The sequence below is a fragment of the Melozone crissalis genome, unplaced genomic scaffold (genome assembly GCF_028551555.1).
Source record: "Melozone crissalis strain CALT ecotype California unplaced genomic scaffold, PUWL_Pcris_2 ptg000035l_1, whole genome shotgun sequence".
In the NCBI taxonomy this organism is placed as follows: Eukaryota; Metazoa; Chordata; class Aves; order Passeriformes; family Passerellidae; genus Melozone; species Melozone crissalis.
The window spans coordinates 2,266,017-2,338,105 of record NW_026535813.1 but is presented as its reverse complement, the minus strand read 5'-3'; the positions used below and the strand labels follow the sequence as shown (position 1 = coordinate 2,338,105).

Here is a 72,089-nt window from a genome sequence, read left to right as displayed (position 1 = left end):
TTTCCCATTGCGTTGTTTTGCGGAGAAAAGAAGAAACCTCACAACTTCATAAAAGTTGTAAAGCTCGATATGTTTTTATTACGGGCGCGCGCCTCGGACAGACGCATGCAGAGGAAATCCTCCTCAAAAGGCATGCGTACCCCTGGAGACCTCAGGTCTCCTTTTATCCCCCTTCCAAATGCATATGCATACAGTTGTTTCACAATAGGTTCATACATATTCATTCCACGTGACATTTATTGCCAGTTCTTCTTTATCAAAGGAATTCCTAGGTCGGGGGCAAATTGACCTTGTGGTCATTTCTGTTTTTTTTTTCTCTGCCCCCTTGCTGTCTCTGGCATGCAGCTTTTCCTTCAGCTTTGGCCTCACAGACTTTTCACCTCTCCTAGACACTTCACCTAATTCAGAATGGATCTCTACTCTGTCTCAGCATCCCCAGCGACTCACCTGTACTCCAGGTGTTGAAATCTGTCAGGTCCAGACCAGGCAGCATCCCCTGCTGCTCTCAATGCTATGCTGGGCTGCATCTCTGGCTGCACCTTGCCCTACAGCCCAATCCTGAATCACATTGGGTTACTGTGGAGATGGCCGCTATACAATTTTAAAAGGCTTCTCTTACATGTTGTCTATGCAGCTCTGACTCTGCCTCTCAGAGCTCCATGTTACTTTTGTTCCAGTGCTCATGTAGCAGCGACTTAGCAAACCTCCCCCTGTACTCCTCAGGGGCCATGCTATTGCTGAGGCACTGGCTGCTGCTGTGGCCATGCCATTTGCCACCTCTTATCACGCAGCTTGTATCCTGCTGCACACACTCTGCCATTCAGGGGGAACCCGGCACAATCCTGGGTCCCCTCTGGACTGAGGTCATACCTTGGCAGGAGGCACAGGGATTGCTCCAATGCACCAAATAAGCAAAGTGTGTAGCATCCACTCCTCATATCCAGCACTCTCCTTCCTGGGGGTGGTATCTCATACGTTGTCCAGACTTCTAGGCTCGCAGGTCTACCTGGCTATAGCTCATCTGGATTTTTAGGCTCTCAGGCTCTTGGTCTGCCTCCTCAGCTCCTAAGCTCCTTGTCCACCTGGCTCTACCGTCTTACTGCTCTTAGGTCTGCAGTCATCTTCCTGAATCACCTCCGGATCACGTCATTTAATATTTAAGTCCTTTTTCCCAAACCATAACATGATCACATCCTTACTGCTCTCTCTACAGTTCTCTACCCGAATCACCATGAGATCACATCAGGGATCACGAATTGTTGTCATCTTATTGCAAAAGTTCCATACCTTCTTGGTGATTTCTCATGGGTGTCTCCTCACAGCACTGACTCCTTCATAGCACAACCAACAAACTCCAACTCCCTTCTCAACCAGCTAATCCACTCTTTTGTAGCACTCATCTTCTTACTGGACACAGCTGTGGCCTATTAAGGGCAGGCCTGTTCCTAATTGTTGGTGATTAGTACAGCTGCAACTCCTCAGGGATGAGATTACCTTCTGCACTATTCTCTTACATTCTATCCCTCCACATTTTAGACTGTGTTAATACGCACACAGAAGCAAGACTTCAGCAACATTTGTACTTGAAAGGGTTGCCATTTCCATTGTGATAGCAAGCTCTTCTGCTATAGATACCATTCACAATGTTGAAGACAGGAAGGGTAATGATATCATTGTCTAGCCTTCATACAATCTCAGCCATAAAAATTCCTAACATACATAGGCTGAATTTGTCCCTCATGTCTCAGCATCATCCTGGGAATTCATGTTGGGCTGCTTGATCATCCTTTAGAGTCAGTGTGCACCTGGAGAAAGATTCTCTTCTGTAGGTTCCCACTGCAGCCTTTGCTCCACACAGTACTTTGGCTGTATGAAAAAGGTGATGCATTTTCATGTGACCAGGATCTGAAATTGCTCTGTAAAACCACCTTAATCCCACTGTTATTTTCCATTTGTCTAAACCTTTTCACAAAATATTTTATCTGCTGTGACTTTGTACTTATTTCCATATTGCTGAGACAGTTCAACACATTTGAGCCTGATACTGATCCTGCAGAATCTTGCTACAAACGCATGTTTCAGGGAGGATGTTGGAAGTTGTTAACATGGGGTGACTTTATGATGCTTGTATCCCCATTCTCCTGTTTAGCCCAGAAATAACTTTTTCACCTTTAAGACTGGTTTTGAGAACAAAGGGGGGAAGAGAAGAAGAGCAGAGTTTATCAGAAACCGTACTTGCTCTCCCACATCCTACTCCTGGACTGTGTTGTCTGCAGAACGAACAGATGGTGGGAGAGAGCTCTCCTTTGCTTTTAGTTAGTTTTTAGCTAGCTGAGGCAGGGAAGTTCCCTGGACTGTGGTTTTTCTTTTTCTTGGAACTGTTCAAACCTGCTCTGGACTGAAAACCCAGAAGAGCATTGGCAGGTCACACCTGTGGCCCACCAGGCTGGGCCTGGGCTGTGGCATTTCCCAGTGCCAGAGGGACTGATAACAGACTGAGTGAGCTGAGCTACAGCCCACGAAGGGGACTTTCTGAGTTTGTCATGTCTTCAGTGGTAAGAGGTTTTATTTTTTAACATGGTTCAATTTTTTGTGCTTGTGAATGTTTTGCCTGTTAAATAAACAGGTTTCTTCCACTTTTCTCCAAGGAAATCTTTTCCCGAACCAGTTGGGGGAGGAGCCACTTGAATTTGCTTTCTAGAGGAACCCCTTTGGAGGTTTTCTCCCAAATTTGCCTTAAACCAGGACACATGTGTAGTGCATGCTCTGCTAATGGTGTGTGCTGGTTGTTCTGTCATACTCTCTGATTTAATTTGGTGATATGCTCACTGCGATACACAGACAGACGACTCTTCAACTAATTAAAGTTGAAAAGAAGGGTATTTATTGCAGTGTGTTGGACACATATGGAATCATTTCCAAATACATGTGCAAGGAGTCGCAGACTCCTGCTCTCTATTTATACAGAAAAAGTTTTACATATCCAAGTGGTTTCTAAGGATGCTTAATACATAATCATTACCTGCCCACTTCATATTATAATCAGCTGAATATCCATTACAGCTGTGCAATTGTACTCCCTTCATTGGGTTGGTGGGATTTTGACATAAGGGAGTGGGTGTATGGGAGGAAGAAAGCCATCTTCCTCATGGTGAACTCTTCACTGATGGCCATTTGGCAGGACTTTTTGATCTGCTGGTCACAGTCCAAGCCTCTCCTAAATGATTATTCTTAAGGCAAGGTATTTCTATGGTCTCTGCTCCTTCACAATTTCTACATCTATCCCTGTCACTCCTAGCTTCTCTTTACTAATGTATTTATTACTCTTTAATTAAGGTACTTGATTCTTGCCAGCTATATTACTTAGCTTCTTAACTAATTTTAAAATCTTAATGAAAATATGCAATCTTCTAGTATCCCAATTATATTCCCAGCTGGCCCCTCGACTCATCTACAATTTTCAATTATCCTAAATATATTTCCAGCTGACCCCTTGACTCAAATGTTACATTTATCAGCCAAACAATTTCAAAGAATTAAATAAGCTTTTGATAAACAGACTTATTTTCCACATGATCCTGTTTCTTGAAATTGACTGTATATCTAGCCTTGAATTCTCAATTAATCAAGTTCCTTATCAGTTTTCCATTATTTTCATAGTCACTAAGGTTGGGAAATACCTCCAAGGTCATCAAGTCCAACTCTTAACCCAGCACCACCATGTTCACCATTAAACCATATCCCCATCCCCAAGTGCCACATCGACGTGTCTTTTGAACACTTCCAGGGATGGTGACTCCACTGCTTCCCTGGGCAGCCTATTCCAATGCCTGACCACCTTTTCAGTGAAAAAATGTTTCCTTTGCGGGGTGGGGGGGGGGGGGGGAAAGGGTTAAAGCCAGAAGACTGGTGCAGAGGAAGAGTTGTTTTACTCTGAGAGAGTTTACAACTACATTGAAGTAAATCTACATGAATAACAAAGCCAGTTAATTTAAACATGCTTAGCCTACCTTGAAGCTCAAGTGATTGAGGGTAAGCATGTGCTTAAAATGCTTTTGTTGGTTATGCCTGATAAAATCAGCATCTTTTTGATGATAGCCATTTGAATAAATTAGTAAACTAATAGAGAGGCAGCTGCCCTGCCATGAAATGTTTTCTAACCCTGAAACTAGGCCTGGTTTAAATTTGCCTCTGGTGACTGAGTTAGATAGAAGACAAGTGTCTCTGAACTTCTGCCTCAAACCTTGATGCAAAACAGGACTTCTGAGGAGCCCCCTCCCTAAAAACATATCCAAGGCATCATATTTAACTCATTCTTTGTTTCAAGAAACCTTGGGGTAGCATTTAATGTGGCTTTTTGGCAGGTGCTGCTCACTAGCTGAAGTAGGGGCAGAGTTCATCTTCATTTTAAACCAAGGACATTTTGTTAGAGTTATTATGCTGCCTGACTATATCTCAGCTGTTGCAAATGTGAATGCAAACATGTGCCATCTGGAGCTATAACAAATATGAGACTAAAATATTAGCACAGAAAGTAAATAACAGCTCAGCAGTTCTCCTCAGGCAGAAGATGGGATGACACAGGAACATATTTCTTAACTCTTCAGCTTCTGATAAATCTAAAGAAGCAATAGATTTCTTTGAATACATGTGCATAAATAAACCCAAAATGTCTGTTCATGTTGTTTAAGAAAGCAAAGAAACAAATAAACAAAACAACAAACAAACAAGCAAAACAAAAAAACCCAGCTGGATAACTAAACTCTTTCCACAATTTTTTAATAGTTCTAACCTGCCCCACAGTCACATGGGGTCAGAGCCTTCTTCAGCACTTTGAACACCATAGCAGGTGTGCAGGGACAGGTCACAGGTAAGGGATTGGTTTAAGTCATGTTTGGAAATGGACATGAATCTGGAGACATGAATAGATTTTAGGCTGCACAACACCAATTGTTTGCTTTCTTCATACTAAATTTTTTACAAGGGTTAATTGTCATTTTTTTATAAGGGCACACCTTGGGATGTAGAGATTCTAAAATAAACCAGAAGTGACCTTGTACAAGTTTGTGCCATTTTTCTCCAGCTCCCCCACTGAGGAGATGATTGTACAGTCACCCCTATCAGCACTGGGACAGGCACCATCTGTCATTTTAAATGCAGATAGATGTACCACTTATTATTGCTCAGCAAGTGAAAAATGATGCAAAGCACAGTTAGAAAATGTTCCTGGCTAGCAATGCCATCTCCAGAGTGGCGCTGAAAAGGAACTCCTCCTTCAGCCCCCTCCCCAGCTGAGAAGAGTGGTTTAGATGATAAACTTTTTAATGTAGTATGGAGCCCACCATCATATCAAAGTTTAGTCTGTCTTTGTCATTGAAGATAAATGCCTAATTTAGTGATCAGCACTCTGTAAATACCACAGATTGGCAAATGAAGGTTAGATGGCAGATTAGATATGTGGTGTACATCTTCAGACTTGGCTTTATGCATTTCACATATGATCAGATTCGCAAGGCCCAAGAAACTGAATCCCAAACTCTTTCATTTTATTTTGAAATATATAGGGGACGAAAAGATCAGAAATGTCTTCTGTGAGAAACATAGGACTAATGTATTGAATTTTCCCTGTGACAAAATTAACGTTCCCAAACTTCCCTTGCTGTTGGCCATAGGATAACTTCTCTACTAATATAAATATCTGTCTACTCAGACTGGGGGAAAGGAACAAAGCAGCTTTGTCTCAAAATCTGGATTTTCTAAGAGCTCAGAGTACTTAAAAACAGAAAATTCTCTGGTATTACAAACAATGGATGCTTAATCTGTCAAACCTTTACCTGACTAGCAGCACTGAAAGGCACGAGTCTGCCTGCCTTTAGGTGATCATTTCTTTAGAAACAGGTTGGTCTGACAAAACTGGGAAGAAAGAAAAGATGTTGAGTCATACTGTAAATTGCAAATGAATTTCTTTTTCTATCTCCATGTTAGAGGCTCGGCTGTCAGGGTACCTTGGGGAATGAGACAGCCTTCTGAGAACCATGGAGTCCAGCAGGAGTGAAGAAAAAAGATTGAAAACCTTTCCAGAGAGCATGTATGGTTTTGAGCAAACAGTTATGTGAGATTAAGGCTAAGGAAATTGTTGGAGATGAAGGGAGAACGACCATTCTATAATGCATCGAACTCCACTTTATTGATCAATCAATCACCTTAAATAACAAAGTTAACGAACTTCATGCATATTCTGTAATCCAATTTCATGATAGGCTAACAGAGAAACTTCTAACCACTCCTCTTGTTTTAGAATACCTACAATTGTTTATTAAAAACAGAACCAGAGTTCCCACAACTTTCACATCTGTTCCCAGGGTGTCGTCTTTTCCCAGAGACGGTGTTCTGCTTGTTATGGGAAGACAGTCTGAGAACCTCATTGTTTATAAAGAGAGTCTAATTGTTTATAGAAATCAGAAGGCGGAGAACTGCGTTAGGACTGCTCTACTTTTCCTTTTACTTTTCTCTCAATTGTATGTCTCATGGCCTTTTTCTTTAAGCCATTCTTGAACCAAACTCTCCAACATTTCCCCCGTTTTTTTCTTTGAGAGAAAAGAGGTTAGCTTGCCAGGTTTTCTCTATCATCCTACTAACCATCTTTTGGATACAACTGCAGAAGCAAGGTAAGATAAATAAAAGCAATAAAGCACACCTAATATCCCTATAGCATATATTACAAAGTTTCTTAACCATGGTCCCAATCCTAAGCTTTTAAGCCATTCATCAATTCCCAATCCTTCTTCTTCCTTAAGGCTGTTAAGCCCTAGTCGTAGCTCTTTTAACTTAGCATGAATAGATACAGAATGATCAGATAAGTTCATGCAACACATCCCTTCAAACTCTTCACAACCATGGCCTTGTGCTAGCAGTAAAAAATCTATAGCAGCTCTATTCTGTAAAACAGCGTGATTAACACTTTGTACATCTGCAGTTAACATATCTAATATCTGTGATGTCTTATTCAATTCACCCTTAGCCCAACACTCTATTTGTTTTGCTAAAGTCATTGCTTTGCTTGCAGCACCCCATGGTAGGAGAGCTGAAACCATCACTTGCTTAAATTTACTCCAGAACAATGGATCTCCTATTTGACTACAGTCTAAGTTGTGTAAGCTGCGCCTTTGCCTGCTTGTCTTATGACTTAGTTGCATTAACACAGATATGTTAGGGTGGAATAATGATAATTTGCCTAAATAACAAGGTCCACCCTGCGGCTGGGCTGTTATTCCATTCCAGGTTCTATCTCCACAGATTAGAAATATCCCTGTGGGTAATTTCTTAGGTGTCATGATACTAGAGCCTTTACATTGGCTATAAAGCTGTTTGGACACTATTTCTGGACTTAGAGATGAATCCAGACTAGCCCATGTCTGTTTATGCTGATTCACTTTTTGAAGATTAGAATAGTCAAAGCTGAACCACCCACCGTCAGAAGTGCTGGTCATACTAGCATTTGCACTTCCGAAAAGATCTAACTCCTCAGGTAGGGAATGCAAAGGAGTACTAAGTGATTGAATTAGCAGGCATTGGCGATAGCCGTCACTCTGACTGGCAGTATACCCTTTTTGTGCGGGCAACTTGATATTGACCATGTTGCGCATGCATAAGGCACGGTTATTAATAAAACTGCAAAATTCTTGAGGAGACCACACTGGAAGTCCTACCAAACACGTTCGAAATGGGTTGGTAACTCCTCCAAGGCTGAGACAAAGCGATGACTGATTAATCTGTCTAGCAAGTGTTATCCATACATTATTTCTAGCTTGACTAAAATGCGTTACCCTTAATTCTTCAGCCATTACTACTACTACCCCAAGCAATATAACAAAAGCAAACCTCATTTTTCTGTTTTTACTTTGGCCTTCTTTTTCTTATCAGATTTTAACCTTACTGTTCCTGACACCTGAAGATCACATCTTTGTAACCTTCTAATGCAATGATCTAATGCCTGATTGGGATCTCCTCTTATAGGCCCTACAACAGAATGTTGTTTTAAAGGTACCAGTTTTCTACACCTTACAGAGGCTATATATGATGCACTTTGAGCTTTAATCCTTTTCAAAATGCACTGTACCTCCCACCGATAATAGGCCAAGATTTTCTGCTCGTGAGATTCATAAAGGTCTAAAGCTGAGGCAGTGTTTAACCCTGTCTGATTACGTAGTGCCCACTCCCAATTATGTTCCCAGTTATGTCTATAATTACAGGTGCTACACCACAAACGGAAAAGTGACAACTGATCCACCCAAAAGGTCTGATCACAACCCCCACAACACAATGCAACCCAAGCAGCACAATTCGGGCTGTGACATTCAAGGCAGTTCTCTTTTGCTGGTCCTCTTATGTGGAAAGATGATAATGATTCAATAATGTCAATCAGTTCCCTGGCCGTCCGGCAACGGTCCGTTATGGCTCTGTCGATCGCCTTCGAGTGTCCCTTCAGCTGTAGCAGTAGTGGTCGCAGGATCAGGGGCAGCTTCTTCTCCAGACTGTCCTTGTCCTCTTCCGTGAGTTGGTCCACCAATCGCTGCATCAAGAACAGGTTTAGTCCACTTGACAGGTACCCACAATGCTCCTGTAGGGGTGGAAATACAAAGATATCCCCTTCCCCAAAACAGGACCTTAGCAGGATCCTTCCATAACCCTGTCTTGGGATCTCGGTACTTTACCCATGCTTCTTTTTCCTGTTCACCAATTTCTTGTGGCTTATAGTGTAGTTCTGCTGGAGGTTGCCCTACATCTCCGAATACACACAAATGATTAATCACAAATAAACTTTTTAATAACCTTGCCTGGGGGTCAGTTATTTTCTCATGCTTGGCTAAATACTTTTTCAGAGTACCATGTGCCCTTTCGATGATAGCCTGCCCTGTAGGGGAATTTGGGATACCTGTAGTATGTTCAATCCCTCAATCTCTTAAGAATTTCTCTATCCTTTGACTGGTATAGGCAGGACCATTATCCGTTTTAATTTTTTTGGTGTACCCATCACTGCAAAGCAACTGTACAGATGCCTTTCCACATGTATAGCTCTTTCTCCTGCCTGAGCTGTTGCCCATATGTATTTGCTGTAAGTATCGATAGACACATGTACATACTTTAGTTTGCCAAAACTGGGGACATGTGTAATGTCCATTTGCCATAGCTCGTTTGTTTGCAGGCCTCGTGGGTTTACTCCTAGGCCTAAACCACATCCCCCATTATGATGACTACAAGTCGGGCAAGCCCTCACAATAGCTTTTGCTTCTGAGAGTGTTATCTTAAATTCTCTGCTTAAGCCTTTTGCATTTTGGTGAAACATTGAGTGGGCTTCTCGAGCCAATTGATGACTTGACAGAGGTGTGCTTTGGGTAATGGTGACCAATCTATCTGCCCTATCATTCCCTTCTCCTAAACCAACATCCCATTTGTGACTTCTAATATGAATTACAGCATAAGCATGTTCCCTGGATCTTGTAGCTCTCTTTAACTGCAATAATAGTTCATATAGTCTTTGATTTTGCACCTCTTTTATGGACGCGTCTTCAATTCTTGCTACAACTCCTGCTACATACAGAGAGTCTGTAACAACATTCAAAGGTTGCTTTAACTGTGCCAGTGCCCATACCACTGCTAACAGTTCCATGGTTTGTAGACTGTCCACTGCTTCTGCTTGCAGAATATGATGCTTCCATACTCCCTTTTCTTGCCAGGTTATTGCAGCAGTTCTTGATTTTCTGCCAGCGTCTGTAAATGCAGTAATGGCACCTGAGATAGGAGAATTTTCTCGCTTAGGACGAGTTATCCAGTCCCAGTCCCCTATCCATTGAACCAAAGCTGGTCGAAGCTGATATGTTTCAATGGGGCAACATGCACCTAAGAGAGCTTCCTGCAGTTCCTGTGAATTAGTCAAATACCAGTCCAGGGTATCCTTTTTCATTGGTATCTTGATGGCAGCTGGTTCTGCCCCAGCCACCTGCAACATCCTTTCTCTGCCCTTCTTTATCAGATCCGCTAACATTTCAATCTTTTGAAAAAGAGTCTTAGTTTGCTGCAGTGGGGGGGAGATCCATTCTAATATCCGTGTTTTCCCCGTTTCTTGTTTGCATTGCGTAAGTGCTCCCAAAAGATATTGTGGGCCATTCCAAATGGTTAAATCTATGGGTAAGTCTGGATCCCTTCGATAAACATGTCCATGCATAACACAGTCCATAATTTGCTGAATGACCCGCTGTTGCTTATCAGTAATACACACCGGATGAGTTGGGTCAGTTCCTTTTAACAGTGGACGTAACTCGTCGAGCAGTTCATTGGGTATTCCCACCGTTGGTTTTAACCACTGTAAATCACCCAGGAATTTCTGAGCATCATTTAAGGTGGTTATTTTTGTTTTTAATTGCAGCTTTTGAGGTTTGACAGTTTGTTCTGTCATAGACCATCCCAGGTATTTCCAGGGAGCAGTTGTTTGGATTTTCTCAGGAGCTACTACTAGAGAGTATTGTGCCAATGTGGTTCTTATTTCCAGGACTTGTTGTTGTGTGAAAGGCATAGGCTGAGCAAATAACACATCATCCATATAATGATATATCACCGTACTAGGCCATTGCTTCCTGAGTGGTTGCAAAGCTGCACTGACATAAAGCTGACACAAGGTGGGGCTGTTGCACATCCCCTGCGGAAGAACCGTCCATTCAAACCTCTGATCAGGTCCTTCTCTGTTAATTGCAGGTAACGTGAAAGCAAAGCGTCGCATATCCTGCGGGTGGAGGGCGATAGTAAAAAAGTAATCCTTTAGATCAATAATCAGCAAAGGCCAATCCATTGGAATCATGGCCGGGTTAGGTAATCTAGGTTGTAATGAGCCCATAGGTTCCATCTGTTCATTAACAGCACGCAAATTGTGGAGCAGTCTGTATTTTCCTGACTTCTTTTTAATTACAAAAATTGGAGTATTCCAGGGGCTAGTAGATAAACGCAAATGTCCCTGTTGAAATTGTTCTGAGACAAGCTGATGTGCATGTTGAAGACTTTCCCCTTTTAAAGGCCATTGCTTAACCCATACCGGGGTGTCAACAATCCAGGTAACGGGAATTGGGAAAGTCCAAGCAATGGCTGTTACTCTAAAGGATGTTCATTTGTCAAGACCACCCCAAGCTGAGCCATAATGTCCCGACCTATAAGGCATTGAACAGTAGGTGGTAGCTGAACTACTGAAAAAATTGCTGTAAGCTGTTTCCCGTCGATGTAAACTTGAAGAGGAGGCGAACGGCTAGCCAGGGTAAATCCTCCGACCCCAGATACTGCAGTGGCTGCTGGCTGCAGAGGCCAGTGTTGAGGCCAGCAGTTAGGACTAATAATGCTGGAATCTGCTCCAGTATCTAGCAAACCTGATAATGTCCTTTTTTGTCCTTTGAACTCTATTTCTACCTTTTTCTTAGGTCTGTCAGCTAGATTCAAAGTCAACAAAGTAAGTCCTCCTGTGGAACCAAAAGCACTTTCTCCCCTCTTCTGACCTTTTATGGGTTGTATTCCTTTAGTCATTTGCTCAAGTGGTACCAGCTGAGCAATCCTTTGTCCCTTATGAATTTGAAGAGGAGGAAAAGGAGTATAAGCCATCACTATAATCTCTCCCGTGTAATCCGCGTCAATAACACCAGGTAAAACGAACAGTCCCAACATAGATGCAGAAGATCTTCCGAAGAGCAAAGCACCCACTGCTTTGTCCTGTATAATAATAGGTCCTCGGACCCCTGTTGGAATTTTCTGCGGGTGCGGAGTCATTAGTGTCACGTCTATTGCGGCTGCCAGGTCCATGCCGAGGCTCCCTGCTGTGGCTGGTTGAAGGCTCCCTGCTGCGACGGGTTGAAGACTCCCGGCTGTGGAGGGTTGGAGGCAGGAGGGGATGTTGTTGTTGCTGCAGCGGCAACTTGTGTCTGGGCGCGGCTGCTGCAGGGATGCGCGCTCCTGGGGAAGTTTCCCGACCTCCGTCTACAAGCGCCCGTATTATGGGTGTCCATACGGCATTTGTGGCACCAGATTCCAACAGCCTGGCATTCCCGGCGCAAGTGGCCCATGCCTCCGCATCGGTAGCATTTCATGCGGCCCCCTTTATTTGATGCTGCAAATGCAGCTGGTGCTTGGAGAGGTGCAAGAGCGGCTAACACCTGACTCTGAGAGGACTTTGCCTGTTCTTGCAAACCTATTCCTATCTGTTTGAGTGCATCTACCACAAAAGCCTGCTGCCCGGTAGGAATTAGAGCCATCCTCTCTAATGCCTCCTCTATAGTCCAATTCGCACCTAAGGTATTAAGTATGTTTCTAGTAGCAGAATTACAATTTTGAAGGGCACACTGCCTGAGTAGGGCCCCGCGCATATATTCCGGCATGCCCGCTCTTTCAATTGCAGCAGCAGCTTTATCAATAAAAGCGCCAAATGATTCCTCTCTGCCTTGCTTAATTCCCATATACACTGGTATCCCTCCTGGTTCCTTCACCATGTCTATTGCGAGTCTAACTAACCTCATAGCCTCCCGGCACTTCTCCTGACCTATTAAGGCTTGTGCCTCAGTACGAAGGAAAGGTCCCAGCCCCATAAGTTCATTAACAGTGACGCCATGCAGGGGGTCACCCGGCTGCCTTTGAACTGCCACACACTCACTGACAAGTGCCTGCCAATGAGCATTAAACAGCAATTGTTGATGTTGGGTAAAGATTAATTTAACTATGCCACGACAATCATTAACGAGAAGGATGCTGGTGTCAAAAATATAGTCGAGCATTTGCTTGGCTGGTTCGCTTTTAAATCCAAACTGACTAACAGTAGCTCGCAATTGAGATAACAGTTTCCAGTCAAGAGCACTGATTGTCGCCTGTATGCCGCCCTCAGCCTGAGGGTTGAAGACAACCGGACAAGCCAGCTCTCGAGCCGAACTTATCAGCTCTTGATCTCCCTTTTCAATTGCATCTTTGGCCAGGGCAGCCCACACATCTCGTCTTTCCCTCGCAATCATCGCCGCTAAGTCGTTTTCCGCCCCAGGGATCGACTGATTGCTGTTCGGGAACGGAGTATGCGTTTTTGGCCCCGGCTGCTGCGATACAGCAGATACGGGAGACTCAGAAGTGGTCTGTGTAGCCTGCGGCAAAGCGGACAATAAAGCACCCTGCGGAGCTTGGCTCGTTAGGGGGGGCTGCGAAGCGGGTAGTGAGGCGGTCTGTGTAGCCTGGCTTGTAGCCTGGCTCACAGCTTGGCTTGTCGAGAGAGGTGGTGAGGCAGGTAATAAAACCGTCCTCATTGCGGGGCCGAGAGGAGTCCCCGCCTCCTTATCAAACTCCCTATCTTGATCGTATTCTTTGTTACGATCGTGAGCGGCAGTAGCCTGGTGAGCAGCCCTTTTTCAGCCTGAAACTGCAACAGTTCGGTGTTAATGACCCGCCATAATTTACCCCACTTCTTAGCAGTTTTATCATCATCTAACGTAGCCTGCCACAATAAATCACCAAATTTACGCCATTCCGACAACTCGTGAACCGTGTGGGGATTTACAAAGATTCCCCTTTCCAAACCATAAGCCAAAAGACCCGGTAATTCTTTCTGTAAGTCTATCCCCTTAACCTGCCTTTTTTGCAGGAAAGCAATAAAAAGTTCATATGCGGCTTGCCTTTCCATACCTATATTGTAAGCGCGCGCTTTTCAGCTCCTCAAGGTTGCGGCCGCATGTATCGGCCAGGCCCGTCTTTACCGTCGCCCAGAGCACGGCGCGGATCGGCGGGTTGTCCTCCGCTTTTTCCTCCGCGCTTCTTTTGCCGTTCCGGCTGCAGTTTCGATCTTCGGAACCCGACCCTGGCTTCACTTCCCGTGGTGTTCGCTATCATGTTCGGGTGTCACCATATATTGAAGTGAAGGGAGTTCGATGCATCAATCGGATGGTCCTTCTCCCTTCACTTCAATAATCTTTCACTACTAAACATTCTAACCTTGGTCTGCATGAGCATGTACTACTACACAAAACAGAAAAAACAATTTACTTACCCTTGCAACTCTAGAAATAGAATTGGGAGAATTCAAGCCAACAAGCTGGCCAAGGATACATTTCATTTCCTCTGTTGCTCCTTTTGCATTTGGAACACCTGCAGGTAATTTATACTTATGGTGAAATTATATACGTTATCAGCACAAAAACTGCCAGAACAGTTTGCAAGAGGTTTAAGAATTAAAATACTGAAGTCTTTTCTGAAGCAGATGTAGGCACCAAACAAAACTGAGTCACACCAACAAGCTCATAGTACCTCTAAGAGTGAAGTGGTTTCTAATGCATAGTTAAAAATACTATTTAATAAAATGTATTTTAAAATAAATGTACCTGTTGGACAATGACTTTGAATTTGAACATAGGGATGTACCAGCAACTCCGAAACAGAAATTCTCTCTTTAGGATTTCTTATTAAACAGCGCTGCAAATGAAGAAAGAGGAAGAATGTTTTGCCTATAAATTATGAATTGTCCTAGAAATTAACAGTATTTACTTTGGTTGTTGAACCAAAGGACTTATGTAGCTGGTATTGAGCTGAAAAGAGACTTTAATATGGAAACTACTTTCAGAATAAGGCCTGTTACTACAAGTAGCAGTGAGCATCTCTCTGTGGAAAAAGTCTTTCAAGCACAACTCATTCAGTTTTATAAAATATGCTCTAAATAAAGAAATTACCATTACTTAAAACAAAAGGAACAGTTACCTTCAGCACATCTTGAAGATCCTTCTCAGCAATATCTGGGAACCCTATTTCATAGCTTGGATCAACAATAGCATGCATTTTATTGATGCGATTTGTTATATGCTGAAACGGAGTCCTTCCATATGTCATACAGTACAAAATGCAGCCCAGTGACCACGCATCGCTTTTGGGACTTATCTAATATTAAAAATTAAAAAAAAATTATTCTCTACTTAAGAAACCGACCCTTCAGTCAATTTATCATGTATTTGTACAGTTTTCATTGTGTAAGAGATCTTTGTTACTATTACACAAAATCACCAAGACAGCACGCCATTATCTACTCAGTAGTGTGGCTTCCTTCACTGATAATCCATAAGAAAACTCTTGTTCTAAACTATTTTTGAAAATCAACTTACTTGAAGAACTAGCTTAAAAATAAAGTTAGTCCTTAACAAGTCCAATTGCAGGATTCTAATTTCAGATTTAAAAATAAGCACAACTAAAAGCATACTAAATTATTTAAGTCCAGGAAATGGTAAGAAATCACTGCTATGTCTCCTAAGTGGAAAGCCACAATTCAATTCCCCTGGGTTTAAAGGATTCAGATCCACATTTCAACTATGTCACTCAGGCTGGTCCTTGCAGGACAACTTTGCACTTGTCCTTTTGAAGCTGAATTACTTCAAGAGAAGCACAGAGTGGGGGAGAGGGGGAAGTGGAGAAAGATGCATACAGAGAACCTAACTCCCAGCACAGTGGTTAGATTTCTGCTTAGATGAGCTGAAAAAATCTGCACTTTGCATGCAGTTTTAATTTAGAAGTACAAAAGGTAAAAAAATTACCATCCTTAAAAAAAAAAATCCACTTTTGAAATATTTTGTTCTCTATTTAGGAAGCCAAGATTTTATTTTATTACATAATAATACTTCCATTCAACTGTTAAAAAGTTAATCTTCATGTACATGCGAGTACATGTGGATTTTAAATACTTTTGCACCAAACCATGTAACCCTCAATTGAATTTTGACTGCCAATGTGAAAAATGCTTTCCCTTCAGTACTTTTCTCATCACTCACATTCCATTGCCCTAGTGATGTTATAAAATTTTCTACAATACACAATACTCTGTAGTGGAGAAAAATTAATAGGATACACTGAACTCATTTGTGGCCCTAAAACGCCCAAGCCTGTGCCTCTGTTTTACTTTCAATTTTACACAGTAATTGAGCTCTTACATTTTTCTAAACACCATCTGCCAAATGCTTTTGGGTAGTTAGGGAGATTAAGCTTAACCTTCCAACTCTGCACACCATCACAGCACAATAAATTCTCTTGTGTTCAAGTTTCAGTGGAAGATTTTGAAAAAATCTGAAGATATGATTGAATTCCTTCCTTCTTAACATGAAGGGAATAGGAGGAAAAAGATCATACTACCTTAGAACGAGGTTTGCCATTTTCTCCATAGGAAGACCTATCTTCTATTGCTTCAGGTGGCATATAATTCATTGTGCCAGTCTAACCATAAAAATGAAAAAATATTTTAAGTAAAACATACATTAAATTTCATTAACTTAATAAAACTTAGATTTCTGTCCCAAAACACTGAAAAGCATATTAAAAGTTTGTTTCTATTAAGGTTGAATGCCATTATTATTTTCTTCATTAAAACATGTAAAAAACAATATATACAAATATTCACACACACATATAAAACCAATCAGCATAAGATTTCAATAGTAGTTGAGGTTATTACAATCAAAGTTATCAGCAGGTACTATTGCATTTCACAGAAAAATGGACATCAATTTTCCAGAAGTATTTCACCTGAGAATCTTTAATGATACTTGTCACATCTGGCTGCATTTAGTTTGCAATGCCAAAGTCAATTAGTTTTAACATTCCGTCAACTATCAGAAAGTTTGCTGGTTTCAGATCACTGTGAATAATGCCTGTAAAAAAGTTTAAAGTAAATCCAAATTACTATCATAAGGTTTAGTATTACTCAATTCCTATAACCCTTGCACAGAGAGAAGGTACAGATTGGCTTTATTTGAGTCTCTGCAGATTTCACAAAAGTGCTTCCATTTTTTCCTAAAGAGTTCTTAACTTGCATGAATTTATAGTTAGAATTACTACTTAATCAAACCTGCAGGTACCCCAGAACAGCTCCAAGCAATTTGAGTTGCAGAGTTTGTCTCAGTTTGGGACAGACACTCCAGCTCTGTGGGCACATAGCCACACTGGATTGCTGCTCTGGAGCAGTTCAGTGGCCTGTCCATGCTTGTCGTTTTCTCTTTAATTAGCTAAGCAGGGAGTTAAAATAAAATTATATTGCTTAGTCTGATTAAAGGTACCATTCACTAAGGAATATACACAACTGACTTCTCACAAACTCTACTTGCACAATTTAACATGAGTTTTGGTTACTATCTACATAATCAACCAATCTATCTTGATATTTTACAAAAATCTATGGCTTTTTTCAAAACATCACATATAAGTATGCCTGTCCCGTTCTCGGCTGTTTTTAATGGCCTGGAAAGGCTCGGGATGGCCTTGGGGCAGGCCGCGCTCCAAAGGACGAAAGGAGTCTTCAGGTTTTTCGGTCTTCAGTGTTTAATAATTCTTATCTACAATATTTTCTCTCGGTCCGACAGAGGTCCGCACAGCAAGTCAGCCATGAGCACACTGACTGCCCTCGGGGCGGTCACTTATCTTTATACCCAAAACTACGTATAAGATATTTACCTTTTCTCCCCAATACCTTTCACCCTTATTGACAAGTGCACATTCAGTAAGAACCAATCTCAAAGTGCCACCACCACCACTGAAGATGGACGACAAGAAGAAGAAGAAGAAGGACAGGACACACCCTAATTCCTCCATCTTGTCTCCCTAGAACCCCCCTGTACCGAGATTCTAAAACCCGTGTTTCACACTATAATTAATCTATCTCTTCACCATTTATCCCCGTGTGATCCTCCCATCCTCATACAGGTGTCGTCTCCCGTGCAGGATCAAAGTCCAACCACCAGGCACTTCTGGCAATGTTCCAGGACCTCTGAGCCCCCCAAGGGTTGTCTCGGTGACTCGGCACATCAGGACTGCTGCGCTGAGTTCCCACATCTCCCCCTTCTGTTTGCACTAAAAACACTTCTTTTGCTACCTGACTCATGACACGCCTTAGACATACAAAGATGCATGGGATAACAAGTATGAGGACTAAGAGAATTATTAAGACATAGAACGCTATCTTTAAAATTCCTCTCCATATGGGAGAGATGTCAAAAAATTCTACCAGATCATCGATCCATGATCCTGTGATCTCGCCAAGTTTATTTATGCTGTCTTTTATTTTCTGAATACTTTCATGAATTGATCTTGAATGGTCCGAGAGATTCATGCAGCACATCCCTTCAAATTCTTCACACCCATGTCCATGAGCGAGCAGCAGATAATCGATCGCCGCTCTGTTTTGAAGAGTCGCCTGTCTTACACCACTGATGTCTTTTAACATGTCACTCAATGCAACAGACACAGACTGAGCATGTTTGCTCAACCAACAACCCATGCGGTCGATTTGAGTCAAGGCCACCCCCGATGCTGCTTGAGGTGAGAAGATTGCTGTAGCAACTCTCGCTGCCTTGGCCCAAGTAAATATTTCGTCATTGCAATCTGCCGCATAATGTTGTATTGATCTTTTCTCTTTGTGCTTTTTCTCTCTTAGCGATTTCAAATCTGGCGAAAACATTGAAATTTCCCCAATGCTGCATGGACCTCCCGTGGCATTAGCAGGAATGCCGTGCCAAATTCTGTCCCCGCAAATTCGAAACAAACCCCGTGGCAATTGCACTGGGACTTGGATCGATCCTCTGGCAGTTTTCTCTGTGTATTTGCACCATGCTGATGCATTTTTATAGAATTCATGATTGGGAGTCAAATCGATAATTTCTGCCTTTGTGACATTTGGAGTTTCGAACTGCATGCAGAGTTCCATTGTCATGGACCCAAAAATCTCCAATTCCTGAGGTTCTGTAGAAGCCACAGGAAGTAGACGTGTCCAAGCACACCACTCCTTCACAGGACCTTTAATGACCTGCGAGATGCTAACTGCGGAGTGCCCTGGAATTGGCCATTCGTCCACTGGCAATCCAACCATGCATGCTGAAAATGGTCTCCCTGGCCTCGAATGTGTCAGACAAATACTATCCAAATTCGCTGCTTGAGCTAAACCCTCCCATACATTTTGTTTTGGTTGATTAATAGGTAAATTTGCCCCATTGCTTATTGCAATGAATGAAAGAATGATGCATATGAGCATCATAAAACTCGTGATTTCACTTTTGTGCGAAATCATTGTTATGTTTTTCACTCAAGACCCCAAAGGAAAAATCCCCAAAGTCTTTAGTTCTTTTTATTTCTCTTCTGAGTCATCTTTTGCAGTCTGAATCTCGACTTCTGTCTGAGTACTCGTCTCTTTGTTTCTCGGATCAGCATTCTCCTGTTCTCGCGTTCGAAATGGCTTCACGTGTCGCGCTGAAACCCACTTCAGACCTCGATCTGTGGAAACACAAGCGAAAGCCTTGCCCCAAGTGATTAGTTTGAAAGGACCCTCTATTTGTCCTGTCTCTAGGTTTATGATCAAAACTAAAGGATTTTTCCTTAGCTTTGCCTGTGTGCTGTTTAGAAAATGTCTCACGATTGGTGGATTAGGTTCTGGGGATGAACTATTTAGGAAATTCAACACGTACAGCGCCTTATTTAATTTCATGTGAGGTGTTGCCTCTGGCTCACCCCTTCTTTGTCTGTCCAGAAGGGATTTCAGGGTGTGATGTGCTCTTTCAATGATTGCCTGACCTGTGGGCGAATGTGGAATACCAAACGTATGTTTGACACCCCATCTTTTCAGGAATTTGTCAATTTGGACCATTGTCTGTTTTTATCTCCTGAGGCACACCTAATGATGCGAATGCTTGCAGAAAATGCCGACAAGCATGGTCTGCTGTTTCCCCTGCATGTGCTGAAGCAAAGACTGCACCTGAGAATGTATCTACTGAAACATGAACATTTTTGAGCCTCCCAAAGGATGGATACTTCGTGACATCAGCTTGCCACAATTGAAGACTTTGCAGTCCCCGCGGATTGACTGCTCCTGTAGAAGAAGGTGGCTGCACAAGCTGACAGTCTGGACAAGCACTAATGATCTCCCTCGCCTGACTCTTTTTGAGACGAAAGGACTCCATCAGCGCCTGTGCATTCTGATGAAAGAATGCATGACTTAATCTTGCCTGCTCAAAAATGTCTGGAAGTGTTTGCGAAATGGGCATTGTCAACCTGTCTGCCCGAGCATTCCCTTCCGCTAAAAACCCCGGAAGTGTTGTGTGCGTTCTAATGTGCGTGATAAAATATTCTCTTTCCCTGCTTTCTAGCAATGTTTTCAAGCTCGTCAGATATGAGTATAAAACCTCATTACTGACTTCTTTCAAGAGCAAACCCTCCAATCGTTTGACCACACCCGCAACATATGCGGAATCTGTGACCAGATTGAGAGGTTGTTTGAACAACTGAAACGCTCGGACAACGGCTGCTAACTCCACGATTTGTGGAGAGCCCTGGACCATCTTTACATCTGATTCCCAATCCCCTGTTGTTGAGTTTCTCCACGTGATCACCGACTTGTGTGTCTTCCCTGAGCCATCAGTGAACACTATGATCCCGTCCAAAGGTTCTTCACTTATTCTTGGTTTCGCTCTGTAACATATTTGTGATTGCAGTATTCTATGCTGTGGAAAATGGATTGTGCAAATTCCCGGAAAAGCTAACAACGCGATTAATAAGTCTTTTGATTGTTGCATTGCCCTATCAAAATAGTCTTGGTTCAGAGGTAATCTGATGACTGAGAATTCCCGTCCTGCCATTGTCAGCAATCTCGTTCTCGCCTTTATGATGATTCGTGCTGCCATCTCTAAATCTGTGAGAATTGTCTTTGAAGGCCTGTGTGGTAGAAAAACCCACTCTATGATTATCAAAGAGTCTTTTTGTGATTCATCCCATTGGAAGATCAAACCATGGAACTGCGTTTTCTTCCCCAGCACTGCCAACTGAAAAGGCAACATTGGAACAAATCGATGTGCCTGCCTTTTCTGTATCACGTCTGTGACTTTCTCCAACTCTTTCTTCGCTTCTGGCGTGAGTGTTCTGGGAGATCGAATGTCTGTGTCTCCTCTCAAAAGATCGAGCAACGCTGGAATATCGCTGTTTGTGATTCCCAAAACTGGCCTCATCCAGTTGATCTCTCCCAAAAGCTGTTGTAAATCATGCAAATTGCTGATCTTTGTGCTGACCTCCATTTTCTGAGGTTTTATTGTTTTCTCTGAAATCTTCCACCCTAGATATTTCCAAGGTGCAATCTCTTGAATCTTTGAAATGCTAATTTCCAGACCTGCCTTTTGCACTTCTGTGATCACACAGTCACAAGCTTATTACAGCTCCTGTTGTGTTGACGCTGCAATGAGCAAATCATCCATGTAATGAATGATCTTCACCTTCGGAAATTTCTTCCGCGCTGGTGCCAAAGCTCGTGCCACGTACCATTGACAGATCGTCGGAGAATTTTTCAGTCCTTGTGGAAGGACGACCCAATGGTACCGCTGCAGAGTCGTTTCCTTGTTGATACTCGGAACTGAAAAGGCAAATCTCGGAGCGTCATCTGGATGGAGCGTAATACTGAAGAAACAATCCTTGAGGTCAATGACCACAAGCGGCCAATCTCTGGGAATCATTGAGACAGATGGAAGTCCCAGCTGAAGTGTTCCCATGTCTTCTATGACTTCGTTGATCTTCCTGAGATCATGTAACAACCTCCATTTGCCTGATAGCTTTTTCTTGATGACAAACACTGGAGAGTTCCAAGGGCTGTCTGTTGGCTTGATGTGTCCCTTCTGCAATTGTTCTTGGACCAGGTTTTTCAAAGCGCTCAACTTTTTCCGCTCAAGGGGCCACTGATCCATCCAAACTGGATTGTCTGTTCTCCATGTCCACTTCAATGTGGCAAGTGCCGCAGTGACCCCTATTAAAAATCCACTTCGACCTTCACGCCCCATTGTGCCAAAAGGTCTCGACCCCAGACTGTGATCGGCTTTTGGACGACAAAAGGACGAATGATCGCCGTCTTGTCTCCTGGTCCCGTGACAACGACGGAATTCTCACTTTGCAGACACAGAGAAGCTCCCCCTATGCCTGAGAGAGAACCCAGGGCGCGACCAAGCTCCAATTGCGTGGCCAAAAGATGTACGATACTACTGTGACATCTGCCCCTGTATCAAGCATGCCTCTGATTGCTATCGTCCTGTCTCCACATGTCAATTGGCACGTGAGTGTGGGTCGATCTCGACCTATGTGCTTCACCCATGTTGTATGTACTTCAACATATTCCTTCATAGGGAACCCTTCTCCGTCAAAGATTGACATGACTTCTCCAACTGCGTGTGGCGGCAAGGCGAAAGCTCTCGCAACCACAGTATTTTCCGGCACAGTCAATGGTGGACGAAGCGCTCTTGCCAGAACCGTCAATTCTGTATTTTTGTCTGCAGAAACAACTGTAGGATAAACAATAAGTCCAAGGATGCTGCATTTGTTTTGTCCAACTATCAAGAAATCTTGTTTTTTGTATGAATCTCCGCGGATACCCGTTGGTATCTCTGCATGATTTTCATCTAGAAAGCATACTGGTTTTGAAGCTGCCAATGCACACTGTGCCCCTGGTGGGAGGAGGTCTGGGTCGCTATGGAATCGACTGAGGGTTTTGCTGAGGGCATCTGCTTGTTGCTCACTGATGATTGCCCTGTCTGCTCTTGTGTCACCGCCAGTACTTGTGTCTGAGCGTGCTGGCGATTTACGGCCGCGCTCCTTTTCCCGTTTCCCGGATACGGTAACGGATTTCCTTCCATGTCTGTCTGAGAATAACATTCTTTCACAGAGTGTCCTCCTCTTCCGCACCGCGCACAAATTGGCCTTTCCGCTTTTTTGTGCTGGCTCTGGTGTATGTGTTTGTGGACAATTCTTTCTTATGTGTCCAAACTCCCCACATTTGTAACACCGTCCTCCTGGGAGATTGCTCTTCTTCTGCGTTGTTGCAAGAACTTTGTTGGTGTTCTCATTCTGTTGATGAAGTATTTTTTCCAGCATCTTTTCCAATGCCTTGTCTTCTGATTGTCTCTCTGAGTGTCCCTTTATTTGTTCTTCCCATTCCTCTCTTAATTCGTTCTTCACAATCGATGCGACATGCTGAGGTGTCCCCACCTTGCTGCATGCCTCCACCATCTCTGCCAAGGATGGCCGTCCTGGCATGGCACTAATGACCCATTGACAATCCGGGTTGGCATTGCCGAAAGCTAAGCTCTCCAAGAGAGGCCTCTTCGCTTCTTCAATCGTCACCTGTCGATCCACGGCTTACGTGAGTCGATCAATGAACGACATGAATGGTTCTGTGGGACCTTGCCTGATGCAAGAGAACGGAACATCTGGAGCTCCTGTTGGCGTAATCTGCATGATTGCCATTCGTGCCGCTTCTTTGATGTCACTTAACACTCTTCGTGGAAGCCGCACTGCTTGTTCCCCTGGATTGTCATCCGGAGGATGCCCTGCTAACTGCGCTTCTGTGAGATTCGTGTTTGGCCCACCTTGATATCTATTTCGCAACTCTGAAAGATACTTTCTCCACCTTTTTTTCCCAGACGAGATTCTGTGTCAGTGAGAATCATTGCCACAATGCTTCGAATATCATATGGTGTAAGGTCATACGTGGTGAATGTCCCTCTTAATAGTTGTTTGAAATATTGTGAATTGAGCCCAAAAGTTTGAGCCGCCTTCCCTAAGTCTTTGAGTGTTTCGTGACCCATCCTTTCCCATCTTGGATTCTGTCCCTGGGCATCATATGTCACCGGCATTGTCAAATCTCCTGAACCCGGAAATAAATGCTTGTCTTTTGCCAATGCTTTTCTGATGCGCTTCCAATCCATCGTCTTCACTGGATGCTGAAATTTCTCCTCTTGAGACTCCATTGGGATTTGCATGAATAATGGTGTTGTGGATGTCATCGGTGATTCGTTGTACCTCATTCTTTGCCTTGAGGTTTTTGGCCTCGTTCTTAAATCCGAAAAGGAAACTTGAGGATCCTGTTGATATTTCTTTTTTGCTGTATCAAATGAATGCAAGAAGCTTCTTGCTGCTTCCGCTGCTGACAGCATCCATGCCGGAACACCTTCCTATGCTGTGATCCGTATGAAGTCTTCTCCTTGTTGCTGTGCTTCATCTGAACTTTCATCGTCTTCGCGAAATCCCGAAGTTGAAGGATAATCCATTTGTTGCGTTGTCATTGTTTTCTTAGATGTACTCTTCTTTTTATATGTTGTTGGAAAAAATTGCTGCATTGTTGCAGTCTCGCCACGAGATGGCGCTGTGGCTCCACCGAACAGATCCGGCATGTCATGCACTTTTGTCATCCCCCCACGAGGTGGCACTGTCACCGCACTTCGTGGCTCGGATGACGGCATGAATTCGACTGCCCCTCGTTCGGCCGACTGCCGTGTCTACGATATTGTTTGAGACCGAGGCTGCCTGGCTTTTAATTCATCTGACAATGGAGATCGAATACGAGAACGTCTCCCTTGAAGGGAAGAGGCTTGGACTCCAAAGGTTTGGATTGAAGGCACCGGGACTTGAGAGGGGGTGGAGCCTCGGGATGTGGAACCCCAAGCATGGCCTGTCCTTGCCCGAGATGTCACAGGGGACCAAGCCCGTCTCTGCCCGCGCTCTGCTCTCCGCGCATGCGTGCTTTCGGAGCCGCTCCCCGTCTCTCCCGAGCTGACGTCACTCTCTCCCTCCCGTTCCGCCTCTGAAATCTCTTCCCTCTGATCTGTCCCTGACTCTCTCTCCACCTCCTCTGACGCTGTATCCACTCCTCCAACCGGTGCGCGCAGCCAACCCCCTGCCGGCACCCGGGCCCGCTCCACGATTCGAGCCGATCTCCGGGTCCCTACTTCCGGGTCTGACGTCACAACCGCGCGTCTCCTGCGTCTCTCTATGGTGGCCTTTTGGGGCTGTGCAGCCTCTCCCAATTCGCTGCCTGTGTCTGACGTCCCCACACTGGTTTGAGACCCCCCCCCAGAGGTTCTGCAAGCCTTGCCCTTCACGCGCGTCTTTGGCACGGTGCCAGCTGGAGCAGCCGCCGTTCCCAGCGTTGTTTCCACGAAAGCTTCACCAGAACCCGTGTCTCCCATTACCTCCATACTCACGCCCCCCCCCCCTCAGCCTGCACCACCGCAGCTGCGCCGCCCTGCTCTGCCACCGCCACGCTGCCGTGCCCGCCACGAGAAAGCGCTTCCCTCGACCCCTTTTCTCCCCCTCGGACTCCCCCCTCCGACCCTGCCGCTTCTGAGCCAGAGCCTGAAGTCCCTGTACTCTCTGGGGTTTCGGGACGTTTTAGGGATTTCTTGGGCTTTTTGGGTCGTGGGATTGGAGGCAATGACATTGTTCCCTGCTCCCGTTCCTCGAGAGCTTTTTCCCCCTGACTAGCTGGGGCCAGAGCCAATCTCTGCCTAGAGCCTTGCTCTCCTCCCCCTGCTCCTGAGGGACCCGCAACATCTTGTTGCCTTTCCAGTCATTTTGACTGCACAGAAATGCCTTCCAACATTATTCTTTCTGGAGACAGCAATTTTAAGGCTGTCTCGTCTTTTTTCGTGGCTAGGAGATAGAGGTGCCTATTAATTTCTTGCCAAAACCCTACTTCGAACAGACGCGTCTCTGAAAATGGGTAATTAAGTCTCACCCATAATAAAAGCTCTTTAAGCTCCTTCTTTGGAATCCCAACTGTGTATGTCTGTGCCACGCCTTGTAAGGCGGACAAAATTTCCAGCTGTTCCTGGGAGAGTGTGCCCCCCATGTTCTTAATTTTGACCTTCTCACCGAATCTCTGTCGTCAGAGCAGTCCGAAGGCTCCCGATCTCCATCCAGCAGGTCACAGGAGATGGATCCAGAGGCACCTTTCTGGTTCCGATCCCGGCTGTTCTGCTATGAACTTTCTTCGGCAGAAGCTGAGAGGTGTAATTCTCAGTGACTGCTGTCTTTTTCAGACTCTGTCGGCCGTTTTTTTCTTCTGGCTTCTCTCCCCAGGAGTTATCAGTGCTCTCCTGGGAATTTGTCCAAATCCGGAGCTGTCCTCTCGGCTCTTCAGGGCTAATACCCCCCCTTGGTGGGAGTAGCCCACCCAGCGGACGACAGTTGTCCCGTTCTTGGCTGTTTTTAATGGCCTGGAAAGGCTCGGGATGGCCTTGGGGCAGGCCGCGCTCCAAAGGACGAAAGGAGTCTTCAGGTTTTTCGGTCTTCAATGTTTATTAATTCTTATCTACAATATTTTCTCTCGGTCTGACAGAGGTCCGCACAGCAAGTCAGCCATGAGCACACTGACTGCCCTCGGGGCGGTCACTTATCTTTATACCCAAAACTACGTATAAGATATTTACCTTTTCTCCCCAATACCTTTCACCCTTATTGACAAGTGCACATTCAGTAAGAACCAATCTCAAAGTGCCACCACCACCACTGAAGATGGACGACAAGAAGAAGAAGAAGAAGGAGAGGACACACCCTAATTCCTCCATCTTGTCTCCCTAGAACCCCCCTGTACCGAGATTCTAAAACCTGTGTTTCACACTATAATTTATCTATCTCTTCACCATTTATCCCCGTGTGATCCTCCCATCCTCATACAGGTGTCGTCTCCCGTGCAGGACCAAAGTCCAACCACCAGGCACTTCTGGCAACGTTCCAGGACCTCCGAGCCCCCCAAGGGTTGTCTCGGTGACTCGGCACATCAGGACTGCTGCGCTGAGTTCCCACATATGCCCACTGAATTTCAGTAGGTTTTGCTGTTTGCTATATTTTTGGATGTTCTAGTCCTAAAATAGATGATGCTTTCTTCTACATGTACTACTCTTCACTTCATTATTATATAGGAAAAGATCCAAGTCTGCCTCTCCCTTATACTATACAGACAAACAGAATATAGATGCTATAGATGCATACACAATTATATAGGCAAAGAGGAGAGGAAGGCCTGAAGAACTCTAGGAGAAAGTTGAAACACTTTGTCAAAGTAAAGATGGCAGAGCTGTCAATGTAAAAGCTAAGTATGGAGAGACTGAGTGGCTAAAATTTGAGTCTAACAGAGAACAAGTGGGAGTATACAAGGTAGTCTAAAACAGAAAATATTTTCTGGCTGTTGAAAGAAAGCAGAAAGCATTATATAAACAATGATATTTGTGAGATCCTTCCTGAGTTAGCCATGTCTGTCTCTGGATCAAGATTTACCTTGTTTTTTTGCATCACTGCTTTTTTTAAAATACAGCAAATACTCATCTTTGAAGATCACTAAGATTATACCAACATTAAAAACAATACCATCTCCAAAATTAAAACAAGAGTCATGTTATCTGCCATGTATCCTACACAAATACCTAGAATTATTTAAGAATACCATATTCATGGATTGTGTGAACAGCTTCCAGCATATTTTTCCAATAGCTCTTTCGTTCCAGTGGATCCATCTTTTTTTTCTTTTTAAGCCAGCTATTGAGATCAATATTTCCACACTCCATTACCATGTAGATATGTTGATCAGTAATTTCACTAAAAATAAAACATGTGTGTTAAAAGTGAAGGAAATATCTTTTTACAGTGAAACACTGATTAAATAAGGTTAGTATTTGCTCACTAGCCAAAGGCGGATGATCTTATCACTATGTTGCTGCAGTTTACTCAAATGAGCAATTTCATTCTTATAGCTCTCAACAGTCTGTTGATCAGCTTCCTCTAGGTTCACATATTTGACAGCATACAGCTGCTTCTTGTCATTCAGTACTTGAAACACCTACAAAACAGTGTCAGTTAATAACTTCATTTATCCCTAATTCCAGTGTACCACAGTCCTTCATCTCAACTCAGCCTGAATACCAAAGTCTACCTTTTCAAAAGGAAGAAACAATATGAAGAAATTCATACAAGCCAGCATGAAAAAAATCAAAGACACCAGTTACAACAGAAACAACCCTCTATCAGAAGTTATCTTGGTGCCACATTGTATTTCACCAGGTGTAGTACATCATGAGTCTGCAGTGTTCTTAAGATAAAGATTATGAAATAACACTCTCAGAGATAAAGGTTTGATCTGCCCTCACACATTCACTTTGTCACACCATGATCATTTGGAGGCTAGATCACATGGCACATTAGAAGAGGTTGAGAGCACAAAGTCTCATTTAGTCTTGAGAAGGCTGCAGGAAACCCTACATGCAGTCTTCAGCTATTTAAAGGGAAGGTATGACAGACTCCTCTTGAACCATCCAAGTATGAGATGCAACAGACATAGCTAACAACAAGGAAAATCACAATTGGATGTTTTGATTTTTTCACTGTCATATTGACCAACAGGAAAACTGCTTGTCCAGATAGGCTATGAAATCTCCATCCTTGGCAATATTTAAACACAAAACTCCATGCATACCCTGCTCTATTTGAGTCTTGTCTTAAGCAGACTATGAGAAAGTGACACAAGTCCCTGCCATCCTACCTCATTCTACAACCATACACTGGAAACAGAGCTCCTCTTTCTGGAGTTCCCTGCTGACTGCAAGCTGGCTAATATTAGTCCAACTGACAAGAAGGATGGGAAGGCAGACCCAGGAAACTACAAACTTGTTAGCCTAACCTCAGTTGCTGCAAAATTTACAGAGACTATCCTACTGGGTACAACTGAAATGCAATGATCAGACAGTCAACATGGATTCACAAAGGGAAAGACCTCTAAGTAATTAGTTAAATTAGGCATCATTAGGACACATCCTCCTAGAAGCTCTGCTAAAACACATGGAGAACAGGAAGGTGATTTGAAAGAGCCAGCACTGCTTCACCACATGCAAGACTGTCTGATCAACCCAGTGACCTTCTGTGAGGGAGGGACTAAATCAGTGGACAAATGAAGAGACAGAGATGTCATCTATCTGGACTTCTGTAAGGCCTTTGACGTAGTCCCCCACAATATCCAGCTAAACTGCTTATGCTGTTAAGAAACTAAGGAACTATAACAAGCCCAAGAGATTTTGCCAATATTGTTTCCCAAGCTGCCATGACCCCAAATTTCCATGTAAAAAGCATCTCACTCACCGCTTCAGACATAGCTACAACTCTACTCCTCACACAAGTTACACAAGTAGTTAAGAGATGGCCTGTCTCCCTCAGGCTCTCAATCAACTTTACAAGTCACCCATTTCCCAACAGTGTAATCACACTGCTCTAAACAACAGCCTCTCACATTAGGATGTACACAATGCAGCACATCTCTTACAACAGAACAGCTGATTCTACCAGGAATTTTAATGCTTACTCTACCACAGAAATTATCTTCAAGAGCAAAAAGTCTAAGCATGGCACACCAGCAAAGTTCTAGATTCCCTCGGTCAAATATTGTGCACATGTTAACACTAGGCACTCATTAGGTGATTTCAACATTTATAATAGATTGTAGTACTGTGTAAATGAGTGACTGCCTAAAAGGATAAAGGAGATCCTTACCTTACTTGAGCCTCCACTACCTATTTGCTTTAACACTGTATAAACTCTTCCATTGATGACAAGGCATTCATGTGAAGGTACAGAAACTGGAACCTGTGCACACATAGAAAAGGTTAAGAAATAAATATTGGTACATGCAACAGAACTTGAGAGCTCTACTTTTATTACATTAAAATGCTTTAAGTTGTCTTGCTCTTTCTGAAGATGATAAAGTTGTTTAGAAGCAGTAAAGAAACTCCAAATGAAAGCTAGATCCCCATACACTGATCAGCATTTGGCATGTAACATCACTGCACTCATGTAAAAGGTGCAATGCTCCTCACACTGGAAATCAAGGAAAGGGTCTTCTTTAATAAGGCTTTCCAGATCATTAGAGACACCTCCCTCTTTACATCTAACGTCAGAAACTACATTATCTGTGGAGAGCCATGAAGGTATACAGCTGAGGGAAAAGTAAAAAAGGTAGTTGTAAAGCATTTCTCAGGCTTGATTCTATAAACAATTAGGCTCTCTCAAGCACCACTTTATAAACAATAAGATTGTCAGACAGTCTTCCCATAACAAGCAAAACACTCTGTCTGGGAAAAGATGGCTCCCTGGGAACAGATATGGAAGTTTTGGGAATCTTTCATATCACAGTGGGAACGTTGGTTCTGTTTTAAATAAACAATTATAGGTATTGTAAAACAAAAGGAGTGGTTAGAGTTTTCTCTGTTAACCTATCGTGAGCTTGGATTCTGCAATATGCATGAAGTTAATTAACACTGTTATATAAAGTGGCTGATTGATCAATAAATCAGAGTTTGATGCATCAATCGGATGGTCGCTTCTCCCTTCACTTCAATAATTATCCAAGAGACTTTCAGTCTCAGCATGAAACTTAAGAGCTGTACTGAAACCATCTACCATTCTTTTTGAAGCTAATAGCTAAAAGACTGCAGTAGCGTGAAGTTGAAACAGCCTGCATTGCCCATATCTGCTACACCAAGCCATAGAAAGGCCTCAAGTTTGATTTATTAATTTATCAATACTTATCTTCTTGTAGGAAGCTTGAACCTAATCCCCAGTTTTATCTACAATTGGGAAGGCTCCTACCTGAATATGCAACACATCTAAGGTAACCCATTTTTACATTATGTCAGGCCACAACAAATGTATCAAAATTTGTGAAATCTAAAAAAAAAATGGAGGAGAAATGCAATCTTTTGCCTCCCTCAAACTCATGATTTTCAACACGCACTGCTTCTCTTTAATGGTACTGTACTGGGTAATACCAGTGTAAAAGCACTGCAGAACAAAAATAGAGGCTCTAGTTCTTCTCTCTGTCATTAAGACAGACCTGAAAAGGCTTAGATTGCTTAGAAAAGGCTTAGACATAAAGGCTCCAGCATTTTGACAAAACTGAACTGATTTTTCAACATCTGACTTAGGTCATGTAAATTGAGACATACCCACAAAGCAAGTTATTTTAGGAATACTAGACTACTTTCCATTACTCCTCCAGGAAGAGGAACAGTAACTTCAGATGAAAAAAATACATACACACATTTATTTTACCCAAAGTAGTTCCCAATGAAAATATGTGCTAAAATGACAGAAAATTGTTACCTGCAAGCCAACTTGATTTTGAAATGGAGTTGCTAAAGTATGTGGTAAATAATACGGGAACTGGCTGTAGGGAGTGGAAATTTGACATCCTGGCAGAAACTTGTCCTTTACAACTGGTGTGCCGAAACTAACAAAAAAATAAACAGTATCTGCATTAGTTGTATTTTCTAAGATTATTTTAACAACAAAGTTGAAATCTTCAATGTTTCTTGAAAGTTAAACCCTAGTGACTAGTAACAGCTCAAGCCTCCACTCAATAATTATCATTAAGACCACTTCAACATCGTCATTTAGAAGTCCTTTTAGAAATACACTGAAACTATAACAATACTTCACAAATACTTTTAAGAACACAAACTCACTATCTTCAGATAACAGCTGGCACTTGCCAGCAACTGAAAAGTGAAGGAACTATAAAGCTAGAAGAACTGACTCTAAGAGTTTGAGCCAGTTACTCTTCTCCAGCTTATTGTTATTTATTAAAAAACTTTTTAGATTACCTATTTTTTAGAGTAAGCATATTAAGACAGACAACTTCAAAAACTCTCACTATTGCCTTGAAAGCTTTACCTACAATGTGTATGAGCAGAAAGATCACTGATTTAAGAAAAGGAAAGATTGTAAAAAATCCTATGTTTTTTTTATTTGTTCTCCTGATGTGTCTCTTTAGTTATATTTCTAAACACACTAAATTTTTCCCCAGTTGTATTTACAGAAACTAATGCCAAGATCAGAACTGGAAAAAAATGTATATAACTAGGATTTATTTGGTAGAGTAAAATCACAGAAGTAAAACAAAAAGACAAAACCAGTCCAAATAGAGAAATAGGAACACTGAGCAATTCTGCATATTTAGCATGTACAAAGTAAGTAAAGAGAATTTATTCAAGGACTATTATCACATTCCTTCATGAAATTATGTGGTGCATGCCCTACCTACAGTCTGAATTCTGCAGTTGTAGAGACAGAGGTCCTACCAACAGGAACAGTACTTACTCAGCATACAACCTTGACCTATATGATTCATCCTAGAGACTTATGAAAACAAAAAGTAATCACATAATTAGAAAGATTTGCCAACACAGGCATAGGGGTTTATGCCTTATTTAAGGTAACATGGATAAACAAATGCTATAATTTCCTAACATAAGTGCTTAATTCTGCAAGCTTCTGGATTTATCCAAAAGCTTTTAAAAAAACCTCAGATACTTGCATCATGGGAAATAAACTGATATATCATTATCAATCTAAAAAGCCTCCCAGTCACATAATTTATCCAAAAGAAAGTGTCATGTAGCAGGGATCAGTGAAAAAGGTAAATGCTCTACTAGGGACTTACTGATTTGATGGCAAATATTCAAATGCTGAAAAGCTGCCCAAAAAGGCAAAGGCCCCTAAATGCAATCTGAATCTCAAAGTCAGGCACTTCACAGAAGCACTTGGAATATTTGCTATCAAACAGAAAAATTTAAACCCTGTAAAAATCTGCTTAAACCTTTCCAGAGATCAACTACCACCTTATAGTAGGCTTACCAGGCCATATAATCATTAGATGTGGTGCTTGGTGTCCCATAAACGTGCAATGGGTCACTTTTCTTAGAAACAGCATCTGATGGTGATGATCGTCTTGTGTCGCAGACATTTTTCACAGAAATCCTTTCTTTCAGATTTCTGTATCTTCTGGGAAGCAAAGGGCCCCAGAAAGAGAATGTAAACAATTGTTATCAGCTGCTGTGGAATGCAACAGGGGGAACCTTGATTGGCTCATTTTCTATGTTTATAATTAAGGGCCAATCACCAGTGCAAGCTAGGGGACTGAGTCCCTGGACACAACTTTGTTATAGATTCTTTCTTGCTATTCTTAGCTTAGGAGCAGCCTCTGCAACTTCTCTCTTTATTCTTATTAGTATAGTTATAATGTATTATATATCATATATCAATAAATCCAGCCTTCTGATCAAGAAACAAGATTCCCGTCTCTCTCTCACCAGCAGCGACCCACTCAGGACGCTGTAATATCTGGTGACCCCTCGTGTCAGAGCAAAAATTAATTTGATAAGACCAGAGGAGCAAAATTGCTGCAATGGGTAAAAATCCTGTATGTGTAGCATTTGATGGTTGCTTTGAAGTGACCACGGAAGTGGATTCAAGCCAGGAGCTGAAGAACTGAAGATCCTGATTTGGACAGAGTTTACAGCCAAGGCTGACCACAAGTGAACCTTCTTCTGGAAAACCTTCAGGAAAGATGATAGAAAAGAGCAGCAGACCTGTGGAGCTGGCCAGAGCAAGCTGGACTCTTTCAAAAGGTACTGTTCACTTTTCTATCCCTGAGGATTCAGCCCTTCGTAGCTTGTGGCTTTTCGTATGGCAGACACATGCCTTGCCGGAAGAGGTCCAGTTTACTCCGTCAGAGGAGAAACTTATTGCCCTCTGGCAACACTGGTGTAGAGAAGATGGGTTTTTTTTTGTCAGCGACAGATCTCTATGAGTTCTTTCGATGGGCAAACCTTTTTGGGTTCTTTACTGATGTCCTGTACGCTTTGGATGTTTTTGTCTGGGAGTGCATGGACTCGATTATTCAGTTCGTCTACAGTCAGGGACGTCTTTTGCCTTCTATCTACCCAGCATTTATAAAGCTTTTCCCAGTTCTGAAATGCAGAGCAGTGTCTTTTCAATGGATTTCTAACTGTTATGGGCAAGCTCCGTTTCCACCGGCCCTGGCAGAAGACCCAGTGGGGGATGACTTTCGGCTTCCCAGCCCCCCCTGCTTCGCGGCGGGGGGGGGGGGTGAAACTTCGCAGCGCGAAGAAGTTTTTTTTACTCTTTCTCCGGAGCATGCTCAGATGGAGTTTTCTCCTTCCCCCCCTTCTCTCTCTCCGGGGGGATGGGAGGAGGCAGCGTCGCTCAAGCCACAGCCGGCCTCTCAGACTCCGCCTTCAGACATGGGGGCGGTACCGGTCTCTGAGGCCTCCCCGGCCCTGCCAGCGCCGCCTCTCCAGGAGATCCCGTCTCCGCCTCTCCAGGCGGTCCCGCCCACGGCTTCACCGGCCTCCCCGCGCCTGCCAGCGCCTGTGTCCGAGACTGAAGAAGAGGCACTTTCGGTGGTTGAGCTGTTGCTAGGCAATGATGACGACGCGTCTCCAGCCTCCGGCTCAGCGGAGGAGGAGATTCCATCGGCCCCTTCGCCGCTTCTCCCGGCTCCAGCGCTGCCTGTGTCGGCTCCACTGTTGCCCGTGTGCACTCCGACGGAGACTGCGACTGCGCCTCCGCAGCGGACCCCAGAGTCAGCGGCAGAAGACGGTGCCAACCCCGTGCCGTGCCTGCCGCCGCTTTCAGAGCCAAGGGACGCAGCAGAAGTGTGTTCCCGCGCATCCCCGCCGCCTCAAACCGAGACAGTCCCTGTTCAGGATGGTGCTGAAAATGGCGCTGAACCCGTGGGACCCTCGGAGCAGCCCGCGGCTGCGCCTACACCCAGTGTGATTTCCCACCCGAGTGTTTCGGGTTGTCTCGGGGCTGCCCCTGCTGGGGGAGCTGGGACAGGGGAAGAGGGTGTCGGTCTCTCCTTCCGTGGAGCGGGGGCTGCCTGCCAGCTGACTGTTGCGGCAGTCCAGCTGCCTGTTTTTAAGATCAGCATTCTCGGCGGTTTGGGGGGTGGTTTTCGGGGATGGTCCCATGGCGGCTCCCATCTCTGCTGCCTCTCTTGTGTTCTAGTGGCATGGGGGGGCAGGTGCATCCTGAGAGCCCTGCTTCTGATCCCCAGCCCGAAGGGGATGGGGATGATGCCACGGGGCGGATGAGAGACAAACCCAATGCAGTGCAGGGGAAGATGGCACAGTTGGAGGAGACCATAGTTGGTTTGCTGTGGGGAACAAACATCTCCAGACCCCAGATGGGATTTCTGGGGAAGGCTTCTATTTCCCTGCTGCTGGCATGCCTCAGTGGTTTTGGGGAAAGGAAGCATCTCACTACCCGCTTTGGCCTGGGCCATTGGGCTCAGGAAGTTCCTGGGCCGAGCCCACTGCGTGGCCTCCTTATGTTTCTGGGAATTCTGGTTTGTCCTACCGGTCCTGGTCCCCCTTTGTGGGCCAGTTTTGGGGTTCCTGGTCCATCATGGGCCAGGGCCCCCAGGGCCTTTCCTTCTCTGGCACTGCTCTGCTCGGCTGCTGCTCTTTTGTTTTTCGATCAAAAAAAAAAATAAATTTAAAATTAAATAAAAAAGATTGAAAATAGCGGGCAGCAGCTATGAAGCACTGAAGCATTGAAGGGCCAGAAAAGGACATTCTAAAAGTTGTTCAAATTGTTTAAAATTGTGTTATGACTGTCAATGGTTTTTTGATAACTATTGATGGAACTCTTTTTGCAGCAAGTTTGTTTTCAGGACTAAAAAGGACTCTCAGATGTCCAAAAGAAACAACTTCAGCTGATGGACTGTTCCTGAAACTCAGCTGCATGGACTTGAATTCTCTTTGCATTGTTTTTTGCAATTTTCTTAGATTGTAGGATTGTTTTAGTGATTTGTTAGTATTGTATATTTTACAGGTGAAGAAATTTCCTGTTCATTTCACATCAGCATTTTTCTTTTATTTTATACAATTTAGAAAGGTGAGATGTCGTAGACATTTTTCACAGAAATCCTTTCTTTCAGATTTCTGTATCTTCTGGGAAGCAAAGGGCCCCAGAAAGAGAATGTAAACAATTGTTATCAGCTGCTGTGGAATGCAACAGGGGGAACCTTGATTGGCTCATTTTCTATGTTTATAATTAAGGGCCAATCACCAGTGCAAGCTAGGGGACTGAGTCCCTGGACACAACTTTGTTATAGATTCTTTCTTGCTATTCTTAGCTTAGGAGCAGCCTCTGCAACTTCTCTCTTTATTCTTATTAGTATAGTTATAATGTATTATATATCATATATCAATAAATCCAGCCTTCTGATCAAGAAACAAGATTCCCGTCTCTCTCTCACCAGCAGCGACCCACTCAGGACGCTGTAATATCTGGTGACCCCTCGTGTCAGAGCAAAAATTAATTTGATAAGACCAGAGGAGCAAAATTGCTGCAATGGGTAAAAATCCTGTATGTGTAGCATTTGATGGTTGCTTTGAAGTGACCACGGAAGTGGATTCAAGCCAGGAGCTGAAGAACTGAAGATCCTGATTTGGACAGAGTTTACAGCCAAGGCTGACCACAAGTGAACCTTCTTCTGGAAAACCTTCAGGAAAGATGATAGAAAAGAGCAGCAGACCTGTGGAGCTGGCCAGAGCAAGCTGGACTCTTTCAAAAGGTACTGTTCACTTTTCTATCCCTGAGGATTCAGCCCTTCGTAGCTTGTGGCTTTTCGTATGGCAGACACATGCCTTGCCGGAAGAGGTCCAGTTTACTCCGTCAGAGGAGAAACTTATTGCCCTCTGGCAACACTGGTGTAGAGAAGATGGGTTTTTTTTTGTCAGCGACAGATCTCTATGAGTTCTTTCGATGGGCAAACCTTTTTGGGTTCTTTACTGATGTCCTGTACGCTTTGGATGTTTTTGTCTGGGAGTGCATGGACTCGATTATTCAGTTCGTCTACAGTCAGGGACGTCTTTTGCCTTCTATCTACCCAGCATTTATAAAGCTTTTCCCAGTTCTGAAATGCAGAGCAGTGTCTTTTCAATGGATTTCTAACTGTTATGGGCAAGCTCCGTTTCCACCGGCCCTGGCAGAAGACCCAGTGGGGGATGACTTTCGGCTTCCCAGCCCCCCCTGCTTCGCGGCGGGGGGGGGGGGTGAAACTTCGCAGCGCGAAGAAGTTTTTTTTACTCTTTCTCCGGAGCATGCTCAGATGGAGTTTTCTCCTTCCCCCCCTTCTCTCTCTCCGGGGGGATGGGAGGAGGCGGCGTCGCTCAAGCCACAGCCGGCCTCTCAGACTCCGCCTTCAGACATGGGGGCGGTACCGGTCTCTGAGGCCTCCCCGGCCCTGCCAGCGCCGCCTCTCCAGGAGATCCCGTCTCCGCCTCTCCAGGCGGTCCCGCCCACGGCTTCACCGGCCTCCCCGCGCCTGCCAGCGCCTGTGTCCGAGACTGAAGAAGAGGCACTTTCGGTGGTTGAGCTGTTGCTAGGCAATGATGACGACGCGTCTCCAGCCTCCGGCTCAGCGGAGGAGGAGATTCCATCGGCCCCTTCGCCGCTTCTCCCGGCTCCAGCGCTGCCTGTGTCGGCTCCACTGTTGCCCGTGTGCACTCCGACGGAGACTGCGACTGCGCCTCCGCAGCGGACCCCAGAGTCAGCGGCAGAAGACGGTGCCAACCCCGTGCCGTGCCTGCCGCCGCTTTCAGAGCCAAGGGACGCAGCAGAAGTGTGTTCCCGCGCATCCCCGCCGCCTCAAACCGAGACAGTCCCTGTTCAGGATGGTGCTGAAAATGGCGCTGAACCCGTGGGACCCTCGGAGCAGCCCGCGGCTGCGCCTACACCCAGTGTGATTTCCCACCCGAGTGTTTCGGGTTGTCTCGGGGCTGCCCCTGCTGGGGGAGCTGGGACAGGGGAAGAGGGTGTCGGTCTCTCCTTCCGTGGAGCGGGGGCTGCCTGCCAGCTGACTGTTGCGGCAGTCCAGCTGCCTGTTTTTAAGATCAGCATTCTCGGCGGTTTGGGGGGTGGTTTTCGGGGATGGTCCCATGGCGGCTCCCATCTCTGCTGCCTCTCTTGTGTTCTAGTGGCATGGGGGGGCAGGTGCATCCTGAGAGCCCTGCTTCTGATCCCCAGCCCGAAGGGGATGGGGATGATGCCACGGGGCGGATGAGAGACAAACCCAATGCAGTGCAGGGGAAGATGGCACAGTTGGAGGAGACCATAGCTGGTTTGCTGTGGGGAACAAACATCTCCAGACCCCAGATGGGATTTCTGGGGAAGGCTTCTATTTCCCTGCTGCTGGCATGCCTCAGTGGTTTTGGGGAAAGGAAGCATCTCACTACCCGCTTTGGCCTGGGCCATTGGGCTCAGGAAGTTCCTGGGCCGAGCCCACTGCGTGGCCTCCTTATGTTTCTGGGAATTCTGGTTTGTCCTACCGGTCCTGGTCCCCCTTTGTGGGCCAGTTTTGGGGTTCCTGGTCCATCATGGGCCAGGGCCCCCAGGGCCTTTCCTTCTCTGGCACTGCTCTGCTCGGCTGCTGCTCTTTTGTTTTTCGATCAAAAAAAAAAATAAATTTAAAATTAAATAAAAAAGATTGAAAATAGCGGGCAGCAGCTATGAAGCACTGAAGCATTGAAGGGCCAGAAAAGGACATTCTAAAAGTTGTTCAAATTGTTTAAAATTGTGTTATGACTGTCAATGGTTTTTTGATAACTATTGATGGAACTCTTTTTGCAGCAAGTTTGTTTTCAGGACTAAAAAGGACTCTCAGATGTCCAAAAGAAACAACTTCAGCTGATGGACTGTTCCTGAAACTCAGCTGCATGGACTTGAATTCTCTTTGCATTGTTTTTTGCAATTTTCTTAGATTGTAGGATTGTTTTAGTGATTTGTTAGTATTGTATATTTTACAGGTGAAGAAATTTCCTGTTCATTTCACATCAGCATTTTTCTTTTATTTTATACAATTTAGAAAGGTGAGATGTCGTAGACATTTTTCACAGAAATCCTTTCTTTCAGATTTCTGTATCTTCTGGGAAGCAAAGGGCCCCAGAAAGAGAATGTAAACAATTGTTATCAGCTGCTGTGGAATGCAACAGGGGGAACCTTGATTGGCTCATTTTCTATGTTTATAATTAAGGGCCAATCACCAGTGCAAGCTAGGGGACTGAGTCCCTGGACACAACTTTGTTATAGATTCTTTCTTGCTATTCTTAGCTTAGGAGCAGCCTCTGCAACTTCTCTCTTTATTCTTATTAGTATAGTTATAATGTATTATATATCATATATCAATAAATCCAGCCTTCTGATCAAGAAACAAGATTCCCGTCTCCCTCTCACCAGCAGCGACCCACTCAAGACGCTGTAATAGTCTTGAAACAGGATTACCAGACTGTTCAATGTTCATTTGTTTTCCCTACAAAGGGCAAAGCAAGATATTATATCACACAAGGAGCCACAATTAAGAACACAGAAATAATTTCGTCAATGCGAGAAGGCTGCTAGCACACATGTAACATTTTTGTTACTTTACCTCTCCATAGCAGCTTTTCTGTGACACCTCTTGAGCTGGCATTTTTTTTCTGGCATTAACACAGTTTAGTTTGATCTGCTCCAACTGCTTTCTATAGCTTTCACCAAAACTAGATTGTTGTTGTTGACTTTCCAGACTCCTGGGCTCTGGTGTCTTCAGCTCCAAATGCTGAACTTTACTCTGTGGAAAAAAAAAAAACCAAACAAACAAAAACCAGACTATTAAAATGAATCAATATTCAACACTTGAAAAGTTACTACAAAAATTTTACCTCATTTTCTAGATCAGACTAAAACACAGATGATTTACTGGAATTAGGCCTTAAAAGACATTAATGAAGTCCTCAGCTGCATGTTCAATTCAGTGTAGTAAAATGGCAACTTTCTTCAAAAAGTCTTAGGATAACACTGTAACAGTAACAGAGATGCAACTGTTTCCTACACCAACAAAGGCAATGAGAGTAGGTTCACAAATCATACAACAGTATCCCAGGGTTTTGAGCAGGTTTATAAAGCAGTGAAGATAAGCTTACTATCATACTCCAAATTAGAAGTCTGTTGTCTGCAGCAATAGGCAACCTATAATCCAAGTGCAATGACTGAAGCCAGAGGCCGAAAGGGACTTGGCACTTTCTCCTAGTTCCTTTTGCACAGGTAGCACAAGAGTGAAATGGTGGGATGTGACAGTGCAAGCTGCAAACAGCACAGCTTAAGAGTGCTCCTTCACAAGCCTGAAAAGTTTTCTTTTCAAATTACTAGAAAGCAACATCCCATGCTGAGCAGCTCAGTGCAAGTCAACTGCTGAAGGACTCAACTACCTCAACCAACATTTAACCTGGAAACATGAATGAAGCACAAGCAGGGCAAGTATGACCTGAAACCAAACTATTCCCAATGCAAGTCAGTGGGAAAAGCTCACTGAGGAGCTGAGGGGACAGTGAAGTTTTAAAAAAATTACATCTTTTCAACTGTAATGTTTCTTTCCTACAATACATATGTACTTATAAAATCCTAAATCTAACTCTTGCAATATCAGACATTTTCACCTAATTTTTTCAGCAGGATGAGAACACCACTTAGGGAATCAGCTTTCTGATGAAACACTGAAGTAGTTAGCTACTAACCATAGGAGGTTAGTACATGTATTCCATATTCCATGAAGATGGTAAATAAATAATACCAACTTTCTAGATTTTACTAGCCCTGAAATCCTTGCTATAAATCCAAGCTGGTTACAACATTTTCCAGAAAGACAACAATGTAATCTAATACCATCCCTATTTTTAGCTGACTTCACACAACAGTCAAAATCCATGCAATATCTAAGTGAAGTATTTCTGAAATACAACAAAACTGTTTTTGAAAGAACTTGAAGAATTATTCCCCAAAGGTATGTTAATAATGCAGTAATTTCCACTTTTTGAAACCATTTTATTTAGCAACACATTTTTTAAAAAATACAGATTAGCACATTTTCAATGCACATTCGATTTCAAACTACTCAGACATGACATTAATAGTTACCTGCTCTTTTTGTCACAAGACTTGCATCCACTTTGGTTTTGAGAGTTACAGTTGAATTGGTAGCTGTTTCTGAGCTGCCCTCATCCAACATCTATAAAGCTGTTTTTTCTTGTAAGGACTAAAGAACATAAAAAGCATCTTAAAAAAAGAATCAAAGGAAAACTCAGGAATAGTATACAAAAGCCATTTCCTTATGGTGATTAAGTGGCAGGTGCACTGCAAAGCAAACATGCCTCAGGGAACTGTGCAGGTTACACAGACAACTATTACTGATGCTATTTTTAAATACATCAACATTCTGAATTTTCATAATCCAGTTTCTATAATAAAGGCCTAAGTGCATTCTATTCTGGAATAGTCTTTTAGCAGATGGGGACATGGGACATGAAAATATAAGACATAGTAATGCAAGACATTTGGTTTTTGATGAAAAAAATCTCTATCAAAAGCTGGAATTTATGGCTCCATAGAGCACTGAGTTGAATTGACTTCCTTAAATAGGGTCTTCCCATGGTAAACTTCATGACTTCAGCTGAAAAAGGTCCTATAGTCAAGTTGAAATCTGTTTATCTCCTCTGCATAAATCATATTCCAAACACCACTCCCATTGAACAGTACATCGGATAGGAGCAGAGAAAGCTCTTTTTTAATGCCCTATTGCGCATAACAAATTTCATGTTTAAAAGCCATAATGAATGTTTCTATCCACAAATGATTACATAAAGGGAAATCCTACATTATTTCTTTCTTGAATTGAAAAAGCTGTTATTATCTTTTTACTAATATCATAGGATAGCTAGAGTTCCTTCATGTATTTAAAAAACACTTAAGTTACCTGCAAATCTCTCAGGCTGCACGAATCATGCCCAAAAGGTTTTGGTTCTGATGGTGGAAAAGGTGCAACAAAGGCTGTTTGTTTGGAGCTGGACATTTGCCTGTTGAAGTAACATTCTTAGTTACATCACATGCCAACACAGTGGGGCAATGGTCTTTTTTGTGAAAGAGATGAAAAAAGTAGTTGTGTGAAGACTTGGCTACAAGTTTCAAATAAACAGAAAAGCAGGTTTACTCAGCAAAGTGAGAAGCAATACTAAGAAGTCCTGCAAAATGAGGATTTAAAAATATCTTGAGTTACAAGACTGTATTTTCTCCCTTTTTTTTAAAAACTGGACTACATAAACTTAAGTATTTTGAAGAAAATTTATTTCCACTTTAATTTCCATTTCTTTTGAGCTTACTGATTAGCCAGAACACGCTTTCTCTTCATCTTCACATGCTTTCATACAAAGAATTTCCATAAGATTTGAAGTAGGTTACTGCACTACCCATTGCAACTATACTGACTATTTGTCTCTATCCTTCAGGTCAAATTTGACATTGACATCTGACATTTCCACTATCCAATAAAAGTATCATTGAAAAGGACTACTAAAGTCTGTGGTGATGTAGGTAAACCCAATAACCATACCTCTCTGTAACACTGGCCGTGAGTGGGACATCTGAATCCTCCATGTCATCACCATCATCAGATACCAGGGTAATAGGAATCCTCCCAAATGGGCAAATCTTAGAACAAATTCAAAGTTACCAGGTGTGTACAGCAAAATAAAGAGTTTAAGATTTTAAAGAAAATGTTACATGTTTTACCTGGTTAGATTTGCTTAGTGGTCTCAATGGATTGTGGTAATTAACTAGAACACCCAGCTCCTGTGACTTCTCTTCCCTAAAAGAAAAAAAATAAAAAAACCCCACAAAACACACAACACTGCAGTGTATGTGTTTACTTTTGGTTTAAATGATGTTATAAAGCATTAAATAAGAAATTAAGACATTACCTAAATAAAGATCTGTTAATAGTTGAAGAATTTTCACTAGAATCATTCTTTTTTAAGCTTCTGTGATTTCCACCTATATTCTGAAGTCCAGACTCCTGTGTACTTGATACTGTAGGGAAAATAGTTACATTCAGATCATATCAGACAAATTCAACTAAGTTATTCTAAGCAATTAATTGGGTTAAATTGAACCAGCTGATCTTACTGACAGCAAATTTGAGAGTGGTCATATAAGCTGTGCAATGTCAGGGAGTATCAAGGCAGGCAATAGCAAAAAGCTCATTCACCAGCCCCATCTTAATCCAGAAGAGACTCTTGCTTGATCAATGAATATTTAGCAGTAGTTTTATGAAGTTGTACATTAATCTTAAAATTAAGTGTCAAGTCAACTTAATAAACTTTGTGAAAGTATATATTTCAGATATAAACACAGCCAGAATTCAAGTTATTTGAAAAGTCATTATATAACCTCAAACCCACAAATAAACAGTTCAGAACAACACTGTCTTCCACATTATTTTTCTCTACAGGTGAAGGGAAGGTCATTTCTTAGAGACAAAGAAACCACAAGAACTCAGAATACACAAATGAAAATGTATCAACACCTTAATGAACACACATTCACATTACAACACAGTTTAATTTGTCATTTAGGGAACAATGTTGAGTACAAGCTATTTTAAGCACCTTCAGATAAACAATCACTTGAACTCAGCTATTTTTCTGACAAACCCTTTTTCAAAAATGTAAATTTGTATCTGGTTATTTTGATTAAGATCTCTTCAATGCTACAAGATTTTTTTTTAAGACAGACATCAAAGAGCATATTAAAAAAAAAGAAAATCAAAGGCAACAGGAAGTGTTCAAAGCCAGGTTGAAAGCTTTGAGCAACCTGGTCTAGTGGAAGGTATTCTTGCCTCATAGCAGGGGGTTGGAACTAGATGATGTCCCTTCCAATGTCCCTTCAATGTCCCTTCCAACCCAAACCATTCAAAGATTCTAACTAAGACACTATATAATATGATGTTTTACATCACATAGGCCTTGTATAAGAAATTGTCAGTATAGGAAATTGTCTGCTTAACCAACAAGATCCACAGCTATCCACAGCCTTACAATAAATCACAATTTAAGGGCTTCTATATAGTACTTTCCATTTTTGAATTTGTTTTAGCTCATTAAAATGGATTTTACTTTTCTTTTCAACTCTCCCATATCCCTTTTCTACTTTCAGCCAGAAGTCAGATTTCTGGTAGATGAACAGTGCAGTATTGGCTATTTCCAATACTTAACGTTTTATGAACTACTTATGCCAATAGACCCAACCACTCATTTAAATAAAACAAGTGCCTCAGTGTACAGTGTAGTTTTATTACCAACCCAGGACCATCACCATCTCACAAATCCAACTCACACTTTTTTCCCCAAAGATTTTTATTTTTAAACTAACAAGCTGGCCACTGGACTCTCACAGCCAGCTGGTGATCTACAATACCTTCATTCCTTCACAGTCTAAGACAGCCTATCTGCTTCTTATGATACCCCTTACCACAGCTGGACCCCATGACCTAATGCTTTCTTCCACCCAAAACAATTCTAAAGTGGTTCTCCATTTCTGAAATACTAAACTCCATTTTCCCAACTGAACATGTTTGATTGTACCTGGTATGTCAACTACTTTAGATTGCTGTGCATGAATGAAAGAGAAAAAAAGGAATTAGACCAAAGGTTTCTAGACTTGATGCATGGTTTATATTTGCATCACAACACTAACAGCATGTAACTGTCAAAAACATTCTGTACAATCTTTTGAAGCTGTGAACAAATGCATTTACATATACAGCATTCATATTTTCAAATAAAACTTTCAAAAGCAGCTCTTCAAATGGTAATACAAAAAATACCTAAATGCCAATATACTAAAATAGCCTTTGTTGCTCCAGAGGACCACATAAATTCACTTAAAGCCAAATTCAGTGTTTTACCCGTTTTATGTCCCAGAGTTTGAGATATTTCAAATCTGGTGTTATTTACCTTTTAAACTTTATCTTTAAATAACTAAATTAATAGTTTGCATTTTTCAAATACTTAATTACAAACCAATATAGATGAAAAAATAAATGAGCCTACTCTTGCCCCACAGTTCACTGCTTCCTAACTGGCAGGCAGTGTTGCCATTCATTTTCACAGGTATTTCCTTAGCCCTGCAGCAGCAAGTCAATGTCAGCAAAAAATGATACAATCCATGAAGGGTATTGGTATCCTTCAAGATATTCTCCTGTGGCACAGTACATCAGCAGTGGTGTTTATGATTTCTATATCCAATTAATGATAAACAGAAGAAGACAGAAAATAGAGTTTATTAGAAATGAATACCATAACTGAATACTATTAAAAGAGTTCACCCCCACTAGTGTTTCAGTCAAAGGTTGATTCAATAGGCACCAAGCAAATCTCAAACACCACTGCTGAAGATATATCCCTAAGGAAATTAAATCAGATCTATTTCACATTAATCCTGTCCTCACACAATGCAAAAATATGGAAGTGTTAGACGTCACTCTTGAAAGAGTTAGCTACACACACTCCAAAGCTGAAGTCAAACCATATTTTTTCTCAATTCCACTCCAAAAAATTTATCTCTTGAAAGCTTCAAGAAATAACTGTTCCCTTTTTGAAAATATATACCCATCAAAAAGGATCACTTGGGATTTACAATACAGCCAAGCACTTCAGTTTTGTACTGACAAACATATGGGTTTTGTCCAAAATAAAGTTGAAATTTATTGTTTTTCCTAGATTTGACTTCACTGAAATGACTGTCAAAGCTTTCCCGGTCTGCCACAAGATACATCTCCAAACAACCTATATAATATAGTTTAGTCTGTATATTTCACTTGTAATTCTTCTCTACCAACAGTAGCTCTTACTTCACACTTAGAGCTGTCAGTCTCTATTACAAACTGCAAATCCCTGCTGACAGCCAGAGGAACACCCTCTGCAGAATCACAGGATTGACCATAGCACAGCTCCTGCAAACTGCAGTCACTACACTGAAGATGGAAACAAGCATTGAAGGAATGAGATTTATAATACAGACAAATATATCTGTTTATTGGGCAATAGAGATTCTGAGTTTGTATCTAGAAGGGACAAACACTAGTAATTTTTTCCAGTCTAGAATCACAACATGCATGAGCAACCAGTATTTTAAGAAACTGCAATTACCTGCAAAGTTCTCCTTCTCCTCATCTGAGAGTAACTGCTTTTTTTTCAAATGTAAGTTTTGCAGAGCAGTTTCCAACAATTCCAGAGGAACAGCAGAGCACTCCACAGCTTTCTGAAGGATCTGCTTACACTTCTTCTCATTTTCTAAGTGTAAGAAGCACAGAGTTAGAAATCACAGAAGTAAAAAAAACAATTACACTGGGGCAAGATTTTTTTAACAAGATGGTTACATTCATGTTGTCTTATATTCACTTTGCAGAGTTCTATGAAGCCATTGTTCATTAGGGACACCTCCCCTTACATTGCCATTTTAAGGAAACTGCCTGGAAATAGTTAAAAGCAAATCACACATTAAATTGAACATCAAGCCACAAAATATGTATTCTCAGTATTTTTTTAGTGTTATAGGAACTATAAGAAAACTGTACTCATTCTATTTTTTTTTTTTTGTCGTATCAGCAAGGAATATGACTTTTATGGACTTCCATTTAGATCTGACCAGGTAAAAATTGTATTATGCATATATTAACAAACATCTTTAATGCACTTAATAGAAATCACATTTAAAACCAGCTGTTGTGAAATAAAACAACAACTCTGGACAGCACTACAGTTAAAAAAAAGAGGAAAGAAAAGCAAGGATATTTTTTCATTACAGTTTTAGACATTACTAAATGGTATAAACAGAGAACTTTGAAGAGAGCTGGGGTGGGAAAGGGAATGTGTTAACAAACCATATTGAAGCAGTCAATTTACATATGTAAACATGTACATAGGCACCTATTAGAAAAAGTCAAATAAAGAAAAAAGTGTACTGTAACCACAATACTTCACTTGGTTTGAAGAACATCTGGGCAAAATGATGCAATGGTTTGCTACAGCTGTCAATGCCCCTGAAACCCCAAATGCCCTTCTTCCTCCATTCCAAAGCAGCAAAACAAACCACTTGGTTCTTAACTTTATGCTACATATATATTATAAGAAATACTCGAGTATATGCATAATAGCATACACATGTCCCCTGCACTCAAAACTCCACTCATAAATGAACTTAGACATCACTGTTGCCTGTAGTTCAGGATGGTGGAAGTGCAGAGTAGGTACCAGGAACTTATGCTTTAAGTAATCTATTTTAAGAATATTAAATGGATAATGCCAAACATGAAGCAAGGAAGCAGTAAAATTAGATGAGCTATAATTTCATTTAAACAAATTCTGTGCTAATTTGTTACAATTTGGTTTTTAACCATTTAGTCCAATACTGTTTTTTCTCCTAAATCATTAGCAAAGTGGATAGGCTCTAAGAATCCTTAACCAGCATTCTGATTCTACCTTTTGCTATATTTAGTAACCACACATTGCTTCAACAAGACCTGCTACTTGGAAGTAATTCCTCCTAGTACCCTGAGTAAGAAAGAGCATGACATCAAAACATGTATGTGAAAAACTGTTTCATCCCCCTTAACAGATGAGGAACCAAGGCACAAAATCAAGCCAGAAATATTTCTGAATTCCAACCAGTCCACTTCATCAAATGCCAAAAGCCTGAATCAAGCACCCTGGCATAAGATTTGAAACAGTCAAGAGTAGAGTTTTATGGTCATGAGTTCTGACCAATTCACAGCAAATCATCCTCAAACACATCACCCAAGGCACCCAAGTAATGACAAGACAACTCTTTATCTGGGGGACTTAAATGAAATTTTACTCAGTATTTTAGTAAAAAAAGAGCCACAAAAAACAGAATGGCACCTTTACTGTGTCGTTCCATTTCCAAGTCATTAATATTCAATTATTAAGAAATCAACATCAATTTACCAAATCTAATTTCACAACTTGAGCTTTTATCTTGAGCAAAACTGTGAGCTAAGGAAGAGAACGTGCAATTAAGTTTTTCTTCTTAATGCAAAAGAAAGCACTGACAGGTGTGCCAAGCACTGCTGAAATCACCGGGATGAAGAAGCAACAAAGCACTACCCTCCTTTCCCTCTGGCCTAAGTGGACACAGTGAAAAAGGAACAGCACTCTTAAGTAACAATTTACAACTCACGTGTCCCACTAATCCTCTTTGAGCACCCAGCAGGGACACTGTAGTTCCATACACATTACTAAAGGACACTTAGATCAGCCCAAGGGTAACAGATACACATCAGAGAGCACACTGCAGATAAAACAAAGCCAATCATAACTGGCTTCTTTCCTTTGGGATTAGCACTTCATTCTAGGTTGATTACTTACTGTCAAAGTAAGGTAAACTACTGCATGGACACATCCCATAACTACAGGATGAATTTAGTCACTGGTAACCTGTAGCAGCATTTCTACACTTTATTAAATTACACAATAGGTTTTATTACACTTATTTAACAATATCTTTGTTATTGCAGTATTAGTGTTTAATTATCTGTTTAAATAAACATCCAGTGCTCACTAAATAAATTATCATCATCTTTTTACTACTGTTTAGAAGTTCAATACCACAGGTTTATATTAGAACAAGACTGGTCAGATAACTGACTTAGGCATAACACAGAAACTGTGTAATTTCAAGACACAAACAAGCAGATTTTTGTCTTTTTTTTCCCCCATCCTGTACAGGAGTCATTCACAAAACATAACATGTACTTCTGGGAGGGGAGAGTTGGTTCATAGCCTTTCCTGTTCTAATGCCAATCAATTCATCAGAAAAGAAAAGCTGGAAAATCTTAGATGACAAATGAGTATCAACTTTGATTTTAACAAAATGGCTCTGCCTCATGGGCCACACTCTGAGCATCTAAACAATACCCTAAAATACAGTTAAAAAGTATCACTGAAGCAAAAATGTATAAACAAAACCACTATCAGTGGAAAATAAACAGAAGACAGACAGATAACCAGTAAAATGTATTCAGAATCTAGAATGTAGAATAGACAGATTAATTTATTTAGTATAGTTAAGTTTGGGGAGAATTTCTCATACTAAGCAGTATGAGAAATATATACAACATACAACAATATACAATAACTTGCATGATACTAAAAAAACATGAAAGACAGCAAATCACAAAAAAATTAATATATTCATCAAGTTTTTTCCATTCAAATAAGAAAACAGCTTTCATGGAATGTGCTTGTCTTTCTGTATAGAGCAAACTGTCAGAGGAAGAAATACCCAGGGCAAAATATGTCACTGCTCAAATCACCCATGGAAATAAAAGATACAAAAGATCCAAAAACACAAGCCTACAAGCCTGTGGGCAGCCAACACAGCCTTGCCAGCGAGTACCAGGGCAACCAAATTGCACACTGGCAGTGTATTTTGGTTTAATAAAAAACAATCTACAAATGCTTTTTGGAAGAGGACAGAATTTCTTCCACAAGCAAGCAAAGTATTTGAGCCTCCTTCCATGCAGGAGGAGCCTTACTCAAAAGCCTTCCACTGCAAGATCTAAATTAGAAAAGTAGAAACTACTAACAAATTCCACCTAGTCTGAAAGTTATTTCTAAAACAGAAAAAAACAATGAATGGTGTGCATATTTTCACTTTAAAAGTGAACACATGTTCTCAGTAAATTTCAATTTTAAAAACCCCAATTTGTTTCTTTCTGATTCAATACCTATTAGTTTACTTACAAATTATGTAAGGAAGCAGAAGTTTAAAACAACAAAATGGAGAACAACACAGAACAGCAACACCAAACAAGTTTAGTTGCTTTTGTTTTTTTACACACCTTGTGATAGCTCAAACTGTGCAAAAGCCACATGCACAAAAGCAAATTTCTCGCAGTTCAGTCTGGCCAGATGAAATTGGTCCCGTGCCTCCTCTGGATCTTGAAGCCTGTAAAGACAGCACATTCATAGTTATACAAGGTGCAGAGCCTGAGAAGGATGGAGTTCCATGTACTGGATAAAGCCTTTAAATAACTTTGAAAAAGTAACCCACCTATAGGCTAAAGATTTCCCTTTTCCTTAGAGTAATTAGTGAACTACATGTAGTCAAAGAATCTTAAACTCTAATTATTGAAAGACATCAAGCTGAACCTTCCCAAAACCCAAAGGACTCAATCCTTAAGCCCTTCCACACTTGATAGCTCATTTACTTCTGGCAAATTTTAATCCTAGTGTTACATTCAGCCAGATTGCTGAGCAGGTTCATACTTACACACAGCACACCAACATTTAAATATCTGAGAGCAACTACAGCCTCTGCAAATACCAGTCAAGACACAAAAGGCCTAAATCTACATCACTACATAATACATTAATATTATGTTTCAACTGACAACAAAAAAAAAGGAGCTTAACACTTTTACCAGCAACAATGTAATCAAGAGATAAAAGAATTCTTTCCTAAGTTCCCCCTTGACTCAACAGGTACCCAAAGGTACCACTTAGAAGTGGGAAGAGCAAAAAATTTATGACCATGGCTCAAAATAAAAGTACAGAAAAATACAACATGGAAAGGTAAAGAACATTTTCAGTAGAATTCTATGAAATTTTGAATGAAAGAAGTTGTTCGTGTAACTTAGGCATGTAACTACAGTCACATGGGTTTACTGAACTCAGCTCTGATCATCCAAAACAATAGGACAGGCACAGAATAACCCATGTGCAGGCAAAGTCTGAGCCAGAGAAATTAAGCTGTAATGTATTACATTCACTTTCAGAGAGCTTGTTAAAATTCAGGTTCCTGTAGAAAGCAGCACCAGCTTGGACAGCAATACACAGAACAAGACCTAAGACTAGCAATAGGCACCAAGTGTCACACGCTTGGTGGCACTGTGCTACAGCCAGAATCATGCCACAAGAGGCTTGGCATTGAAAATGTACAACACAGAAAATCATAGAAGCATTTACTGTCTTCAACTATTTCACAGCACACTCAATGGTTCTTCAGACAATCTTGGTATTACAATAGGTCAAAAGGTATTGGCACAGCCAGACTGCAGCTAAAGCAGATACCAGGACAAAAAAGGTCCAGTGCCAAGAATGGAATAATCCAGTTTCTCACCTAAAGGTTGGGCAGAGATGTGATTGCAAGCAGGCTTGGGGAGAAAGACTTGGGGGTGATGGCTGATGAAAAAGTCAACATGAGCCAGCTGTGGGTACTTGGAGCCCAGAGAGCCACACAGAATCCTGGACTACACCAAACGGACAATGGCCAGCAGGTCACAGGAGGCAATTCTGCCCCTCTGCTCTTGGGAAATCCCACCTGAGACACTACATTCAGCTCCCAATATAAAAAGGACAGGGACCTGTTAGCACAAGTCCAGACAAGGGTCACAAAGATGATTAGGAAACTGGAGCACCCCTCCGATGAAGATGGGCTAGAAAAGTTGGGGCTGGTCACCTGGAGAAGATTGCATGGAGACCTCATAGCAAACTTCCAGTATCTGAATGGGGCCTGTAGGGAAGCCAGAAAGGGACTTATTGTCAGGAACTCTAGTGGTAGAACTAGGAAAAATGGGTACAAAATGCAAGAAGGAACTTCAGCTAGGTGGCCTAAACTATGGTAGTCACAATAAAGAGGTAACCCTGGAGACACTGGAACAGGTTAGCTAGGGAAGCTCTGGATGCCCCAATCCTGGAAGCATTCAAGGCCAGGCTGGAAAAAGCCTTGCACAATCTGGTCTAGTGAAAGGTGTCCCTGCCTAGAGCAGGAGGGGTTGGGACTAGATGATCTTCAAGATCCATTCCAAGCACTTAGCATTCTACAATCAGAACAAAACAGTGTTGATGGCAGTAGATACTAACATCTCAAGCCACTGCCACTGCTTCTGAAGGCTGTGATGCTGATTTGCTCTTCCACCTTGTTTACATGGAATATTTGGGAGAACAGCAAGCAAATCTACTGAAAAGCACATCTCTTCTCTGTGGTAGATAGGGACAGGCGTTCGGAAGATCTCGCAATGCGACGGAAAGGCAGGGCCCTCTGTTCCCCTTAGATAAGACCCTCTGTTCCCCATAGATAAGAAATTAACATAGGAATGTAGCCTCCCTTAACCGAATACCAGTAACTTTCCATCCGCTACCCAGTAACTTTCCACCCCTTACTAACCATAGATGGTAAAGACAGACCCCACTCTGACGTAGAGACCCCTTAGACTATAAAACCCGAAGAGATGAGATAATAAAGGCCTTTGGACCATCCACCACATTGGTGTTTGCGTGTGTCCTTGGCCCGAGCGACCCTGGAGAGTGGGTCGCCGTGCCGTTTCCTCAGAATCAGGTCGCCTTGCCTTATACCAGAAGGCAACAACTGGTGCCGAAACCCGGGAAGCCGCAGCGCCCGGGGTTCGGGGATCGCCTGGACAGAGGACAGCGGCTGCACAGCTGGCCTAGTGCAGCAGAGGGGAGGCCCTCGGGCCCGCTTGGACCATGGAATCCACAGCGAAGGTCATAAGTCAGGCTCATGAGCAATAGGGAATTAAAGGTGAGCTCAGGAATTTTAATCTTGCTATTGCAAGGCTCCTAGAGCTCGGGACGATCGAACGTTCGGTAAATATATTATATTCGGAAGCGCGGGAGAAGTGCACTGCCGCCTCAGCAGAGGACTCTAAGTCCGCAGGCAGTGGTAAAAACCTCAAAGCGTGGGGGAAAGTAGAAGAGACCCTCTGCAAGACGTTAGAAGAACAGGAGACGCGGAAAGCCGCGCGTACACGTTTATTAGCTACACCAAAGCTGGGGATGGGGGCTGCGACGCAAACCGCCTCTGAGAGCGATCGGATTGAAGGCGGGAATATGCGGGGGCCGGGCGCGTTCCAACCCTTCCGGAGCCCCTAGGAGACCCCCCGGAGCCCCCAGGGGACCCCCCGACCCTCCCGCGGAGCCCGCCGGGTCCCAGCCCCCCCGCGGAACCATCCGAAAAATCCGCGGTTTCTCTATCCGGTCCTTCCCCGCCGGTCGCCGATCCGGCGCAGGAGGCAGAGCAGCGCGCGCGATCCTTCTGGCAAGGACTCGCAGAGGAGGCGCGGAACGCGGCCAGATTGTTGGACCCCGCCGGGATCGGTAAAAACTTGCCGCCGCCATGTGCGTTTAAAAATGGCGCCGAACCACATGGCGAGGGCGGACGGGAGGAGGCGGGGGGCGGAAACGGAATCAGCCTGCCTAACAACGCGTGCGCGGGCGAGCGGGGAGAAGGGGCGGCCCCCGCGGAGGAGCGTAAGACCAATCAGAGCGCTCTATTCAAATTAGGTCCTTATAGGATAAGGACCTCCCCCAGCAGGAGGCGGGGGGAGCCCAGGGGGAGGGAACGGCACCACCCCCAAAGGGAGGAGCGGGGTCAAAGCCGAACAAAACGGCACGGAGCGCCGGAAGTGTACCGGCAGTCAGCTTCTGCCTCAGAGTCAAGTAACAGCTGCTCAGACAGCTTGGAAGAGCCAACTGAGTCCGGCTGGGACTCGGAAATCAAGAGAGCAGAATTAATATGGTTTCGAGTGAAACCGAATAAAGCTTTAAACAATATCGGGAAACAATCGCAACACAAACTCACCGATTGGGGAAAAATAAAAGCAGCTTGTGGGGACCGGGCACCGGCAGCCTCCATGCACGCTTTCCCGGTGGGGGTTGCCGGAGCGCAGGGGAACCAACAAAGGGCATATACCCCAGTTAACCCAAAAGAAGCCAAAGCGATTTCAGAAAAAGGGGTCAACTCAGCTGTAGTACCCACTCTTGTGGACGACCTTTCTAGCAATAACGATCTGCTCACTTTTGATATTGCGCAAATAAGCCGCATGCTTTTTAATGGGGCGGGGCGGGGCGGATTGTATTTAAGCAGGAGTGGCAGGACGACCGCGTTAGCCCAGGCTTCTGGGGAAGGGCAGCAACTCAGCAAGCTGTCCCCAGCCGGCACAGCTTTCCCTGGCAGCAGCCCCACTCCAAGCACACCTGAGAGGGATCTGTAGGAGCTGCGGGAAGACACCTCGCTAGGGAACGCAGATCCAGGCCCCAGGGAAACGGGAGAGGGAGGGGGCACCCGGGCCAGATCCAGCCTCCTCCCACCTGGAATATGCAGCGGCCCAGCTACAACAACCCCCAGTGGGGCAGGGGACCCTCGTACCCCATGCCCCCACAGGGAGCAGTAAATTTTGCATCCCCGCCTACGGTGCAATGGCAGAGTTATGCAGCACCCTCAGTACCCTCGCACCCCCCACTGCCACACCCTGCGCCGGTGTCACAGGGCCAGCAGGGGACGCCCCAGAGCGGGACCCTTGGGTGGCCTTGGCCATGAGAATAGGGAAGGAACCCCTGATGGAGTGGGGGACATGCCGCCTTTACGGCAGTCAGGATCCCCACGTCATAGGGTTTCAGTTCTGGGCGGACACGGGATCAGACTGCTCGATTATTCCCCAAGCGCATTGGCCCGGACATTGGCAATTCAAAGAAGTCCCTCCAGTGAACGGAGTGGGAGGGCAGTCCCGGGCATGGAAAAGCACCCAGCTGGTGGCTATAACACTTCACACGAAAAAGGGACCAGAACAGACAGTCACGATTTATCCCTACATCCTGCAAAATTCTCCACCCCTGTTAGGAAGGGACGTTCTCTCCATGCTAGGATTCCGGATTACAAATTTATCCTGAGGGCCACTGCCGTACACCCTTCGCTGCCAATCAAACTGACCTGGAAATCATCAGACCCCGTACGGGTCGAGCAGTGGCCCCTGACAGAGCCTTGAGTGGCAGCCTTGCTGGAACTGGTCAACCGCGAACTGCAAAAGGGTCACATAGAACCCTCCACCAGCCTATGGAACACCCCTGTATTCGTGATCCCCAAAAGGTCCAGAGAGGGCTATCGTCTCGTCCACGACCTGAGAGAGGTGAACAAGACGATCCGGCCCATGGGTCCAGTCCAGACACTGCTACCCACGAACTCAGCCATTCCCACAGGGCAGCCGTGCGCAGTGCTGGACATCAAAGACTGTTTCTTTTCAATACCTTTGCACCCTGAGGACAGAGAACGATTCGCCTTTTCCATGGCATTCCGAAACGGCGAGCGGCCCAACCTTCGCTTCCAATGGAGAGTACTACCACAGGGCCTAGTGGACAGTCCCACTATATGCCAAACCACCATGGACAAAGCACTGATGCCAGTCTGACACTCCTATCCCAACGCAACTATCATTCAGTACATGGACGACATCCCAGTCGCAGCACCATCAGCAAGCCAAGTGGATCACCTGGTGTCCACAATCACGGGAACCCTTCAGGCCAACGGCTTTGAGATCGCGAGCGCAAAGATCAAGAGAGGACCCTGCGTGACCTTCCTGGGAGTGGGGATCACAAGCTCCTACGTGATACCCCCCGAGGCGAAAATCAGTCGAGACATCAAAACACTCCACAACGTGCAACGTCTGGTGGGATCGCTGCAGTAGCTTCGCAACATGGTCCTGATTCCTCCCAAGGTCATGGACCCTTTATATGACCTCCTGAAAGGAAAGCACCCCTGGGAACCCAAGGAGCTGACGCCGCAAGCAACGAGCTCCCTCGACTTCATCGAAAACCAGATGTCCACTGGCACACTTGCCAGGTGGAACCCAGCCATGCCACTAGACCTATACGTCCACTTTACACCGAAGGGGAGAGTGGGAGCACTGGCTCAAGGACCTTCTGAAAAGGCCCGCCCGATTCAATAGGTGGTTCCCGGAAGACCTGCTCGTGCATTTTCCCTGGGAATCGAATGCATCGCTAACCTCATAATGAAAGGCAGGAAACTCGCCTTGAAACACCTAGGGACAGAGCCGACAGGCATCCACCTTCTGTTTCGCAAGCAACCGACCTCGGAGTCAGCCACAATATCGGAGTACCTAGCCCTTGCTCTCACCGGCTTCGGAGAAGAAATCTCCTACTCTTCCAGACCACCCTGGACTCAGCTGCTGACCGTAGTCGAAAGGCGTCTGGACGTTGTAGGAAGCTCGTGAGCTGCACGAGTCACTCCACATCGGAGCCAAAGCTCTGGCGAAGAGATGCGGAATCCCGACAGCGGACGCAAAACATGTGGTAGCCACTTGCCCTCACTGCCAGAAGTTACACCTATGGACCTGTGGGAAAAACCCGAGAGGTCTCAAGACTTCAGAGATCTGGCAGTCGGACTTTACCTGGTGTCAACTGCTGAAACCTCGAGCATGGCTAGCAGTGACAGTAGACACTTATAGCGGAACGATCATAGCCACACAGCACCCCAAAACAAACTCCAAGGCCACAATCCAGCACTGGCTGACAGCCATGGCTTGGCTTGGTATCCCCAAGCAGATCAAAACGGACAACGGCTCCAATTTCACCTCCAAACCAGTGCAAGAATTCGCCGCAAAATGGGGCATCACATTAGTGCAAGGTATCCCGTATAACAGTACCGGGCAGGCCATAGTAGAGAGAGCAAATCAGACCCTGAAAACCAAGATAGAGGCATTGGCGAAAGCAGAGGGCTTTGCCAATGCCATTCCCCCAGGAGATCAGGCGCGTATGCTGGCAACCGCTTTGCTAGCACTGAATCATTTCTTTAGGGGAGACGAAACAAACAGTCCCGTTCAAAAGCACTGGGCCAACCGAACGCTAGAGGAGGGCCCGCAGGTGATAATTAGAAACGAGCTAGGCGAATGGGAACGGGGCTGGAAGTTGATGCTCACGGGGAGAGGGTACGCAGCTGTCAAAAAGGACGGCAAAATCAGGTGGTGTCCACTTAAGTCAATTAAGCCCGACCTCCATAACGAGCAGAATGAGACTGACGAGAGTTGCGAGTTTCTGTTTACAGGACATGCTCGTGGGACATCCTCGTGACGCATACATCCCCATTCCAGAGGAAAGTGACAGACCACCAAGCTGCCAGGCAGCGCCCGAGAGACCCGCACGGGAGAGACCCAAGCATCAAGGGTGTTTCTGTGCGATTTTGCTGTTGGGGCTTGTCGCCAGAGGGCAAGCCAGCCCAGATCACTACCCCCATCGGCCATTCAGGTGGGTCATGCGCCACTTTAGTAGCAACAAGGTGCTCAGGGAAATCACCACACCAAACACCCCATCCTTCGTGCTCCGCATCACCGACCTGTTTCCAGGATGACCAAAGGTAGATCCCCATTCCCCACACGCCACACACATGTACCTATCCTACTGGTGCCCAGCTTCAAACCCTGGGAAAAGCTACTGCAATCACCCAGGGTGGGGATATTGTGGGCACTGGGGCTGCGAAACCATAGTTACAGATGCCAGGCCGTCGGGGCCTGGGTGGGATCCACAAGAGCCCGACAAATTCTTACAGTTCACCTGGGCACCCAGCGGCTGCAAAACACCCGTCTTCATACATGGAAACTTCTATCGAAATCGCCATAAAGTCCCAAAAATTCGGAAATGCACTAATTACAACATGACAGTCTTGTAGCCACATCACCCCGGTTGGGCCGTAGGCAGAACGTGGACAGTAGTCCTTCAAGGGTCAAAAGAGAGGGTGAATGTGCGAATTATCAGGCTCCAACCGTCGGCACCCCGAGCGGTCGGACCCAACAAAGCGATTAAAAGCGTGCCGAAAGGGAGAAACGCAACCTACCCTAAAACCTTACCCACAGGGGTCAGCAATGTCCCGACCGGCCATGTGGAAGCCTTTCAGACAGGCCGTTCAGCCGGGTTGGACTCAGACCCAATCCTTTGTATGTTAGAAGCTACCTTTGTATCCCTGAACGAATCCAACCCTAACCTAACCAAATCCTGTTGGCTTTGTTACGATGTCAAACCTCCCTTTTACGAAGGAGTCGCTTTAAACACTCCCTTCAGTTACTCCACAGCCGACGCCCCTCACCAGTGCAGATGGGATACCCCTCGCAAAGGAATCACCCTGAGTCAAGTCACAGGCCGGGGCAGATGCTTTGGCAATGCAACCCTAGCCAAGCGGGGAGGCAACATCTGCACCAAAATTGTCAGGCCTAACAGGAAAAACAATAAGCGGGTAGTCCCAGCCGCACCTGGGATGTGGGTTTGCCAGCGATCTGGAGTGAGTCCCTGTGTGTTCCTTGCCAAATTCGATGACTCTAAAGACTTTTGTGTCCAAGTTCTGATTGTTCCTAGGGTCCTGTACCATTCAGACGAAGAAGTGTACCACCTTTTCGAGGAACCCAGCCGGCTCCACAAAAGAGAAATAATAACAGGTGTAACTATCGCAATGCTGCTCGGCCTAGGAGCAGCAGGAATGGCAACAGGTGTCTCAGCCTTAGCGACCCAACACCAAGGACTGTCCCAGCTGCAAGCGACAATCGACGAGGACCTGCAAAGGATCGAGAAATCCATCTCCTTTCTAGAGAAGTCAGTCTCCTCACTCTCGGAAGTGGTCTTGCAGAACAGGCGAGGACTGGACCTCCTGTTCATGCAGCAAGGAGGCCTGTGTGCCGCCTTGAAAGAGGAGCGCTGCTTCTACAAAGACCACACGGGAGTCGTAAGAGACTCCATGGCGGAACTCTGGAACAGACTGGCTCAGAGGCAGAAAGACAGGGAAGCCCAACAGGGTTGGTTCGAGTCCTGGTTCAATCAATCACCATGGCTAACCACCCTGATTTCTACCCTAATAGGTCCATTGGCAATGCTGCTTTTGGCAGTTACCTTCGGACCATGCCTGCTGAACAAGCTAGTCTCATTCGTTCAGGCCTGCCTAGAACGGACCAACATCCTGTTCATAGGCCGGCGGCAATTGCTGTGAATTCAACCAGGGAATTCAACCAGGGAACACTGCCAGTCACGAGTCCTAAACTTGTCTGGCAAAAACTTACTCAGGTTTACCAAACCCCTTTCCCTTGTCGAACTATAACCTTATACCTCATTTCAGTGCCTATGTATATGACTACCTCATTCATTTGTGAAAAAGGAGGGGGGAGATGTGGTAGATAGGGACAGGCGTTCGGAAGATCTTGCAATGTGACGGAAAGGCAGGACCCTCTGTTCCCCATAGATAAGAAATTAACATAGGAATGTAGCCTCCCTTAACCGAATACCAGTAACTTTCCATCCGCTACCCAGTAACTTTCCATCCCTTACTAACCATAGATGGTAAAGACAGACCCACTCTGACGCAGAGACCCCTTAGACTATAAAACCCGAAGAGATGAGATAATAAAGGCCTTTGGACCATCCACCACATTGGTGTTTGCGTGTGTCCTTGGCCCGAGCGACCCTGGAGAGTGGGTCGCCGTGCCGTTTCCTCAGAACCAGGTCACCTTGCCTTATACCAGAAGGCAACACTTCTCCCACTCAAGTTAGTATTAGAGCACCTATCAGTGTCACTTAACGTGTAGTATCAATATTGCTTTACTTGCAATAGCTAAAAAATAAACTAGAAGCACTCGACAAAGTCATAAGATGAGAGGATTTTCTTTAACAGAACCTAAACCCAAGAAAAAATATATAGTACTAGACAAACTGACAGCCAGGAACAGAGAAGGTAGAGTGTAGACACCAGGGAAATTGAGAACAAAAAAAATTATGAGTAATAAGAATAAGTTATGAGCAGTAAGCAAACATGCCAAACACAAAAGATCCAAATAAGTAGTAACTGATTAAGTTAATCTCCAAAAATTACAATCAACATTGTTGGTTTTTAGGTTCAACCAGCCAAAAGTAATTTCATTGCTGATGAGATTACAGATCTAGTTCATAAATGTAGTTTCACATAAATAATTGATATTCTATCCTATTCTGGACAAGAAAGTATTAGATTATAAAAATTATTAAGAACAAGCTAGTATCTGAAAGTATTTTCCAAATGAGGAATCATCATTTAGGGAGATCCTATAGTGTAGTTCCAGTGGGATTGATGCTATATCAGATGTTGGTGGGTACAGTTTTTAAAAGAAGTTTGGAGTGGCTTGTTCATCTTCTTAAAAGTAATTTTCATTAGGCATTTCAAGAAACATATGACTGATAATATTTGCCAATTAAAAACTATGCAGCAGAAAACAAAAAGAGCAGACCTGAGCTACCTCACGAGATAGGTAAATTCTGTAATGCTGGCTACTAAAGTAGAAGTTATTTTAGTACAGCTGTAGAGTGCATTTTAATAGTGAAACAAGACAGACTACTTTCCCACAAAGGTCCCTAGAGGCTGTAGCAGTGAAACAACTGAAGATATTTCAGTGAGACATCACAACTGGAACTGTTTATACTATTGATGTTTCAACAAGCCACTGACAGCCCCTTTGGTTTTGCTTTCTGCAACACATCACACAGAATACTGAAGATGATGCTCTTGCACACATCTTAAAAGTATCCCACCTTTCAAACCATGTTCTAAGGTCAAGTGAAAATAGGTCCGAGTGATTAGGGAGGTGGGAAATAATCTTTCTGAGCTTAAACTCTCCTACAATGAGATAACAGATGTGACTTGATCACTATTAAGGAAAAGAATTTCCACATACTAGGATCCAGAAACCTATATAACAGTTCCTGCTCTGAGGAAAAGAAACTGATCTTCAAATAAGAATGCCATCTTGCAATGTATCTTTAAACCTTTCTGGAAGAGATTCCTTACTCCACTTACACACAACCACCTTCCTCCTTCAAGATACTGAAGATTGACAAGGTCATTATTCACTCCTGTTTCTCAACAGGAGATTCAACAGATTACTTCCACTGCGTGCTTTTAGTAAGAGTGATGCAGCAAGGTCCATGCAAAGGACAGTGCAGAGAAGTAGACATTTATCACACTGCAAGATGAAACCATATGCCAAAAAGTCAAATAGAGGAAGAATATACAAGAAAAAGATCAGCTATGTTCACTGGAAAATAACTTGCTCAGCTCTGATAGATTGCTGCATTGTTTAAATACAGCTCTTCATCAAAATATTTGCTGTACTATTTCAAGTGACAAAAGAACCTCTTATAAAAAAAAATTCCAATTATAACCCTGTGTCTGAACATGCCTCTACAACCACACTGCTTGAATCTGGACTGAAGAAAGCAATAAAAGACCACAACCAAAACTAATTTTCAAAGTGTGGAACTAGAGAATGATGTTTTGAGACATTCTTCCTATCCTAAGGCAGTTAACTTAATCAAACTGTGATGATCTTGTCCGGTAAGAGAGAAAGCATACTAAAGTAAAGCTCAAAAAAGGATTTCATGCTATTCCCTCTTGTACCTTACATAAAGAACCAAGAAAAAAGGTAGTGTGTTAACACCTCTAAATCAAATAACTCTAAACAATCATGTTTATTAGCATATAGAAAAAATGCAAGTACTGTGGTGGCAACAGATAAGCTGACTAACCAAAGCTACTTACCTTCCACACACAAAATGACAATTTGTTGCAGAAAACACTAATGAAACAAGGTATTCTTACCTTAATTCAAAAATAGAATGATGAGTTCTCATATTGAAAATTTATACTTACGCTTTCAACTCAGCAAATCTCACAAGGATGCGAGCATAGCTCTCATCCTGACTGTACTTTTCTGCAGGCAAGGCAGTCACTGCTTGACTGTAACGGCCAATGAGTCTATTGAGTACACTAACATCCATCTGAGGAACGCCCTTTAGCTTAAGTAAAAAACATAGCCAGTCTTCTGGATTGTTTGTTGCCATCATTATTTGATTGACAGTTCCAGAGTTATCTGACAGAAAAACAAAAAATGAGATTGATTAAAATAGCAGCAAACATGTACAGAAGAAAACATTTTTCATAAGCTTTTGTGCAAGACAGTTACTATTTTTTAAACAAGATTAAAGCAACAGAGCCAAGAAATAAGGAGAAACGAAATTAACTTTGGGTCATTAATATTAAAGAAACACTAAACTTGAAATCATTTCAATTAATTGTTCTTTCACTCCATCTATGTTAAGATCTTTTGCATAAGTGACAGTAAAATAACAAAACCAAATACCTGTTGTATCAGCTGAGATTTTAGTATAGTTAAATTCATCTGTGATATTCTCTTCATTTCTGTATTTGTTTTTCAAGTTTCTAACTCTATTCATGATTGATGTAATCTGTGGCAATCCTCTTTCACTTAGGTCTGTCTCCTCCATCTGCAGGCACAAGGTTAAAAAACAATGGAATTACTGAAGAACCCTGTTGTAGCTCACTTTGATTGGAATTACCATGGGAAAGCCTCTCATGTATCATTTGGAGCTTGAGACTCAAGGACATTATGTAACAAATACTCAATTTAAGCCTTTGTCAATGTAGTTATACAAGTAAACTACTTTGCAGAAGACAACTTGGACAAATAAAAAGAATTGGTACTTAAATGATCCACCCAAATCCTAATTCATGCTCCACAGTAGCCCTTTCCAATCAGGTATATTCAGCATTTGAATAAAATGAGGAGTATGATGCGTTGCCTGAAATAGCTTCCAGTCCATCACATGAAATCACATTCTGTACTCATAATTAGGCTGGCTTTAGTTTAGCACACAGTGTTAATCCACACTCTTTCCCACAGGTTCCAGCAATTAGTTCTCACAGTGGGTTAAGCAGAAAAGAATTCATTCTCCTCTGCTCAAAGGACAAAGACACGTGACACCTATTTTTAAGTTTCTGAAAGGAGGTTTAGAGATTCAAAGACTTCTTATGAGAAACTTATGCCAAATCCTCAACATTCTGAAAGTTTATCATCATCTGAGATAACACATGTATATAGCTCAGAGGTAAGAATTTAGGCAATCTGAGCAGAGCAAGACTGCTAAAATAAACTAAAAAAAAACCCTAAAGATTTCTTCCTTCTCTGCCGACAATAAACAGCTTGTCTCACGTCTAATGAACATAAGAATTCTAGTAAAAACTGTGGTGAATTTAGTGCATATTCAAGGGGTTTGACATGGTAATTACTGTGAAGTTGGGCCCAGAAACAAGGAAAGTAATGCAGACAGATTAATTAGGCTCAAAGAAAGACAAAGTTTAGTTCTACAATGAAATGTTGGTTTTTGTCCTCTTGTACTTGTGTATAACAAATCAACAAAAAGTTGCTAGTGGGTTAGAAACTTTAGATCTACTTTTAGATGAACTATTGCTAGAAAAAGAATTGAATGGAATGAAGCTCATCTACCTTTAACTCCATTATCTAAAAAAATGCATCAGGCACCACTCTCAGGAAGTCTCACAAATAATTTTTAGAGCATTATTCACCAGAAGCTGGCATGTCTTTAAAAGCACCAGGCTCCCAGCTTTCCCCAAGCAAAGACCACAAATCAGAAAGATTATCACGCTTACAAGAGTTTTCTTATAAGGCAAAAGCAGGCATATTCCATGTTCATCCTGACCTAAATATGGCCCACCAAGAATACCAAGCCTGCTCTTGTCTATATGGAAGTGTTGTTTTGTAGGTTCAAAACACAGTGGCACTGTGTAAATTCCAAGATTTAGTCCAGCAAAAGCACCATCTACATTACCACTATGAAGAGGTCTTAGCACATTAAGGGTCTGGAGAGACACTCAAATAGCCTCAGGCAAAATCTATGATGAAAACATCCCAAAATCTTTTGAAACCTAAAGACTGTATGCTAAATCAGTAGTATCTGAAATACTATTTTTGGTTCACTGAACAGAAGCAAATAAAGGTACCCTTCTCTTATATTCAAAAATGTACACTGACTATATTTTAATTTCAATGCTTGTTTGGAACTTGCTTTAATATCTCTTTCTCCCCCAGAGCCAATTTAGGTTCTGGGAGTGGGTCTGTAAACTGTCCCATCCCAAACATCTTTTGGGGATCACACTGCCAAAAATTACATAGGCAATTACTATAGCTAACGCTGTTCAGATGATACTTATTCACTTCATAAGGAAAATTTTAGTACACGTTGCAGTTTTGCCTTTTAAAAACACTGTAGAAGGGGCTACAGGAAATCAGATACCCCAAATCACCTCTTTATGGGTGAGAATATCCACAGAGATCTGATTTTCAACTGTACCCACTCCCTCAAAGTATGGATGAAGTCAGCTCCAGAACCTGAAGCACCAAGACAACTAAAAGAAATTTACCTCATGTTAACAAACACCACAATATCTCATTACAACCATAACTGCTAAGAATTCCCAGATGGATTTTGGATTTCTTAAACATAGTCTTTATATTTTCCCCACCAATATCAAAGATTCATTATTCTTCCTGCAGCAACAGCTTCTCAAATGCAGTAGACAAAAAGAAAAATAAATTTCTGTATAAATTTGATCTTAAGTCACAACAATACATATCAAACTTACATTTCTGGCGTGCTGTTTAACTGCTCTAGGTTCAACGTGTTACGGAGAAAAACTCTCCTGAAGAACGGATACGTCTTGTCAAAAAGGTAAGATGGATGAGGGCCAGACTACCTCAGATGATCCCAAGAATCCAAAGGCAAGAAATTAAGTTCTCCATCCTGAAGAAGTTCCTGTGCATCAAAAATTGATGGGTGAAACACTGAAAGCTTATTGTGCAAGCTTGCCTAATCTTCATATCCCAGAAATACAGTTTTCATCAAAATCAATTAAACAATTCCTAGTTAGTAATAAAAACAGAATTTAAAAAAGCTTAAAGACAACATTTTGAATGAAGACAAGCACTTCCAAATGTGTCAGCTTGCTGTGACCTTCAGAGACTAAAAAGTACACTAAGGGCATATTCATCTATGTGGTGTCATGATTTGCCAGCAATCTTTCTACTCATGCCAATGTTCAACCATAAGCAAGTATTCACATGTTCTTTGTCTGTTAACCTGCTGCATAATTACCCTTAAAGAAATCATTTGCCATGAATTCCACTGGTATGTATATATATGTTGGAGAATTTTGTTCAGACATGCCATAATCACATACAGCTGGTTAAAAAGTAAAAGGCAGCTGTAAGCAGCAAGTTCTCAGGCTTGTTTTTTAACAACAAGTAAATACCTTGTCCTTCGATAGTGATGGGAAAGCAGGGTGACAAACATGGAGGCCTTGAGAACAGTTAATAACAGGATGAGAAAAACAAGTTTTGGTCTCAATAAGAAACCACAGGTATTGAAAACAAGAGGAGGGGTTGGTGTGTAATCTGTAGCCAATAATGAGCTCGGGTTTTGCAATATGTATGAACTTAATTAACACTGTTATAAAAGTGTGCATGCTGGATGAATAAATCGGAGTTTGATGCTGATCAATTAGGATGGGTCGGCTCCCTTCGCTTCCTCATATATATAGCAAAAATCTGACAACAGTGAAGACCTAAAGCAGGCACACGCTGTTAAAAGGCACTGAATGGGAACTGAGGCAGTAACTGCAGCATCGCCACTGCAGCATACCTGAGATGCAGAAATGCCTGCAGGAGAGAAGGTTAGGGAGAACCAGGGAACAGGGAGAACACACAGTGTAAAGATCAGCAAGAACTAGCTCTAAATAAAGTATAGTAGTTAAAGTAACTTCAACCCCTCCTACAGACCCACTACACACGGAGCCAAAGGACAGAGACTTGAGAGCAACAAATGGATAACTGGCAGTAGAAGTTATAGTTAAGGTTCCACATCTAACGCACTCAAAAATACTCATTGACAATAAAAAGAAGTAGCAGCATCCAGTCTTGAAATACTGTATTACACTACTTTTTCTGCTTATGTCCTCTATAGAGGAGAGGTAAAATAACTCCTGTTTCTGAAGCATCTACCCAGCCTTTAAAAAATACTATCTATAAAAGTGCACCATCTTCCTTCTGTTTTAGTTACAAGTCCTAAATCAGAAATTTTTTAAAAAGGAAAACAAAAACTCCCAACACTAAAAAAAACTGTCGTCGATTTAAAAACATTAGCAACACTAGGAAAGAAATAGAATAGAAAAATATCAAAACCTAACCTAAGACATAGGAATAAGACACCAGGATGCAAAATTGGGCTAAGCAAGAGAGAGACTGAGCAGCAGCGGAGCAGGTGAGGCAATGCGGCACAAACAATGACCGTGAGGCGGAAGACACCAGCAGCTTTCCTCCCCTCAGGGGCGGAAGCCCAGCGAAGCCGCAGCCCCGGGGCTGCCGAGGAGCCGGCCCAGCACCCCCGCGGCCTCACCGCAGACCAACACCTCTGCTGCCCCCCGGCCCCATCACCCACCTTCCCTCACTGCGCTGCTCCCCAGCCCGGTCCCTTCCCCCTCGCTGTCCTTCCCGGCCGCCCCGACCCCCGACCGGCCCGGCCCGGCCCGGCCGCCCTCACCGAGGCCGCTGCGGGGCCGGGACGCGGCTCCGACCGAGCGCGTCCGCGCTCTGCCCCCGGTTTGAATGTGACTGACGCCCCAAGAGCGCCGTTCCCATTGGCCGGTGGGCGGGAGGAAGCGAGCGCTCATTGGCTGCTGGAGGGAAACACGGGCGGCCCGCCCGCCCATTGGCCGGTGGCTGCGCTGTGCGCGGCGGCCGCGGGTCCCAGCGCCCTGTGGGGCCGGGCGGAGGCGCGGGTGCGTAGGCGCGCCGGGACGGCCGCGGCCCGCTCCTGGTGAGGGATGGGGAGCGCGGGGACGGGGCCGTGCCGGCTGACTTAAATTATTTATCTGGAAATGCTTTCCCCGTCTGGCCATGGCCGGCTATAGTTTGAAGCTCATTTAGTAACGGAATAGCTGGGTTATGTGTCCTTAACATTACGTGTCCCTGTACCTTTCCCTCCGTGGAATCGTTCCTGGGCCCATCCCGTGTCTGCAGTGTGCCCAAGGCTGCTACAAGCAGCTCCTGCTCCGAGCGTCCCGCTCCTGGGCTATAGCACTGCAAACGCACTCAGCAGAACGCTTCGGCCTCTCGGTTTGCATTCTGGGTGCACTCAATAATTTGTGTTCTTTGCCGCTGTGTGGTTCTGCTGCTGCTTATAATGAATTCACTATTATGCTAGATATAGTGTATTTTCAAGATTGATGGCACATTATAAAGCTCAGATGTGTATTTATTCCTTATTAATTTGGTAAGTTGCTAATCATTCGCTTGCCATAGACATAGCACATGATGTCTAATAAAAGATACCTACTCTGGCCTTTCATTGCAATTTATCTCATTTTTCTTTATTCATCTACATTTTAAATACCTCAGCTCAGCTCATCTAGTGATACAGGCTCACTCTATGCTCAACAAAAAGATTTCAACAAGGACATTTTGTCCAAACACCTTTTTTAGAATGTAATGGATAATCCCATGGAGATCCCAGTGTTTCTCTACTAAAAAAGAGCAATTCTAATTCTCAGCTAAGGCTAAGTGAGATGATCATTTTTAGCATTGCCTTACTCATCCTTCCATATTTTTGGTGGGTATGATGGGTTTGTTGTGTTGGTGATCTTGCATTCCACCAGAATCCAAATCTAGTGAAAATGTAAAGAAACAGCACAAGTTGGCATGAATCTGCTCTGGATTTGGCTTTGCTTGAGGGACATAAAGGCAGATTCTTTTATTACCAGGAGTTTTGATGGGTGTTAAAGGAGAGGAAAGTGATATTCTTTTAGTAAGTGAAAAATTCCATGAGGAGCTGTCATTTGATTTCTGTAGCTGTGACAAGAAATATCAATACCATATAGATTCCTGGCAAAACTAAAATAAATAGGAGAAGGAAGATGGAATAGATCTTGGGGGGAAAAAAGCCCCAAACAAACAAAAGAGTCAGAGAAAGCAAGGCTGTAATACTCATGGAAAATAAAATAAAAGAACCTCCATTTAGCATTCTTCAACAAAACATAAAATATGCATGGGTTTTGAATGGTTGGTGGAACCATTCTTTATTTGCTTATAAATGTTTATGCTTCTCATTTTTTTTAGTGTAAAGTCATAGATACATAGGGAATTTAAGAAGTGTATGAACTGTAGCTTCCACCTAAAGGTAATTCCACTTTGAATGACAGAAGTGAATTGTGAATTGCAAAAACGAGTACTAGACTGGGTAACAACCAAAAGGAGAGAGAGGTCAGTCTTTGTAATGAGTCACTATCAGGGGAGTCTTGTTTGACTCTTTTAAATACCTCATCTTATGGTAGGATTTCATATTATTTTGGATAATGGTATTGTAAATCTAAATGTAACAAATGCACTGGTGAGTCACAAAGGGTTTTTCAAATGTTGAAAATCTTTATACCACACTGTGGTGTTTTCTGTGATAGATATAAGAGAGAGGCCTTTCTCCTTTTGAAAATTTGGCAGCCACTCTCCCATCCTCTAAATTTGGTACTTGAGGTTTAATGTCTGAAGCCCATGAAGGGCTTATCTAAAAGGAAAAAAATGATAGGTCTTTGATTGCAACTGTTGACAGACATTCAGTGTAGTTGGTTTGGTGGAAAGTGCATTTGGAGAAAGCTTTGCTGAGTATTTCATGGACACCATTTACTGAGAGTATCTGGACTACTCCTGACTCCCAGTGCATGGCCACAACCTATGGATGTCCATGAGGAGAAGCAAACAAACATTCAAGATGGCAGTCACCCCCACGACTGAGAAGTTGTTCTGAAAGCAGTGAGTAAGCAACAACTAGTAAGATTTTGAGCAGCAAAAATAATCCCCAGATGTCTGATATTCCCAGTCCTCTTACATCTTATGTTTCCATGACATACTACTCCTTGTCACTACTGACTACTTTGAGATTTATGTGTAATTTTTTTCTTGTTGTTTTTGTATATCAGTGGATCTTATCCAGAATGGGTGCTTTGTGACTGGACTTGGAAAGTAAACCTTTTTTCTATATTGATGGTCATAGTCAATCAATAAAATACTGAGAACCATTGCTCTTTCAGGTTTATTTGTGTTGTCTTGATGCCAGTTTCTGCTGGAGATCTATAAAATGCACAGTTTTTCATGCACACAAAATACTGATGTAGAAAGTGGCTAATAAACAGACTTCAAAAAGGAAGTGTCAATAAGAAGTGTTCAAGCTGTTCATGTCAGGAAGGATACCTCAGGGATTGGCTGTAACAGTGATGTGTGTATTATAGTGGTGATTTTAAATTTTGGTGATTAACTTGATACAAAGATGGTGTTAAGGCTGCAGGGAAATGATCAGACTCTTGACTAGAGCCTGGATGAAGGTTAGGCTGCCTGAGGGTAGGTGGAAATGTAGAGAATGTAATGAGAAGTTGCTGAGCATAGCATTGTAAGCAGCTGATGAAAGCTACAGATCAAACAGTGAAAGTTTGCTGGATCTCACCTGTCATTATGGAGGAGTTGTGTGAGGGACAGCCAAACTTCACAGGTGTTGAAGTGGAATATTTTGAAAAGGTCATCTTTCATGTAGCAGGATCATACACCATGAAGAGCACCTACATAACCACATCAAGAATACCAGCACCAGAGAAGTATGAGGTCACCTGGGTGATGATGCCAGCCATACCAGATGTGAATGTAGATTTATCAAAACTGGGACCAATAAAGAAAAAGGAATTAGAGGCGGGTTCTCTATGGAGGAGACAGACACAGAGAAAAGCAGGTGCAACACTCAGTCATGTCCCTAAGTGCCACATTGTCCTCATTTTGGCTGGGATAGAGTAAATTCTTTTCCTTATAGCTGGTAAAGTGCTGTGGTTTTGATTTAGTAGGAGAATCAGGTAGATAGCACCCTGATGTTTTGTTTGTTGCTCAGTAGTGCCTACCCTAAGTAAAGGACTTTTCAGTTTCTCATACTCAGCCAGTGAGGAGTGGCACAGGAGCCAGCCAGGGAGGGAGCATGAGCAGGACAGCTGAGCTGAGCTGGCCAAAGGGATATCCCATATCTGTGAACATCATTCCCTGTGTATAAACTGGGAGGAGCTGGCTGGAAGGGCTTGATCTCTGCTCAGGGACGGGATTAGCATTGTTCAGCAGGTGGTGAGCAATTGTACTGTGCATCACTTTGTTCTCTTAGGTTTTATTTCTCTCTGGTTTATTTTTGTCTTCCTTTTTGCATTAAAATTATTTTGTTGGTTTTTTTTTTTTTGTTTTCTTTACTTAAATTATTAAACTGTACATATCTCAATGCATCCATGGGTTTTACAGTTTTTTTCCTGATTCTCCTCCTCATACCACCAGTGGTGGGGTGGGGACTGGTGAGAGATCCTGTGGTTTAACCATAACCTTAGCAGTTCTTTTTGGCTCCCAACATGGGGCACGATGTCTTGAGACAATGACAAATCTGACTAGAATGAGTTAGAACAATTTTATCATAAGGATTTATTATATCATTTTAATAGTCCCTGGTCACCATGTTGATTTATTTGCTCTCAAAGTAGGTGTGCTTGTTCTTTCAGATGTGCTATGTCATACCTTACTTGCAGTATCTCACCCATGGGAACTGAGCTAAAGTTATCATGTTGCTTTACTTTGTAGCACTGGCTTATGGTATGACAGAATTGCTGGTCATGAAACAAATCTAGTATTTGTATTCAGCATGGCTGTCACAACTGTCACCACTGTCACCACTGTACTTTGGGAGCCATCTATTGGAAACTATTAATAACAATAACTTTTTTACCTACCAAGTTCATCACTTTTCAGTGTTTTGCAGGGAAGAAAAAGTCTCTGGATGAAAGAGCAAAACAACAGGCACTGTAGTTACCTCAGCCCTGGGGACAGACACCAAGGCTGATCTAACTCCCTTGACAGGCACTGCAGCTGAACGTGAGAACCAACCCGTGCTGGTGTTAGATGCTCCTGTAGACGGGAAAAAATGGACATGAAAGCTCACTTAGCAAAGGACAGAGGAGGGTTACCAAAATAACAAGGAGGAAGAAACAGAACAAGAGGTGACCCCCTGATCCCTATCTTTGATGATCTGCAGGATGTGCAAAAAGATTTCAGCCATCATCCAGATGAGCACATTGATTACTTGGTTGCTCCAGTGCTGGGATAATGGCTCTAGTATCCTGGAATTAGAGGGTAAGGAAGCCAAGCAGCTGGGATCACTTTCTGGGTAAAGGGAGTATTGCCTGTGGTGGAAATGATTCCTGTCAGGCATGAAGGAAAGGAATCCCTTCAAGAAAGACAGATGGACCACCATGAAGACAAGTATCCAGTACCTTCAGGAATTAGCCATGCTAGAGATGATTTATTCTGCCCCAAACAATAGGCAGTCACCCACAGATCAAGATGAAATCTAATGTACATGACCCATGTGGCAGACATTTGTACAGAATGCACTTTCTGTGTATGCCACCTCATTGGCAGTCATTATCTGGAAAAACAGAGGCAGCAATGATGGATTTAGTGACTCACCAACTCCAGCAATGTGAAGAAAATCTCTGTTCTTCTCTTTTAAGCTGTATCTTGGCTGTAGAAAACTTGTCCAAAAGTGGGAAGAGCTGTTCCAGGAGTTTCAGGAACAAAGAGAGGATAGGTCCTACTCATCACCTGTACAGACCAGTATCTCAGCTATTGCAGTGAGCGTTCTTTTGCTTAAGAGGGAGGATATAGAGAGTGTACACCACAAGATACTCTGTGGTTTTACCTGAGGGACCACAAAGAAGACTTGAGGAAATGGGGTGGAAAGTCTACCTTGGCTCTAGAGGCATAGGTACATGGGTTGCAAAGAAAAGCAATCATATATGCAGGTTCTTCCAGGAAAATTCTGCTCCAGTCTTCAGTGGGCAGTTCCCCAGTCAGAGTGGAAGGGTTGGTCTTACTTCTGATCCTATGGAAATTAATTCTGATTTTACAAGTCAATGGAGACGTTTATCACCAGTACTAGAGGAGCTCTTCCTGCAATTAGGTGAAAGGAGGGGACAGCCTGGTTTACTGACTATGTGGATCCCAATGGCCTCGCACATCAGATCCACAGGACTGCAAGGTTCTAGTAAATACCAGTCCACAGTGTCCACTAATGCCATCAGATCACAAAGAGGCAGAACCCACCTGTGTTTCTGGAGTAATGGGAGATCACAGGATCTGTCTATGTTGAAGGTTGAATTAAGTCTAACTGAGAATGAGTAGCAAAACCCCCTGTCTGTGACTGGCCCAGAGGCTCCACGTATCTGCCCTGTAGACATCTCAGGAGAGGGTATTTGAAAGACCTAGAAGTGTATTGGTGGGCTTTCAGTATAGCTGCCTTGGAGAAGGAGGAAATTAGGCAGCTCTATATCTTGCCAAGTCTCTCAGCAGTCCCTTCAACATTGCTGAAGGCTGAAGAACAGCAGGTGCTGATTCCTACCACTGCAGTGTATTGGCAGCATAATCACACCAACTGAGACTCCCTGATTCCCATCCATGAGCTGATTCATCAGCTGGAGAGCCAAGGAGTGATCAGCAGGACTCACCCTTTAATAGTCCTATATGGACTGTGTGAAAGTCTAACAGAGAAAGGAGACACACAATGGACTCCTGTGGCCTGAATGAAGTCATGCCACCACTCAGTGCTGCCATACTGGACATGCTGGAACTTCAACACAAGCTGGAGTCAAAGGCAGCCAACAAGCATATCACAATTGACATTGCTAGTGTGTTTTCCTCAGTCCTTTGGCAGCAGAGTGCAGGACACTGCTCACGGGGCATCCAGTGCACCTGGGATTGACTGTCCTTG

General features: G+C 43.3%; 1 pseudogene; it reads right to left on the bottom strand.

The window, feature by feature from the left end:
* Positions 1-13,039: 13,039 nt before the first annotated feature.
* LOC128941398 (dual specificity protein kinase TTK-like) lies at positions 13,040-63,966 on the bottom strand (annotated as a pseudogene).
* Between the last annotated feature and the right edge of the window lie 8,123 nt (positions 63,967-72,089).